Raw genomic sequence first — 72,089 nt, 5'->3', positions numbered from 1 at the left:
TATTAGCCAATTGGAAATAATATATTATCAAAGGGAAACTCACATTTCTTTTTTATGTAGTACTCTTGCCCTATGTTCACTAGCTCTGATGCTGCAGTATAATAAGCTTTCTGAATACGGACGAGCCCCTTAATTCCTTGCTCCAGTTCACTTTTTGGATAAGGAAGATAGCATCCCACCCTACTATTTAGTAAATTACCACTCAGAGGAACTGAATGCCACCCTAGAGCATTAAACCTCAAAGACTTAATGCACTTTCATAGAACTAACTGAGAGTTATTTGCACACTGGAACCTTTAGGCAAGCTGGGAAAAAGAACCAATGAAGGTGTTCATAATGCACTTACGTTGTAAAGTATCAGGATACTTTTATGCTGCATTGAATGATAACACATGCAGAGTGTTTTGGGTAATTTTACCTAAATAGAAAATTTCTAAACAACAATCTACACTGTTTCATTTTGACCCTTGTTTTGGGATATTGCTTAGCACTATTGATGAGCCATCTGTGCCATAAGCTCCCTAGATCCATACAAGTCATGCTGATCAGACTCAACTGCTCCCTGGTGCCCACTGGTTTGGCTTTTTTTTTTTTTTTTTAATCTCCAAACAAATCCATTTTAAAATTTTCATATTGATTCTACTAAAACTCCTTGTACTCTCTTCCCAAATCACACATCAGAAAATGAACTCATTACCTGCACTACTGAGCTTACAGGCATCAGTGATAACCTATTTCAAGTAACCTCTCTTTTTTATGTAAAACTTTGTGTAGATCTTCAGACATGCTTTCTCACTTTCTTCATCTCTTTAAAAAAGTTTCCTTTCTTCTTTTGAATAGTAATTCCTCCTCCTCTTGGTGATGTCTCCTTTGGTCTTCACTAGATCCATCAAATATGTGCTTTAAACAAATTTTGACATTCTTTACAATATCTCTTTTATACATATAATATTCTCACCACACCACTCCTAAAAAATGCTTCTTCATTCTGACTATTCTCTTTACTGCACTGTCAGAGTTACTGCCTCATGGTGTCACTGGTAACAGAAAAAATAACTATAATCAATATGGAAGTCAAGCATCAGGTTTTGGGTGCATGTCTTAACAATGATTTAGCCCGATTCATAAATGTCATTTTCATTTAGATAACATAAAGCTTGGGAAACTTCCCATTGCTGAATCTTATTAACCGAGCAGTGATGAATAGATAGATGAATGAATGAATGAAAAATAAATAGGATTTACTTTCAAAAGATTTGGTCTTGTGTCATGACAGTACCAAGCGAGAAACTTGTAGCAAATGTTCAAAGCCAGAGGAAGCTAGATGTAGGGAGCTATTTGTGTTGATTGCCTTTTTGTATGTAACTCACTCATAGTGATGTAGCAGAGAAATTGGGTGGTTTTATTTCTCTATCGTTGCAGAAATTTCCAGGTATCACTGTAGAGGTCCCTTAACAGATCTTATTTTGGTGCAAGGTGCCACCCACAGAAATACTTAGGATTCTATAACTAGGAGTCTATATATTTCAGATCAGCTTTGACTCAAATATTATTTTTAGATCAACTTTACCTCAAATGCAAAGTCAGCCTCTGAAATTCTGTCTTCTACTTCTGCTTATTTTAGCCTTCTAGAACTACCAGGGCCAGAAAGGGAACTTTAAGACTCACTAATTTTGGTGGATTGACTTCAATAAGGTTCCCAAATCTTCATTTACTTCTCTATTTAGACCCTTTCCAATGTGACTGTAGATTTCCCCATCAAGAGGTAGAATCTATTACCCCACCCTGTGAATTGGGCTGATTTGTTGACTTCTTTGACCAACAGAATTTGGTAGAAATGACAATGGGCTAGCTCTGGAATAGCAACAAGAGACCTTGCACTTTTTATGCTTTAAAAAAAAAAATAATACTATTGTCATGTGAACAATCCCAGCTGGCTGGGACCATCCTCAACAAGTCATAGTAGACTATGGTTTTGGTGGATGATTCTTTCCTTCAATGAATATTTATGAGGTTTAGTTTTATCATCTCTAAGATTATTGTAATAATAATCTTAATAATATATATAAATAATAATATAAATAATATAAATAATAATAAATAGTATAAATAATAATAATTTCTTTGAGGATTAAAAAAAATGCAAGCATGAGCTACATAGCAGGCATTCAACAATAATTTATTCTGTGTTATGTTACTTTCTCTTCTTCTGTAGATGTTTGACTGTTCTAGTTGATTATTCATTTCTGCTAAATTCAGCAAAACGTGCTGAATGTCATTGCCTCACTCTTTACTAAGTTCTGAGATTCCAAAGATAAATAATACATGAAACTAGTGCTTAAGAATCTTAAAAGCATTCATGCAAACTATTAATTAATTCTCTGTACAGTACAGGCTGCTTTGCCAAGAATCTCTCAGTTTCCTTTTGTTGCTAATTCTCCAGTCTTAATTTTTATATTGCCATGAAACTGTTTTATCGAAAGACAAAACTGACCCAATCACTCCTCTATTTAACAACATAAAAGTAACAAACAAAATGATACTGATCTCTGATTTGTTTCATGTTTCTAAAGGTTATTCTATAAATTTCTTATAGCACACGCAGTTTTCCAGTCTTGTAAACCATCCTCTATCTCCTCCAAACTTTGGGCTCCTCGTTAGTAAAACAGACATGAAATCTCCTTCATATATAATAATCAAATGTGATAAAGCATTGAAATCACTTAGAATGTCATGTAAACACTCAGGAAAAAGTATCTACTTCTACTGTTTTTAGTCTATTATTCCAGTTGCATTGCTACTTCTCTCACCACCTCTGCTGTTAGCACTACTTCAGCTGACTTTATCTCTACTATTTGTTAACAAAGTCTTCCTTCTGCCAAAGTGAACTTTCCATAATCTTGACAAATTATGCTCTTTAATTCTATCTCAAGAATTATCACAAGCTATTTCCCTTGAAAATGCTTTCTGATCCTCTTTCCACCTTGTGTTTTCTATTCATCATCAAGAATCAGCTCAAATATTACTCCCTTGGTGAAGTGTTACCTCATTCCCTGTGGCAGAGCTATATATATATTTCTTATGACCCATAGTTGTTTCACCCTTATCTCTAAAATGTCATTTATCAGGTTATCTTGCAATTTGTTTATTTTCATGTTTTGGCTTATGTATATCTTAAGGACATGCACTTTTTCTCAATAATTTTATTTCTTTAGAGTCTAGACCATAATATTTGTTCAACAAATATTGAGATAATTAATATGCACACTTGAGGATTATTCTAAAAAGCATCTATATTCTTCTACTAGTGCTTTAATTAGGCTTTTCTTTTATTTATTTTTTTCTAACTGTACATAGCATTTTTACATTTCTCTTATTCCTAAGTCTCTTTTATTTTAAAAAGGAACATACTCGTAATTCCAGAACTATAAGGTATCTCTCTTTCTAATACTTCAAACAACAAAAAACACATTCCAATATAAATAATTTCTGTATATGATTTAAGACTTTAAAGTGTCACATATAATTTATTTCTTTAAGATGATGTCTTATTGTTGTTAATGGGCAAGTATTCATGCGTTATCCTGATTCTAAAATTTCCAGATTTTCAATATAAAGGATGAATAAATGTGTTAGTGCATATGACAAATTCTACTGACATAAATATCTGGTTTGGCTTTGACTAAGAATTTTTTAGTAGGCATTGACAGAGATGGCTCTCATGTTCCCTACAACTTGACTAAGCTTTAGATAGACTTCTTCCTGATTATAGGTCACTAACCTCTCTTTTCTGAGAGCTTGTACTTTAGGGAACTTGCAATTATGAAGTTTCTCTACCACTTTGAAATTTAAATCTTCCTCCAGCTGCTTGCCAGGAATTCAAATCAGGAATGTCTTTCTTAAGGACCTGAGGGTCTTCCTTTTGAAATGTAATTATCAAGAAAGATAGGGCTACCGTGTCCCAGCATCTATGGGAGGGTACAATATTAGCTTTATTAATATTAACAAGCCAGCTAGCAAACACAGATAGTTTAAGCACATGGACCAACCATGTTCTTTCTTACTAGCTCACCCCATTGGTAAGAAACTCTCCTGCTTCTTGTTTTAGTGGAGTTGAATTTGCTTCTCTCCTCTATTATAATAGTTTGGACCACTATTACAATAGTCTTCAATTCAGTTGTCCTCACCTGTTTAATTTGTCTGGTGCAGCTTTTCTTTGATAGCAGTTTCCATACATTATATAAAAAAATAAGTTTTAGATTTCTAGTTCATGATATGGATATATTAGTTTTCTATTGATGCAACAAATTTCCTCAAACTTATTGGTTTCAAACAACACAACTTCATTCTTTTATACTTCTGAAGATCAGAAATCTGAAATCAGTTTTATTGGGCTAACAATATCCTACAAGAGCTTACCATGACCGGTGCACTAGCTCTTCCAAGGCAACATCAGTGTCCTTGCTCTTCCTCTCACATGCTAGGCATTCCTGCCTTGGGATATTTGTTCTTTTCCTCTCTACCAGAACACTTTTTTCATATAGCCTCATGGCTCATTGATTCTCTCCCATTAAGTCTTTGTCAAAAGTCACTTTCTTAATGAGGTCTTCTCAGATCAGATCACATGATTTAAAATTTCACCCTGCTCCCATATTATTTGTTTGTTTTTTATTTACATATTCACTTACATACATCTTTATTAGTTTATTTAAATGAAATAAAAGGTTCATGGTGTGAAATATATGTCTTAAATACTTCACACAGAAATCCCCTTGCTCCTCTTATCAATCATATGCACCTCCTCCCTGCCCCAACAACCACTGTTCTCGTTTCAATCACTATAAATTAATTTTTCCTGTTCTTGAAATTCATTAAATAGGATCTACAAGATGTACTTTTTTGTGTATGGATTCTTTTATCCAATATTTTTGAAAGTAATTCGTGTAATCTGATATATTTGTGGTTAGAAATATTGCTGAGAAATATTGCATTGCATAATCATACCACAGTTTAATTATCCATTCTCCTGTTGATGGAATTATAGGTTGTTTCCAGTTTAATGGAATTATGGATTGTTTTTAGTTTGGGACTTTTTAAAATAAAGCTGCTGATAACACTTTTGTGTATTCTTTTTGTAAACATAGGTTTTTATTTCTGTTGTATGATCACATGTATTAGTCACAGTTCTCCAGAGAAACAGAACCAAAAAGATGTGTATCTATATTCAGAGAGATTTGTTTTAAGGAATTTGCTTACAAGGTTACAGAGGCTTGGCAAGTTCAAAATCTGGTAGGTAGAGGCTACCAGGCTAGAGACTCAGGGAAGAGTTGCAGCTAGAGTTGTAAATTAGTCTGCTGGTAGAATTCTTACTTAGGAAAGGCTAGTCTTTGTTCGATTAAGGCCTTCAACTGATTGGATGAGCCCATCCACATTATAAAGGGTAATTTGCTTTACTCAAAGTCCACAAATTTAAGTGTTAATCTCATTTAAAAACACCTTAACAGAAATACTCACAATAACATGTAACTAAATAGCTGGGAACCATAGCTCAACAAAATTAGGGACCACAAGTAGTTTTATTTTTTTCCTTCCAATACTTATAATTTCTATTTTATTTTTTGTTACCTAATTGCATTTGGACTATTAGCCTAATATGGAATAAAAGAAATGAGATCAGGCATCCATATTAAGATATTTTCTATCTTAGAGGGAAAAGTTGATATCTTGCCATTATGTATAAATTGGCAATACATTTTTCATAAATACCCTTTATCAGATTGTAGATAGAGTCCTAATTTGTGAGAATTTTTAAAAAAATAATCAATGGATATTAAATTTTACCAAATACTTTTTTCTCCATCTACTGAGATGATTATATACTTTTTTCTTTATTCTATTGATGTAGTGAATTGCACTGATTGATTCTAAAAATTAAAACAACTTTCACTTCCTGAAATAAACCGCAGCTGGACAAGATGTACTGTCTTCTTTTAAATATGTATTGTTCTACTTAATTTGCTGATGCTTTGTTTTGGCATTTAGGTTAATTAAAGACAATGCTCTGCAATTTGTTTTTGTTGTTTTTTTTTTTTTTGTAATGAATTTGAGTTGATAGCATTTTCCTCTTCTTTTTGAGGAATGAATCTTCTATGATCCTGTGTACCCTTCAAAATTCCCCACTCTTGGTTAAGGAATTGAGTCAATGTAGGAAAATTGGATTTTCTCCCTAGGAATATAAAATTAGGACTCAGAGAATAAAGAATACTGTCAAGTTTCGCAGTAAGTGCTGTGAAGATGAAGAATCTGGGTTTGAGTCATTGGGTAACCCACCAATCAGAAAGATAGATAGAATTAGAGAAAATGACCTTGAAGCAGAGAGAGAGAGAGAGCATGGGACAAGAGCGAGAGAGATACTTTCTACTTTTAAGGTCCAGTGTCTCTGAGGAACTTTCATTTCATAAAATTCCCCTCAAGCTTAAAATAAATTCTCTTTTATGGGATGCTAGGGTAGAAGAACACCACCAAAGTAAGCTTTGGTTGCCATTTTTATGTATCTCTTTATAGGCCTTTTAAAAAATTAGGTTTGATTTTGGAAAATACAATTTGAAAAGTGTGGGAACTAGAAATAGGGAGGCTGACAACCATTCTGGCAGCTTGCAATAACTTATTAATATTCCATTTCTTTAATCAAACAGCTGTCTGATTTGAAATTTTTTGGAAAGCCTGGTTAAATTTTATTAACAGCACTATTTTATGTGCACAGTATGCTTTATTATATATATAAATTCAATATGTAACCTTTGTATTTCATAAGTATATTTTTGTCCCTAATGGAATCTTATAACAAAACACTTTAAAAAGCTCTGAGACTACTGGGTACTCAAACAACTTTAAGTTTAAATTAACTTAGGAATTGATTTCCACTTCAAGCAGTGTTTTACTAAATGCAAAAGTATAGATCGGAGCACTTCTTTAAGAAAGAATCTTCAAATTGATAGGTCTAAATTTTACCCTTGAACATTGTTTCAGCTTACCACTGTTTATACATGAAAAGCTCCACGACATCTAATTTAGTGGTAAATGCAATTACAAAGATCTCCAAGGAAATTTCTTCTCCAGCTAACAGGCAAATAGTGAAAACTGCCTCTTACTCTGGTGGCTGTTTTCTACCCTCATCATTTGGAATGGGCAGGGATTTGGTAAAAGGAAAAAGAGTTGCTCCTTTATACCCCAGGAGAGAACTCTGAAAGAATAATTTGGAAAAAGAAAAGAAAAAAGAAAGAAAGAAAGAAAGAAAGAAACAAAAAACACCTGAATTTGGAATATTTATATATTTTAATCATGTTGGGTCTGTTCTTTGTTCACTTGTGATTTCCTAAGTAATGACATCTCTGGTTAGTGTTAATTCAGCAGAAATATTATTATTATTCAATACATACACTGTTTCTAGATATTTTTGTATTCTTCTATAGCATAAATAGCCTCTGTCGTCATGAGGGCTATTGGACTGATTTATTCTGCATTAAAAAATATATGTGCATGTGTATATATCTATATATTTGTGTATACATATGTATATGTGTGTATATACATGTGCATGTATATATATGTATGTATATATTCTTCTGAACTTTCTTTGGAAACTAGTATGTTTTATACTTAATGTTTTAAAAAACTCCACATATTGGTGTAAAAATATGTAGAAAATAATTGCCAACTTTCTTTATAGGATTTACTTTTTGGATAAATGAATTGATGAAATGATTGCCAGTGGATGTTCCCTAAATGAATAATTGTTCAATCCACTTTCACTATTGAATTTAGATGTACACTGGATATTATTAAAAAAAAACTTTTGGATTTAAAAAAATGTTTTTTTCTGCTCCATAATTGAGCTTTTTTCCTTTGAAGAGGGACGGGTACCTGACAATTTGGATGGAAGGGAAGTGGGGTCTTGTGACTTCAGTTCTTCTTCTCACTTCAATCTTAAGCAAAAAGTCCACTCTTATCCTCTTTTTCAGAATAAGAATGAAAGATGAGAAGTTACATGTACTTCTTATTGAACCCTCAGACACCAGAGTGTGTTTTGCACCAATTAAAGGAAAAGTTGCCAGTCTTTCGCCTTTTTAATCAGAAGGCCAGTTAGGCTAAGATTAGGGATGTTTCTGGCTGTGGTGTCTCTGGGAAGCCTAGACACAGATAAGATATGTAGTTTGTACAGGGAACTTTGGTAATAGGGAAGCGCAGTAGAACATTACCATTACGGTTGGAATTGCAGAAAGCAGAATGACTCATTCTTATTTGAACCTTGGTCCATTTCCTACTCAAAAAGAATAACTCTCCTCAAGTTTCTACTTCCTCTCCTAACGTGAGATGAAAAAGTGAGGCCTTTAAGGAGTCAGGAAACAAGTGTATCATATACAGCAATTTTTAGTTCTTTCATTGGATAATTTTATCCTTATAACAAGTTCCAGAGAAACCTAACATTTAAAAAGTGTGGATTTCAGTGATTTGCAGACCACACAAATCTTCAATACCACTGTGTTCCTTTTTTGGAAAACTTTTATGCTGAACTAATTTTAAACTTCTAGAAAAGTTGCAAACATTGTATTTCTATTTACCGCTAAACCCAGCACCCACTTATGCTAACATCTTATATAATATTGTAAAACCAGGAAATTAATAATCTCTGTTCAAATTTTTGCAGTTATTTTAATAATGTCTATTTTCTGTTCTAGAAGATCATTAATAAACTTTATATTTATTTATATATATATATTTATTTATTTAAAGATTTCATTTATTTATTCATGAGAGACACAGAGAGAGAGAGAGAGAGAGAGAGAGACAGGAAGAGGGAGAAGCAGGCTGCCTGCAGGGAGCCCAATGTGGGACTCAATCCCGGGACTCCAGCATCAGGCCCTGGGCTGAAGGCAGGCATTAAACTGCTGAGCCAGCTGGGGATCCCCTAAACTTTATTTTTAGAACAATTTTAGGTCACAGCAAAATTATGTGGAAAATACAGAGTTCCAATATACCCCCTGTCCTCACACATGCCCAGCTTCCCCCATTATCATCATTCCTCATCAGAGTAGTACATTTGTTACAATCCATGAACCTAAACTGACATATCATTATCACCCACAGCCCATAGTTTGCACTAAGCTTCACCATTGGTATTGTGCATTCCATGAGTCTGACAAATATAAATGACATGTATTAACAAATAGTTTCACTGTCCTAAAAATTTTCTATTCTCTATTTATCCCTTCTACCTTCTTAATCCCTAGTCTTAGTTTTGCTTTTTCCATAATGTTGTATTGTTGGAATCTTACATCACATCCCTTTTCCAGATTGGCTGTTTTCACTTAAAATGCATTAAAGTTTATTCTATGTATTTTCATAGTTCCATAGCTTATTTCTTTTTAGTGCTAACATTTCATTGTCTGGATGCATCATTTTATTAATCCATTAACCTCCTGAAGGATGTCTCGGTTAGTATCATGCTTTGGCAATTATGAATACTATAAACATCCTCATGTGAGTTTTTGTGTAGACATAAGTTGTCAGTTCATGTGGGCAAATACCAAGAAGTGTGACAGCTGGATTATATAATAAGCATATGTTCAGTTTTCTAGGAAACTGCCAAACTGTCTTCCAAAGTTTCTGTACCATTTTGCATTTCCACCAACAATGAATGAGAGTTCCTGTTGCTCCATGTCTTTGCCAGAATTTGTTGTTGCCAGTGTTCTGGAGTTTGGTCATTATAATAGGAGTATTGTGTTGCATTTAGTTTTTATTTCTCTTTAGTGTCCTCCAATTTAATATTTCCTCAATCTTTCTTTTCCTTTCATGATCTTGAAACTTTTGGAGAATTATTAGTTATTTTGTAGAATGTCCTGCAATGCAGGATTATCTGATATTTTCTCATGATTCGAATGAAGTGAATTTATGCTGTTTGACAATAATACAAAAAATTCATCTTACCAAAGGTTTTATTAGGTTAATATGATAGTCTTTTTTTTAAATCGTTTATTTATTTATTTATTTATTTATTTATTTACGATAGTCACAGAGAGACAGAGAGAGAGGCAGAGACACAGGCAGAGGGAGAAGCAGGCTCCATGCACCGGGAGCCCGACGTGGGATTCGATCCCGGGTCTCCAGGATCGCGCCCTGGGCCAAAGGCAGGCGCTAAACCGCTGCGCCACCCAGGGATCCCTAATATGATAGTCTTATTATCATATTATGGGATATTAAATTTGCCCAATTGGTTAGGATGATGTCTGCTATTTCTTGACTATACATTACTAATCTTTGTAGCAAAGAAATATATCTTAGGGGAAATACTTTGGAGCCATTCAAACCATGTTTCTCTTTAAGCTTCCACTAAGTATTAACATCTATTTTTGGATCAGTGACTTAAAACCCAATATTATTGGGACGCCTGGGTGGCTCAGCAGTTGAACGTCTGCCTTTGGCTCAGGGTGTGATCCCAGGGTCCGGGGTCAAGTCCCACATTGGGCTCCATGCAGGGAGTCTGCTGCTCCCTCTGCCTGTGTCTCTTCCTGTCTCTCTCTGTGTCTCTCAATGAATAAATAAATAAATTTAAAAAATATATTATCAACATTTATCCTTCCTTATTAGTAAGGATATGGAAGATAGATTGTACTCAGAAATGACAACTAGATTTTGTCCTGAGCTGTTGTGTGAATCAGAGGGAACTTTTTTTTACCTTACTTTTTTATTTATTTATTTATTTATTTATTTATTTATTTATTTATTTATTTATTTATTTTTCTGGGGGACCTGCGTAGAAAATATTGAGAATTGGGAATTCATTGTTGGACATTGGGCATGCAGAATTTTGACTATTGGACAGTCAAGTAGAGTAGTTAAGCATGGAATTTATTAATCAAATTCTTAGGGAGATATTAGGGCTGCAGATAAACCTTGGAGTTAGCAAAATGTAAATGGTACTACTTGTAAGGACTAGATGACATCACTTGGGGAGAAAGTATTGAGAGACCAAAAAAATGTGGATTAAGCACATGCCAACCCAATATTTAGGAACAGCAAAGGATGCTGAGAAGGAGCTGCAAAAGGAGTGGAATTAAAATAAAGGGTGTTTGAAATGCCAGAGCTAAAGGAAGAAAGGATTTCAACAGGGAATGATTAGTCTACTTTGTCAAATGCAGAAGAAATGGCCAGCAAAATGAAGATCAAAAACAAACCATTGAATTTAGCAAGATGGTGTTCATATACCTAAGGTAATATACTGCAGAGCTGACTCCAACTTACTTTTTCGTCTTTATCCTATCATCCTGATGGCTTGCTTCTTGCAAAGACACCATATCATTATATTTTCACTTTTAACCAATTTTCTCTCCTATTCCAAGGTTTCGGGTGGGTTCAGGACACACTCATAAGAAACTGACACTCATTCCTTCTGGAATGACAGCTTTTGTCCTTGTCGAAAGTACCATCCACTTTTGACCAATGTATTTCCCAACACCTGCAGATCTCCATAAACCAGGTTCAATTTTCCTGCATTGGACAACCCCTTTTTCATAGTTTTTACTTTATGCTTGTTTCTATTTCCTAGTTTCATTGAAGATTTAATTTCCTTTTCTGTTTATTTTCTTTTCTCTCTTTTTCTTTTTATAGTAGGTTTCAAAGAAAGAAGAGTACCATGACATTTTTTATTCTCTGTCCTTCCACCAATATGCAATAGAGTTATAGAAAACAAAGCTCTACATTGTTTTTCCCGACTACAACATGTCACCTGAGATAGAACCTGGAGCTTAGATATAGAAGTTCAATAAACATTTGTTAAATAAGTGAGAGAATGCTTATTGAGAGTTCACTTAATTTAAAATCACGTTTTAAAATAGTAGGATCTCTAGTTATTTTTAAATAATGTATTCTCTCAAATATATGAAGTTCATTATATTTTTCTAATTTTTAAATTCTATTTGCTCTATAAAATATTTTTGGGGTATTGTTTCTGTTTTAATAGTACCTTTCTTTCAAGCATTGGTTTTCTTCAAATGTTCAGTGATTCAAGGCTATCTGCTAGTCTTTATATTTGAATTGTCTTAATTATCCACATTTTTTGTTTTAAAATCTATCCAGTCTGGGGATTATGGGGTAGAGAAAGATACACTATCTGGATGGATTTTTTGTTTGCTTTTCCCCTGGAATGTGTGTGGCCTTCTATAATTCTTATCTTTTCAGTTACAGAGCTAACATTCAATTATTTAATCTAAGGCAAGTACTTCTGCTTCCAGTTACTTAGCCCAATGAGGAATGTGTTAGTAGTCAACACTCCTTACTGTTTTGACTTGTTGACTAATTAATCAGTTTGACGAATGCCCCCAGGCCTTTTAATCTGGGCTTGGAGCTTCATTGAACTGCTTTCAATTTTCTGTTCCACTCAAGTGGAATTTCTAGACTCATTTTATCTATCTTCAAGATAGTTAAAATGCATTCTCTTGTATGTGTTAATATCAAGTAGGAGTAGTGTTTCAACAGCTAGGAACAGATGTTAGAAACAACAGAGGCTTAAACAAGAAGTTGGAAACGTCTTACAGAATCTAGTGTCTAGGAGTCCAAAATATACATGGGGGTTTCACAGTGTTTTCAGAATCTCAAGCTTCTCTTACTTTTGTGTCCACTATACCTAGCTTCTCAAAGTGCAATGGTACATTGGAACTCTAGTCATTATGCGTACATTTCAGGCAGGACCTGGGAATGGGGAAGACAAGAAGAATGCATGAAAGTGGTCTATACTCTTCTTAAGGAACTTTCTCTGAAGTCTCACCTTACAAGTTGCCTTATGTTTCATTTACTATATAGCTAGGTGTAAGAGGTTAGGAAATAGAATCATATGATACAGTACTACTTAAAGTGTGATCCTGGGATGAATGCTGGTATACAAAATGTTGGCTTCTCTTTTATGAGAAGATAAGTAGATAAAGTGAGAAAAAGTAATCAGAAACTTGATAGAAATTTGAAAATAGTGCAACATATTAATTGTATTTTACAAAAGAAATGACCCACATCGGATTAGAAAGTAAAAATAAAATGAAAAAAAAAAAACAAAAAAACAAAAACAAAACAAAACAAACAAACAAAAAAAAACCCCTGGTCCTTCACCTACTTTGATGAAGAAGCAGTGAAAACAATTCCTTATTAATTTAGGTTAAATACCTATTTGTAATAAATATGTTTAATATATTATTTAGGTTAAAATACTCATATTTATAATAAATCAGGATAATAACATAATTTATTTAATTCTGACTAGTTAGTATTTATTCCAGCATACAATATGTATGCTTAGTTTACATTTTTTTTACTTCTCATGATTCATATAAATTATAATGTAATATCTTAATAGTAAACCAACTGAGGGTGCTATTGACTGAATTGCAGCCCCTCGAAATGTATATGTTGAAACTCCAGCCTCCAATGTGACAGTATTTAAGGTAGGGACTTTGGGAGGCAATTAGTCATTAGGGTGGAACTCTTATTAGAAAAGCTATGTAAGGACACAGCAAGAAGGTAGCCATCTCCAAGTCAGAAAGAGCTCTCCTCAAAGCTGAATCTGTCAGCACCTTGATTTGGGACTTCTTGATCTTGGGCTTCCCAACTATGAGAAATAAATTTCTGTTCCTTAAGCCCCCGTTTATGGCATTTTGTTATAGAAGCCTGAGTTGACTAAGGCAGAAGGTTAAGAAAGAAGTAAAGATATCTTCATGAAGTCAAGATATTCAGTGAGTGAAAATTATATATATATATTTCCATTTATAATAGCATTTTAATTAATTAATTAATTAATTAATTTTTATTGGAGTTCAATTTGCCAACATATAAAATAACACTCAGTGCTCATCCCATCAAGTGTCCCCCTCAGTGCCCGTCACCCCATCACCCCCACCCCTGCCCACCTCCCTTTCTACCACCCCTTGTTCGTTTCCCAGAGTTAGGAGTCTCTCATGTTCTGTCTCCCTTTCTGATATTTCCCACTCATTTTTTCTCCTTTCCTCTTTATTCCCTTTCACTATGTTTTATATTCCCCAAATGAATGAGACCATATAATGTTTGTCCTTTTCCAATTGACTTATTTCACTCAGCATAATACCCTCCAGTTCCATCCATGTCGAAGCAAATGGTGGGTATTTGTCGTTTCTAATGGCTGAGTGATATTCCGTTGTATACATAGACCACATCTTCTTTATCCACTCATCTTTCGATGGACACCAAGGCTCCTTCCACAGTTTGGCTATTGTGGACATTGCTACTATAAACATCGGGGTGCAGGTGTCCTGGCATCTCACTGCATCTGAATCTTTGGGGTAAATCCCCAGTAATGCAATTACTGGGTCATAGGGTAGTTCTATTTTTAACTCTTTGAGGACCCTCCACACAGTTTTCCAGAGTGGCTGCACCAGTTCACATTCCCACCAATAGTGCAAGAGGGTTCCCCTTTCTCCACATCCTCTCCAACATTTGTTGTTTCCTATCTTGTTAATTTTCCCCATTCTCACTGGTGTGAGGTGGTATCTCATTGTGATTTTGATTTGTATTTCCCTGATGGCAAGTGATGCAGAGCATTTTCTCATGTGCTTGTTGGCCATGTCTATGTGTATAGACATATGCTGTATGAGTTCTAGCAATCTTGGGGTGGAGTCTTTTGGGTTTTCTATGTAGAGTATCATGTCATCAACAAAGAGGGAGAGTTTGACTTCTTCTTTGCCAATTTGAATGCCTTTTATGTCGTTTTGTTGTCTGATTGCTGAGGCTAGGACTTCCAATACTATGTTGAATAGCAGTGATGAGAGTGGACATCCCTGTCTTGTTCCTGATCTTAGGGGAAAGGCTCCCAGTGCTTCCCCATTGAGAATGATATTTGCTGTGGGCTTTTCATAGATGGCTTTTAAGATGTTGGGGAATCTTCCCTCTATCCCTACACTCTGAAGAGTTTTGATCAGGAATGGATGCTGTATTTTGTCAAATGCTTTCTCTGCACCTATTGAGAGGATCTTATGGTTCTTGTTTTTTCTCTTGCTGATATGATCAATCACACTGATTGTTTTATGAGTGTTGAACCAGCCTTGCATCCTGGGGATAAATCCTACTTGGTCATGGTGAATGACCTCCTTAATGTATTGTTGGATCCTATTGGCTAGTATATTGTTGAGAATTTTTTTCATCCATGTTCATCAAGGATATTGGTCCATAATTCTCCTTTTTGGTGGGGTCTTTGTCTGGTTTTGGAATTAAGGTGATTCTGGCCTCATAGAATGAGTTTGGAAGTATTCCATCTCTTTCTATCTTTCCGAACAGCTTTAGTATAATAGGTATGTTTTCTTCTTTAAAAGTTTGATAGAATTCCCCAGGGAAGCCATCTGGCCCTGGACTCTTGTGTCTTGGGAGGTTTTTGATGACTGCTTCCATTTCCTCCCTAGTTATTGGCCTGTTCAGGTTTTCCATTTCTTCCTGTTCCAGTTTTGGTAGTTTGTGGTTTTCCAGAAATGAGTCCATTTCTTCTTGATTGCCTAATTTATTGGCATATAGCTGCTCATAATATTTTTTTAAATCGTTTGTATTTCCTTAGTGTTGGTAGTGATCTCTCCTTTCCCATTCATGATTTTATTAATTTGAGTCTTCTCTCTCTTCTTTTTAATAAGGCTAATGGTTTATCTATCTTATTAATTCTTTCAAAGAACCAACTCCTGGTTCTGTTGATCTGTTCCACAATTCTTCTGGTCTCGATTTCATTGAGTTCTGCTCGAATCTTTATTAACTCTTTTCTTCTGCTGGGTGTAGGATCTATTTGCTGTTTTTTCTCCAGCTCCTTTAGGTGTAAGGTTAGCTTTTGTATTTGAGTTCTTTCCAGTTTTTGTATGGATGTTTGTATTGTGATGTATTTCCCCCTCAGGACTGCTTTTGCTGCATCCCAAAGATTTTGAACGGTTGTATCTTCATTCTCATTAGTTTCCATGAATCTTTTTAATTCTTCTCTAATGTCTTGGTTGACCCTTTCATCTTTTAGCAGGATGGTCATTAACCTCCACATATTTGAAATCCTTCCAAACTTATTCTTGTGATTTAGTTCTAATTTCAAAGCATTATGGTCTGCAAATATGCAGGGAATGATCCCAATCTTTTGGTATCAGTTAAGACCTGATTTGTGACCCAGAGTGTGGTCTATTCTGGAGAAAGTTCCATGTGCACTTGAGAAGAATGTGCATTCAGTTGCATTTGGATGTAAAGTTCTGTAAATATCTGTGAAATCCATCTGGTCCAGTGTATCATTTAAAGCTCTTGTTTCTTTGGAGATGTTGTGTTAGAAAACCTGTCGATTGTACAAAGTGCTACATTCAAGTCACCAAGTATAAGTGTATTATTATCTAAGTATGTCTTAACTTTGGTTACTAATTGATTGATATACTTGGCAGCTCCCACATCCGGGCCATAATTATTGATGATTGTTAGGTCCTCTTGTTGGATAGATCCTTTAAGTATGATATAGTGTCCCTCTGCATCTCTCACTACAGTCTTCAGGATAAACTTTAGTTTATCTGATATAAGGATGGCTACCCCTGCTTTCTTTTGAGGACCATTTTAATGGTACATGGTTCTCCAACCTTTTATTTTCAGGCTATAGGTGTCCTTATGTCTAAAATGAGTCTCTTGTAGACAGCAAATAGATAGGTCCTGCTTTTTTATCCAGTATGAAACCCTGCGCCTTTTGATGGGGTCATTGAGCCCATTCACATTCAGAGTTACTATTGAAAGATATGAATTTAGTGTCATCATGATACCTATTCAGTCCCTGTTTTTGTGGATTGTTCCCTTGGACTTCCTCTATTACAGAATCCCCCTTAGTATTTCTTGCAGAGCTGGCTTCGTGGTCACATATTCTTTCAGTTTCTGCCTATCTTGGAAGCTCTTTATCTCTCCTTCTATTCTGAATGAGAGCTTTGCTGGATAAAGTATTCTTGGCTGCATGTTCTTCTCATTTAGGACCCTGAATATATCCTGCCAGCCCTTTCTGGCTTGCCAGGTCTCTGTGGAGAGGTCTGCTGTTAATCTAATATTTCTCCCCATAAAAGTTAGAGATTTCTTGTCTCTTGCTGCTTTAAGGATCTTCTCACTGCATCTTTGGAATTTGTAAGCTTCGCTATTAAATGTCGAGGTGTTGAGTGGTTTTTATTGATTTTAGGGGGGATCTCTCTATTTCTTGGATCTGAATGCCTGTTTCCCTTCCCAGATTAGGAAAGTTTTCAGCTATGATTTGTTCAAATACATATTCTGCACCTCTGTCCCTTTCGGCGCCCTTGGGAACTCGAATTAAACGTAGATTTTTCTTCCTCAGGCTGTCATTTATTTCCCTTAATCTATCCTCATGATATTTTAATTGTTTGTCTCTTTTTTCCTCAGTTTCCCTCTTTCCCGTCAACTTGTCTTCTATGTCACTCACTCGTTCTTCTACCTCGTTAACCCTCCTCATTAGGACCTCTAGTTTGGATTGCATCTGGTTTAATTGATTTTTAATTTCTGCCTGATTAGATCTAAATTCTGCAGTCATGAAGTCTATTGAGTCCTTTATGCTTTTTTTTCTAGAGCCACCAATAGATTTATAATTGTGCTTTTGAATTGGCTTTCTGACATTGAATTGTAATCCAAATTTTGTAACTCTGTGGGAGAGAGGGCTGTTTCTGATTCTTTTTTTTGAGATGAGGTTTTCCTTCTAGTCATTTTACTCAGTGTAGGGTGGCCAAAAACAAGTTGTACTGGGAAAAGGAGAAAAAGAGAGAAGAGAGAGGAGGGGCAAGATGGCGGAAGAGCAGGGTCCCCAAATCGCCTGTCCCCACCAAATTACCTAGATAACCTTCAAACCATCCTGAAAATCTACAAATTCGGCCTGAGATGTAAAGAGAGACCAGCTGGAATGCTACAGTGAGAAGAGTCCGCGCTTCTATCCAGGTAGGAAGACGGGGAAAAAGAAATAAAGGAACAAAAGGCCTCCGAGGGGGAGGGGCCCCGCGAGGAGCCGGGCTGAGGCCGGGGCGAGTGTCCCCAGGACAGGAGAGCCCCGTCCAGGAGGAGCAGGAGCTGCACCAACCTTCCCGGGCGGGCGGAAAGGGGCTCGCAGGGAGTTGGAGCAGGACCCAGGAGGGCGGGGATGCCCTCGGGCTCCCGGGGACACTAACAGACACCTGCGCCCCGGGGAGTGCGCCGAGCTCCCTAAGGGCTGCAGCGCGCACGGCGGGGACCGACCGGAGCAGCTCGGAGGGGCTCGGGCGGCGGCTCCAGGGAGGGGGCTGCGGGGCGGGAGCGCGAATCCAACAGCGCAGGCCCCGGGGCACAGGGCGCCGGGACACAGCCCAGGATCCGGCCTCCCCCGGGACAGGCAGAGGCCGGGAGGGCCCAGGACAGCAAGGACGCTCCTGCCCCGAGCTGAGCAGATCAGCGGCCCCGCCCCGGAGCCTCCAGGCCCTGCGGACAGAGAACCGAGAGCCCCGAGCCCCGTAGTTCCTGCGGAGGCTGACTCCAGGCTTCCAGAGTTGCCATAGCAACTGCTGCTGTTCCTCCTGGGGCCTCACGGGGTAAACAACCCCCGCTGAGCCCTGCAGCAGGCAGGGGCAGAGCAGCTCCCCCAAGTGCTAACACCTGAAAATCAGCACAGCAGGCCCCTCCCCCAGAAGACCAGCTGGACGGACCAGTTATACTCCCCCGTGTTCCGATACAACTTGTTTTTGGCCACTCTGCACTGAGCAAAATGACTAGAAGGAAAACCTCACCTCAAAAGAAAGAATCAGAAACAGCCCTCTCTCCCACAGAGCTACAAAATCTGGATTACACTTCAATGTCAGAAAGCCAATTCAGAAGCACTATTCTACAGCTACTGGTGGCTCTAGAAAAGAGCATTAAGGACTCACGAGACTTCATGACTGCAGAATTTAGATCCAATCAGGCAGAAATTAAAAATCAACTGAATGAGATGCAATCCAAACTAGAAGTCCTAACGACGAGGGTTAACGAGGTGGAAGAACGAGTGAGTGACATAGAAGACAAGTTAATGGCAAAGAGGGAAACTGAGGAAAAAAGAGACAAACAATTAAAGGACCATGAAGACAGATTAAGGGAATTAAATGACACCCTAAGGAAGAAAAACCTACGTTTAATTGGGGTTCCCGAGGGCGCCGAAAGGGACAGAGGGCCAGAATATGTATTTGAACAAATCCTAGCTGAAAACTTTCCCAATCTGGGAAGGGAAACAGGCATTCAGATCCAGGAAATAGAGAGATCCCCCCCTAAAATCAATAAAAACCGTTCAACACCTTGACATGTAATAGTGAAGCTTGCAAATTCCAAAGATAAAGAGAAGATCCTTAAAGCAGCAAGAGACAAGAAGTCCCTGACTTTCATGGGGAGGAAGATTAGGGTAACAGCAGACCTCTCCACAGAGACGTGGCAGGCCAGAAAGGGCTGGCAGGATATATGCAGGGTCCTAAATGAGAAGAACATGCAACCAAGAATACTTTATCCAGCAAGGCTCTCATTCAAAATGGAAGGAGAGATAAAGAGCTTCCGAGACAGGCAGGAACTGAAAGAATATGTGACCTCCAAACCAGCTCTGCAAGAAATTTTAAGAGGGACTCTTAAAACTCCCCTTTAAGAAGAAGTTCAGTGGAACAATCCACAAAAACAAGGACTAAATAGATATCATGATGACACTAAACTCATATCTGTCAATAGTAACTCTGAACGTGAATGGGCTTAATGACCCCATCAAAAGGCGCAGGGTTTCAGACTGGATAAAAAAACAGGACCCATCTATTTGCTGTCTACAAGAGACTCATTTTAGACAGAAAGACACCTACAACCTGAAAATAAAACGTTGGAGAACCATTTACCATTCAAATGGTTCTCAAAATATATCCTAAAAACTATAGAACACTTCTGAAAGAAATTGAGGAAGACACAAAGAGATGGAAAAATATTCCACGCTCATGGATTGGCAGAATTAATATTGTGAAAATGTCAATTTTACCCAGGGCAATTTACACGTATAATGCAATCCCTATCAAAATACCATGGACTTTCTTCAGAGACTTAGAACAAATTATTTTAAGATTTGTGTGGAATCAGAAAAGACCCTGAACAGCCAGGGGAATTTTAAAAAAGAAAACCATATCTGGGGGCATCACAATGCCAGATTTCAGGTTGTACTACAAAGCTGTGTTCATCAAGACAGTGTGGTACTGGCACAAAAACAGACACATAGATCAATGGAACAGAATAGAGAACCCAGAAGTGGACCCTGAACTTTATGGTCAACTAATATACGATAAAGGAGGAAAGACGATCCACTGGAAGAAAGACAGTCTCTTCAATAAATGGTGCTGGGAAAATTGGACATCCACATGCAGAAGAATGAAACTGGACCACTCTCTTGCACCATACACAAAGATAAACTCAAAATAGATGAAAGATCTAAATGAGAGACAAGATTCCATCAAAATCCCAGAGGAGAACTCAGGCAACACCCTTTTTGAACTTGGCCACAGTAACCGGAGAAGGACAAACAGTGTATGTTCTCATTCATTTGGGGAATATGAATAATAGTGAAAGGGAATATAAGGGAAGGGAGAAGAAATGTGTGAGAAATATCAGAAAGGGAGACAGAACATAAAGACTTCTAACTCTGGGAAATGAACTAGGGGTGGTGGAGGGGGAGGAGGGCGGGGGGTGGGGGTGAATGGGTGACGGGCACTGAGGGGGACACTTGACGGGATGAGCACTGGGTGTTATTCTGTATGTTGGTAAATTGAACACCAATAAAAATTAATTTATATAAAAAAAAGAGAGAAGAGAAAAGAGAAAAGAAAAAGAAAAAAAGAAAGAAAAAAAAGGAAAAAAATAAGAAAAAGGGGGAGAAGCAAACAGAAAACAAAAAGAAGGAGGAGTATCCTCTGATTCTACATACTGTAAATCCCTCGACATCCCCTGGAACTTTCCAGTGCTGCTTGCTTTTCCCCTGTCTGTCTAGCTGGTCTTCTGGGGGAGGGGTCTGCTGTGCTGATTCTCAGGTGTGAGCACCTGGGGGAGCTGCTCAGCCCCCTGCCTGGTGCACAGCTCAGTGGGAGTTGTTTATCCTGTGAGGCCACTGTGAGGCTCAGTGGGGGTTGTTTACCCTGTGAGGCCTCAGGAGGAACAATAGTGGTGGCGGCCAGCTCTCCAGCCCTGGAGTCCGCTCCCGCAGTAGTACAGCAGCTCCCAGTCAAGCTCCCAGTCTGCAGGGGCCTGGATGCTCCAGGGGCGGGGGCACCGATCTGCACAGCTTGGGGCCACCGGGAGGCAGGAGCTCCTCGCTGTCCTGGGCCCTCCCGGCCTCTGCCTATCCCTGGGGGAGTGCTGGATCCTGGGCTGTGTCCCCCGGTGCCCTGGGCTCTGGGGCCTGCGCTGCTGGAATTGTGCTCCTGGCCGCCGCAGCCTCCTCCTTGCAGAGCGCGGCTGAACCCCTCCGAGCTGCTCCCGGGTCCAGCTGTGTCTGCGCTGCAGCCCTTTAAGGAGCTCGGCGTGGGGTGTGGGGCTCTTCCCGGGGCGCAGGTGCTCTATTAGTGCCCCTGGGAGCCTGAGGGATTCTGCTCCAACTCCCTGCGAGTGCCTTTCCCTCCGGGAAGATTGATGAAGCTCCTGCTCCTCCGGGCTGGGGCTTTCCTGTCCTGGGGACACTCGCCCCTGCCTTAGCCTGGCTCCTCGCGGGGCCCCTCCCCCTTGGATGCTTTTTATTTCTTTATTTTTTTTTTCCGTCTTCCTACCTCGATAGAAGCGCAAACTTTTCTCACTGTAGCATTCCAGCTGGTCTCTCTTTAAATCTCAAGCCAAAATTGTAGGTTTTCAGGATGATTTAAAAGTTATCTAGGTGATTTGGTGGGGAAGGTGACTTGGGGACCCTACTCTTCTGCCATCTTGCCCCCTCCCCCCGAGTTAACATTATATTGAAGTACATTTTGCTTAATATTTTTTTCTTCCTGCCATTAATACATGTGTTTGGGGGAACAAACACTCAAAAGCAGCACATATCTGAACAGAACATTTCTGTGGAACAATATTTTATAATCACCTGCCTGACTTACTCATAAACTCATGTTTCTTTAGCAAATTTACTCATGTTATTCACCTGATTTTTGTCTTGTGGTTAATTTGTTAAGACCAGTCCATTGAATTATACAGACTTTATTCTCTTATTCTTTTGCTAATTTTGAATGGAACCGTAAATATATAAATATTTTATTCAATATGTAACTTCAATATTGCAATGTTAGAATATATGTTAAAACCTTTCCAGATTTCTTTGTTTTTCCAAAGACCACATATAATTTTAGGATTGAGAGCCAAAATTTAATCAAATTACAAGATTTCAACATTTAGTCACATTTTAGTCATATTCTCAACAACCTTAATTCCAAAGATTAGATGGAGAAAACATAATATTACAACCTGTTCTTAAAAACTGAATAACCTAGAGGTATGTTTTTTATTTTATTTTGATATTTCAATTGGGTATTCCAATTTAGTCATGCTTGTGATTCATTGTAAAGCATTTTCTATTTGAAACACACTCCTGTCCTGAGTAAATTTGCTTGAACTTTGTCAATTACATAGGTATATGCTCATATTTTATTCTTTAAAGTGAATTTCAGGACTCAAAGAGCAATTTCACCTATAACTTTTGAAGGTAAAGACCCTTTAAGCATAGTGTGTCCCAATCCATGAAACACACAAGTAGTTCCTAATGAATTGGGGCCTAAGTAAATGATATGTACTTGCATATATAGCATTAAAGGAAAGGGAAATTCAAACATCCAGGTCCTAGCAATGTGGACCTGCTATTACAGCAGATAAAATGATATTGAACAATAGAGTGAGCAAAGAGAATGACTTCTGGTAACATAAAGCATAGTCTTTTGATATCCTGAATTCATTCCATATTATTTAAAAGTGGACTTTAGATACTTTTATAATGTAGCTTAAAGAATGATTTCAAAAAAGCAAAAAAAAAATTGCACATATGTTCATCCTACACATGATGATTTTCAAGAGTCCTACACTACCTGTGGTCACCTGATATCCACTTGATGTGACAGGTCTGATCGTTCGGTAGTAACACATTTTATTTATGAGTTTTATTTATATTCTAATATATTCTCTTTTCTATTTTATTTTCCTCAAATTTAGCTGACATTTAGTTGGTATATTTATTTTTCCAGAAAAATGTTAAAATACACTTTTCAGCTTCAAGATAAAAATGCTAGGAAGTATTAGGTTTTGTGAAGCTCTATAAATATCATCACTAATGGAGAAAACACATTAAGCAGGTAAAGTTAAAGTGCCACCTTTATTATCAATAAAGGCTAGTGGAAAGATATGTTTTAAATGTTATAAAATAATGAATTTCCTAAATCTATGTCCCAAAATTAGATTTACCTAAGCAGTCATTGATGGTGCTAGGGAACTATGCGTGTTGTTAAGGCACAGAAAGTATGCTAGTTAGCTTATTGCAGATAACACGTCAGATAACACATACTCTTTAGGGGCAAATCAACTTAAAGAAAGACAAATGGTATATGTGTGGTCTAATCATGCCTATTTCCTTAGCCCAAATAAGCTCACTCAACAGAAAATACTCCTTTCATCGGTAAGTGAGGTGGCAAATTGATACAGCAGACATGTTAAGCTAATGAATATTCCCTCCATATTGAAGGGCAAAGGAGCGGGAACTATGGTTTCCCTTTCAATAGTTGGAATAAGAAAAAGATATATGTTGCATTTATGTGTTAATTTAAGATGACTTTAAGTATTTCTATCCTGTTTTCCTGCCAAATTAAATTATATCTTTTAATTTAACTGAGGTCTGTAACCTTAAAAGTGAGCTAGAAGATATTTGTTAAAAGATTTGGGCCTGCCACCTTTCATTTTTTTAAATATTTTATTTATTTATTCGAGAGAGAGAGAGACCGAGAGAGAGAGAGAGAGAGACAGGCAGAGGGAGAAGCAGGCTCCATGCAGGGAGCCCAATGTGGGACTCAATCCCGGGACTCCAGGATCACGCTCTGGGCCGAAGTCAGGCGTTAAACCGCTGAGCTGCCCAGAGATCCCCTTGTGTATAACTTTTGAACAAATATGGATCATTTTATGGTTAACAATAGTTTAGCTTTTTTATTTTTCTTGAGTTACTTATAATTGATATTTCCCTAAATATTTCCATTCCCATTCCCATTTAATCTTGATATTAAAATCTATTGGCATAGAGTTGTATATATTTCCCATAATTCCTTTAATCTCTTCCATATCTAGATGCTATTTACTTTATTCTAATTTTAATTCCCAATGCTTAGACCCTGACAGATGATAGGAACATAATAAATAGGTATTGATTAGATTTGCTTTCAGAACTGTATTCCAGCATCCATGAAAGGGAATGGCACAAATTTGATCTATATTCCTTGGCATTGGCTTAGTTCTCATAAAAGAACTAAGATTTCATACTAATTATTTATCCTACATTGTATACCTGTCAAGTACTATTGTTAAAGGCAAAAATAATTTTAGCAACAAGGATATTATATGAGAAAATGGAGTTTAATGATAAAACATTTATGAAACCAATGTAATTGTGACAATACAAATAATTTATTTTGCCGTCTACTGAATGTGCTGAAGAGAAGTATTGAAGATAGACCCTGGATACATGTGACATATTTTTCTCTCTACCTTCCATTAAGAATGTTAAAATAAAAGGCATCTAATATTTTATCGCAAATTCACAAGTTATTTTGTGGAATCATGAAATGTGAACTTACTAGATAAGAAAATATTTTTTCACATTTCCTTTCCTTTCTTTCTTTTTGAATCTGTGTTTACTTTGTTTTCCACTTATTCTTATAAATCATAATTTGGTATTCCAGGTGGTCAAAAATCAAGATGGGAAGGGAGACATTTAAGATATTAGAGGGATAAAAAGTAGAGATAGAGAAAGAAAGAAAGAAAGAAAGAAAGAAAGAAAGAAAGAAAGAAAGAAAGAATGAAAGAAAGAAAGATTTATTTTAAAAAAATCCCAGGCCACTCAAATATAAACACAAAGTTTCTCCCACAGGTACATGGATGTATGAAGGATGGATCCTAAAAAGTACAATAGACCTGGGAGTGCAGATGATATCCAGAATTAATTTTAACATGGTGCTAATTATTAAGCTATTATAGTTCAGCTCCAAACTCACTTCCTCTATTCTCTCCTTTCTGAGGTTGGTGCTGGGACTCTTCAATCTACACTTCTGAATTGCTTGTTCATTCTAGGTAAGGCTCTCCTACTAATCAGGACAGTCAGACTGGACAAGGGAGATGGGATTTGCTCCTTCTTGTTTGTTTCCTGGTGTTTCTGTCATCCCAGTGGATGTCACACATCAGCAGTGCTTCTTCACTCACTGCAGTGACAGCAGGGCCTTCCCAGTTTGCAGTTTTCCAATATTCTCAAACCAGCTTTATTGTTCCCCGCTCTATGAGAACCAGCACCAGCCAAGCAACGCCTTCTCTTTGGACTTCAGAGTTTCAGGTGTATGGGGTCCCATTTCTGCATTTTAATGATTCCAATGTCTTCTCTTTGTTCCCTCCCTTTGTTTCCATGACCATAAGGGTGTTTGTTGCTTCCTGCAGTTGCTACCTCCGTGATAACTTACATTTCTCTCTTTACCCTTTTAGTTACATATGCAACAACTTATGAGGTTACTAATTCTTTCTCTTTAGTTCTCTCTGTTAATATGGTGTGGTTTCTACATTCCTAGTGGACCCTGACTGATAGAAACAGTGATCTAGCCATCAGGAAAATTTGTTTATCATCTTATTTGCCTTAATCATTTACTGAGCTATCCTGTTGTGGAGAGTTTTGTGAATTTCATTTTTTTTTTAATCTATGATAGTCAGAGAGAGAGAGAGAGAGAGAGAGAGAGAGAGGCAGAGACACAGGCAGAGGGAGAAGCAGGCTCCATGCACCGGGAGCCCGACGTGGGATTCGATCCCGCGTCTCCAGGATCACGCCCTGGGCCAAAGGCAGGCACCAAACCGCTGCACCACCCAGGGATCCCCAGTTTTGTGAATTTCAGAATCAGGTAAACCAGAGTTCAGCCAGGCTCCACCACCACCTTGCCACTGATTGGAGACTGATGATTAGTGGGATTTGGGAGAAGTTACTTTCATCTTTCTGAACTTGAGTCTTCTCAACTAAAACTAACACCTACTCCTGGGTCTGTGAGGATTATATGAGATAATGTTTGCAAATCATGAAGGATGTGCTCAGTAAATGATACCAATGATAATTATGATAAAGGCTGTGTTCAAGCCACAGTGATACATTTCAATGATTCAGAAGTAAAAGTTTTATACTTAATTGACCTGTCTTATTTTAAGGCCTGAAATTCTAGCATCTATACTTATCAAGTAATATGTCAAAGTCACAAAATTAATGACAAATATTGGACTCCTGATTATACCTAGAGACTTTAAACATGTTCATCCACTAGAACCTTCAAAGTAACATGTCATTTCACTTAAGTTTATCATTCCATAGTGGAATCCTGACAGCAATACTGTAAGTTAAACACTGACTGACAATATCAAAGATTGTGATATTTTATAGGAAAGTAAAGGTTGATAATAAAATTTATTTTAAAAAAATTGAAATATTTTATTTGAATGATATCTGTATTAATCTATCATGTGAAAATAATTCCTGCATCAGAGAAGCAGTAGGGTACATTGTTTAGACATGGACTTGGCATAAGACTGCCTGGACTCAAATCTAGACAGTACTTTGGCTGGCTCTGTGAACATGGACAATTTATTTGACTTCACTGTCTCCATTCCTTTGGTTATCAAATAAGGGCCATCATTCCTAGCATATAAGTATAAATAAACTATTAAATATAAAGCACTTAGAACATTGCTTTTCACACACAAAAAAATTGCATTCTATCAAATTTAACATTCACGTAGCAATTGGTTACTAGAAAAATGTCAAGTTCTTGCCCTCTTTTAGTGCTATAGAAAATGTAGCTTTAATTTACAAGGAACTTCAAGTAATTACTTGGACTACATGTAATTTATAAAACACAAGGCTACTACCTGGAAGGCAATTGCTGCTTTCCTACTATCTCCTGGCATTGCACTATAATAATTCTGAATTATATGGGATTGTAAGTACATGTGAAGTTTCCATCAATAACTAAATATTGTACTGTAATTAAAATAGATATTCAGGCTGAATTAGAGGATGAGGAATTGGTTGTTCCATTAACTTGGCCTGGTGCAAACTATTTTTTATCCCGTTTTTAAAAAATTTCCTAGACGATGGCCCTTAGCTAAGAAGTAATCATTCCTTATAAACAGTATATTGATCATAAATATGTTCCAATCATGAAGAAAACAATACAAATGAAAACGTAGTGAATGGTGAACTACATCATGAGGAAAATGCATCCATTTGCTTTGACCACCAAAAATGAATTTGAACTGAATACTGACTTCTCTTTGGAAAGATGGTTTATCTTAGCTTAATCACAAAAAGGAAGACAGTGATAAAAGAGAGGAAAAAAAGAGCTGAGATGAGTTTTTCCAGAGCACGGAAGTAGGTAAAGTTGATTGATAGCTAGTGTTACTCTCAGTGTAAGGCTCCATCAATATAATTAAATTAAAAGTGAAGAGTTGGTTTGGAATTTTCTCATCACTCCTCAAAATCACAAGGGAGTCTGTTAACAAAGCTGCTTTCTTACACACAAGAAAGTTCAAGGGAATTGAAACAAGTAAGGCCAGAATCATGAGACTGTCTGGCTCTTTCGTCTTCATTATATTTCATCAACTCTCTGATATAAAGCATGTGAGTAACAATAGAAAGGCCACATTTCATAAGAAATGAAGAATTTCATAAGAAATCTCAGTGTCTTTATCTGAGTTTGGATTAACTAAAGAAATTTACATGTCAGTTAGGAATTGAACTTCCTGTATTCAGACAAAAAAAAAAAACCTACTATGTTCTAGGCTAGGAGCAATAGGTAGAGAATAAGAAAAGCTCTTCAGAAAATTTATATATTTTAATATTAGACCATTTGGAATTTCTTAGAAATAATGAGTTTCTGCCCTTGGGTACAATAAAACTATCTGTAGAGAAATAGAGCAAGGAATAAAGCAAAATAGAAATACTGGGGGAAATTCATGAATATTCACTATCACTAGTGTTAGTCAATCATGTAGTGAAAGTTTCAAAAAAGTAAGGTCATTTTGTAAGTAAGGATGCATTAAAATATCAGAAGTATATGGATAATAGCCATTTCACTGTATGGTATGCAGGGAGAACACATCCATGTTATCCATTCAATTCTAGGAACAAATATGCAATGTATATAATTGCAACCATCATAAAAGAAAAAGTTAACAAACTTATGAGTGGTAAAAATGTCTACTCTAATATTCTTGGCCCATGTGGAAGAAGAGTTGAACTTCATTGGCTCTGGAAGACAGACAAGGAATAATGCGGAAAAGTTATAGGTAATAACTGATGTTAAGCTTAGATACTCTGTTCAGAATTGAGGTCACACTTCGGTTGTTGGGAGTGATGGTGGCTCTTTGAAAACTGTCCTAAGCTAAACAGAGTCTACTCATTCAGTGTTATGTTCCCTTCCCACAGCCCAAATCCCATGGATAGAAGATGATGGGGAGTTAAACCCCTCTATCTTCCTCTACTCAAGGCAGGGCAACTTAAAAAGGCCAACTTTAGACCTCCACAAGGGATCAACTGAATCCTTATCACCAGTTAAATTCCTCTCTCCACCAAATCTATTTCCTTTGCTTTCTAAGAGGTGTTGGTTTAGGGGGCATTTTGTCATGAATCTGCACACAAATCTCCATCTCAAAGTCCATTTCTGAATTCAGCTTAAGACATAGAGAGATCTGGGATTGACATTGGGAAGAGATTTCTCACAAGCAGAATTGCCTTACAATAAGTAGCTTAGACTACTTCTGGAGGCTGTGTGTTCTCCATATTTGGAGATAGTAGAGACAAGAGGACTATGAATTAGTATTGGTGAAAAGAGAATACTTGTTTCATGAGGAGTTGGAGTAAGTCATTTTTAAAAAGTGCCTTCAGCTCTGATTGTATAACATGATTCAAAAATAATAGAGCCATTCCCTATAAAATCTATGTCAATGGCATTTCTTATACTTAGGTCCAAGTTATTTAGTAGGGAAGACAATCCTTTACACATCTTGGGTTCCCACTTGATTCCTGGAAAAATGCGTAATTTATAGCACAGTCCAAGTTTCTTTAAACTCCTAGTACAATGCAACAGAAAGAAGGTTAATATAAGGGAAAAAAAAACCTCAACAATAAGGAAGTAACTTGGTTTGTAAATGGATCAAATATCTTAACTGGTACTTCACCAAAGAAGATATATAGGTAGGAATTAAGCAGGTGAAAAGATGCTCCACACTAAATGTCATCAGAGAATTGCAAATGAGAACAACAATTAGATACCACTATACCCCTATTAGAATGGCCCAAAATTTAAACACCAAATGACCATAAGGACATGAAACGAAAGGAACTCCCATATTAATAGTGGGAATGTAAACTGTCACAAGCATTGTAGATGACAGTTTGTCAGTTTTTTTTTTAAAAACTAAACATACCCTTATCATTTTAATCTAGCAATTGTGTTCCTTGATATTTACTCAAAGAAGTAGAGAACTTACATCTACACAAAAATCTGCAGTTTTATTTATTTGCTCAAACTTGGAAATAACCAAGGTGTCCTTCAGTAGGCAAATTACTAAGTAAACTGTGACACATCCAGTCAATGGGATATTACTCAGTGCTAAAAAGAAATGAGCTATTAAACCATGAAAAACCATGAAGAAAACGTAAGTGCATATTACTCAGTGAAAGAAGCCAATCTTAAAAAGCTACATGCTGCATAATTTCAACTATATGACATTCTGAAAAAGATAAAAATATGGAGATAATAAAAAGATCAGTGATTTACAGCAGGTGAGGGAGAGGGATGGATACGCTAAACACAGAGAATTTTAAGGGCATAGTTTATTATGATGGTATATGTCATACATTTGTCTAAACTTGTGGAATGTACAATATCTAAAGTGAATCCTAATATAAAGTATGGTCTTTGGATGATAATGATGTATCAATGTAGATTTCTCAATTGTAGCAGGTCTACCACTCTGGTGGGGTGTGTTGACAATGGGGAAGGCTATTTATGTGTGTGTGGGCAGAGGTTGCATGGAAAATCTCTGTATCTTCTGCTCAATATTGCTGTGAATTTAAAACTGCTCTAAAATAAAATTTATTAAAAATATACAGACAAACATTTGGTTATTATAATCTTTTTAATTATATCCCAGGTTGTAAATAGTCTTGGGAGTCTTGGGTTGTAAAAAATAGTCTTGGGAGTCTTGGGTTGTAAAAAACCTTGGGAGATCCATAAGACCTCTTGTGCTGACTCTAAACCAAATTTACTGCTTCAAAGTCACCTCTAATAGGGAATTTTCTAGTAGAATTTTACTTTCCTTTTGCTGCCTGGAAAATGACCCTCTTTCCATATAGAAGTAATGTTCAACCTATGAGGCAGAGATTGATTTCCACTTTTGAAGTTAAAAATGCCATATATTGGCTTACTCAACTTCCTTTGTAGTGAGAGTATGATCATTTGACCCAGGTACCACCCATCAGGCATCAATCCCAAACTTTGATCCAAACTTTAATCTAAGATACCAGGAAAAGCCAGGCAACATGCTAATGGAAAATAATCCCATGGAAAGACAAATGTCTCTAGCTCTATCCAAACTCCTTTGCTGTCTCCTCATCTATAACTAGAAACCCAGCCAATGCCCAAGTATATCTCAGGAAGCTACTTACAAGCAAACCTGGAGAGAATAGATCTCTCCTACCCTTAGTAATAAGATTTTGCTAACTTAAAAGGTGGAAAAACTTGGAGAATACTTATATAAATGGATTATGGTGTGCTAGACCAGAAAAAGAAACAAAGTTAAAAGATTGCATTTTATCAGAAATTTTGGATTCAGTGTGTCAGTTCAGTCTAGAAGTGATTCCTAATATTTTCCTAGCTGGTTTTTCTAAAATATGAACAAAATGATGCTCATGCAAAATAAATTTGATATTAAAAAAATTCTAATATGGTATTGAAGGTCTATCCTTTATTATGTTAATTAGATGGAAGTTCAACTGAAACTTCTCATCAATGTGGGAATTTAGGTATGGGATAATATACATGCATACCATGAAATCAGAAGTAAATTGTCAGAGATTCTGAAGACGATGGACTTAATGAAAATTTCAGAGTTCATATGAATGTTAATATAGCTCATCCAAAGCAAAATGGAGGTTGTAATATGCTATATCTGCTAATGACATAGAGATATCTTCTTTGGATTTCAGAGGCATCATATATCACATTAGTGGCTTTGACTCATTATCAAAACCTGAAGGCCTGAGTGGAATTTAGCAAAAGAAGGCTTTACAGGTCATCAAATCTGTAAGACAAGCTTCTTTGCTGCTTATCTTTTAGGATACAGCTTCAATGGTAGTCACAATATCTGTAGCAGATCTGGGTGCTATATGGAGTCTTGTTGCAGAGTCATAGCAATGGCCTCTAAAAAAGTGAAATAATGTCATAGTCTTACTCAACTGTTTGCTTGTTTGTTTTATTGTTGTTGTTGGTAGTGGTAGTAGTGGTATTGCTATTGCTTCTATTAGAGACTGAAGGCTAGATTATGGGACACAGTTCAATAGGTAACATAGACATTTTCCATTTGCTCCACTAATCCCTAAAATTGAGCATTCCCAAACAACTCCATCATCAAGTACCAAAGATCTTTAGGAGATGAAGCCCCCATACATCCTGAAGTCGTAAGTACAGGTGCAAGAACAGGTGATTCATATTTCTAATATATCTATATCTGACCCACATTGGAAGCCTCAAGAGTTTCCCCTAACTAGTTGTCTGAGGAGGAAAATGTTGAAACCTCATTTACATACAGGCCTGCATTTGGCACCAGTCCAGGGAGAGAGGAGAGAAACAGTCAAGCTCCATACATCTCTCCCTCCCTAAATGTAATCCTACTTATAACTTATTTTTAAAACTATTTGTCTTTGTCCAACAGAATGTACAATATATGAGCACAGGAATTTTATTTGTGGTATCTACAGTGTCTAAAACAAAGTCTTATACAAATTAGGTATGAGTGAATGAGTAAATGTTGCATATTTGAATTAAAGGAAAATATTTCAAAAAGGATGAGGGTCAAGTGAATGATGGAGTGAGTTCGGAAATAAATGATGAGAAAAAAATATACTAAGAAAAAATATAGTAATGTATAAAAAACTCTTGAAGGTACCAGATGTTATGGGGGCTGATGCTATGAACTCTCTATTCTCTATTCCAGCATCTGTCTGCTCTTGAAATAACTTCTAGTTTAGCACTGAGTGGAAAGGAAAAGCAGTTGCACTGGTTTCTGCAAGAAATGAACTGTTTGCATATATAATTCTTATAATGAAAAAAGATATAATGGATTTATGCAAAAATAGATATAGTTGGTTATGAAATGACATGTTATCTTGTAATTACTACATCCTGTGGATGGGCGGCATATAAGAAATGTAATTGCAATAAGATACAGACAGTGATATTACTTCCTTCTTGTTCAGCATTGCCTTTGAAGATATGTATGAGTTGCTAACAAAATGACTGGCTCTGGACTTGAACAATGCAAGCCAGAGAATGAACAACATACCCAAGCAAGTCATGCTGATCGGGTACAGCTATTCCATTTTCTCTTGATCACTCTACTGTGTAATTAATGGATAGGGTTCCTAAAGCATGGAGCATAAAAACAGAAAATATTTTACATGTCTCCCAGATATACATGGTCACTCTCTTTTCAGAAAAGACAGGATAAAACAAAACAAAATGCCTCATGTAAATGTCTCAATTAAAGCAATAGAATTGATGTTTTTTTAAAAAATCTAATTTTATTCCATAATAGACTATGATTTGGCAAATAGTTAAAGCTTTCACATTTTTCAGATAATCATTAAAAATGGGACTGTGTTGGGACCCCTGGGTGGCTCAGCAGTTGAGCATCTGCCTTCGGCCCGGGTGTGATCCTAGAGACCTGGGATTGAGTCCTGCATCGGGCTCCCTGCATGCAGCCTGCTTCTCCCTCTGCCTGTGTCTCTGCCTCTCTCTCTGTGTGTCTCTCATGAATAAATAAATAAAATCTTTAAAAATAAATAAAAATTAAAAAACATGGGCCTGTGGCTGCCATATTAATTACTGTATAATGGAAGAGACAAACCCAAGAATGGTGATGAAAACCATAATATCCAGAAATTTTCTTCTACCTCTTCATCCAGTGTTTCCTAGAGATAAACTCTCAAATCCAAGGCAGGTATTTATATCCAACTCTATGTATGTGTCCAGCTATATGTGATGTTTAAAAGCCATGAAAATTATATCTGCCACCCTATCCACTCAATGACCCGGATATTGTTGATTATTGCACAAGGCTGACCCTGCATTAGATCCTACTAGCTGGAACAAGTCTTTGTCAAGTTTCCGCACTCAGTGCCATATTTGAAATGTCAAACTTCCAAGTAATTATAGAGATAATTGGAGAAAAATTCACTGATATTTAAGATCATCACTAGACAAATACATTTACATATTTTCCAATTTAGAGAAAATAAAATAACATTTATATTTCTCCAAACCAAGTCTTTAAATGACTTCTGTAGTTGTTTTAGTTCTTAGTCAAGCAAAAGACCCTGTGCTTTTTACTCGAACAGACCAACTGTATGAGGAGGACTTGACAGTGCCCTTTCTTTTCTTAGAGGCAATGTTTACAGTACTATTTATGGAGATGAAATCATATATGCCATTTCTATTTGAAGATTTGCTTGAATTGCAAGTACAGTGAAATAGAAGCTTTGTTCTGTGTTTCTCAAGGACAAGAGGTCTAAATTTTCTTATTTTAGTTTCTGAGATTGAAATATGTCTCTCAGTATGTACCTTTAATGTGGTAGAAGTTGTTTTTATGCAAAAATTATTATTAAATAAATAGTGTCTTTTATAATTGAATATATTTTGGAATCAAGAAAATGTGGTATACAGATAGAGGCCAAAAATGCACTTCATATAATTGGATGATTAACCTTAAATGTCTTTTCATTCATACAACTACTTTTAGTTCTGCATTGAAGATCAGTTCTTGATATAGAAGCCACACAGGGGAGTTAGAAGGTGCCTGGCAATTGTACAGTCTGTCTTACTAGTGGCTGAACCAGATGGAGGACAGATTAGCTCATTAATATTTACACGATTTGTCCAAAACCAGACCCCAAATCTCCATTTCATCTGCATTAAATCCTGACTTTATTCTTAATCTTCCTATGAATTGGCATTTCCTCATGTCTAAATTAATGACTATGTAATGTTAATTTTAAATACCTCTGATTTCAGAATAAGGATATATGTGATCTTTCTCATATCTGGACATCAGCTTTTCTGAAGAAACATCACTGGCATATCTGTACTCTTTTAAAATCTGCAATTAAGCTAAGTAGGAATGACTCCCTCTAGGCTTTGATCTCTGACAATGCAATCTTTGCCCAGATCTCTTAAGGCAAGACCTAGTCCTTCTTGAGCTTAGCATGAGGTAAGCATATATTTAAATAAGATGTTGATAATAAATATTTAAAGCCTAAATGTTTATTCCCTTGCTAGGATCCCAGAGGTTGACGGTCAAATACAGCTATCTCTACCTTCTTCCCCAAATGGAAGATTGGAAAAATCTCCTTTTTGGGAACCTGATGAGTCAAAATGAAAGAAAAAAAGAAGAAAGAAAGAAAGAAAGAAAGAAAGAAAGAAAGAAAGAAAGAAAGAAAGAAGGAAAGAGAAAGAGTGATATACATCTCATGTGAAAGAAAGAAAGAAAGAAAGAAAGAAAGAAAGAAAGAAAGAAAGAAAAAGAAAGAAAGAGATATTGAGGGTTTCTTAATGAAATGGACCAGTCAGATCCTGTTAGAATGTTAGTTCATAGGTATAAAAGGAGCTTATCCAAACTTAAATGTGAATGAATAGCCAGTGGTTACTGGGTTGAGGAAAATGTCCAAAATAAAAGTTATAGACATAAGCAAAGAGAAAAAAAAATCAGTGAAACAAAGAAAGTATAGAGGAAGAAAAATTTTCAAGCAGAAAGGTGACATTTCAGTATCCTACTAAATGGATTAATATAGGCCTAAAACAATGCATTCATTTATAAAATTTCAAAACACTGGGGAAAGAACTAAAATTTCTGAAAAGGGAAAATGAAATGTTCACGAAAAAGAGAAGCTTAAAATTCTCAACAAAACTAGAAGCCAGAAGCCAATTACAATGCTTTCAAAATTTTAAGATGCATTTCTAATTAAAATGCTTTGCCCAATCACTTTATAAAAAGTAAATTAAACATGAGATAGAATGTAGATCAGTTGTAGACATGCAAGAGCTCAACAAATTTGCCTTATATATACTTTCCTCAGGAAGCAAATGAATATTCCTAATAAAAAGTTGCAATAACTCAGGCAGATAGACAAAAGCTCTTCAGAAACTAGAATGCAACACTAAAAATAGGTGAGATTTTATATATATATATGTATATATACACATATATAATATACAGAGAGTACATAATATATATTAATATACAGTATATAATATGTAATAATATATAATATATAATAAAACATATGCTAAATGTAGTATATATAATAAGTTATATTATATAATATACATAGCCCAAAGTGAAATTAATCAGAAACTTGGCCAGATTGAAGAGAGTCAGGAAGCTCCATTGGAGATTTCATAAAAAAAAAAACATGGAATTAATTGAAAAGAATGAGTTTGACAATTTTGAAAGGAATTTTGTTTATTTATTTATTTACATCATATTTTGAGAATAACTTATTATAAAGATGTATTTACTTGAGAGAGAGATAATGAGTGGGAGCAGCAGAGGAAGAGAGAGAATCCCAAGCAGACTCCATGCTGAGCTTGGAGCTGAATGTGATGCTACATCTCATGGCCCTGAGATAAGGACATAAGCGGAAACCAAGAGTCTGATGCTTAACTGACTGAGGCACCCAGGTGCTCCTGAAAGGAATATTATACAATTGAGAAGACATTAGTGGAGAATTGATAATAAATAGATGGAAACAAATGTATAAAACAAGAAAATTACTATTTTGAGGCAATGCAAAATGAGGTGGAAAGGAAAAGCAATTACAGCATAATGCCTTACATGTTTGGATGTGACTAGTGTTGACATAGCCATATGAAAGTACACATTGAATACTGATCTAGCTAGATTTTGTTAAAAACGATTTTCTTTATTCATAAGAGACACACAGAGAGAGGTAGTGACACAGGCAGAGGGAGAAGCAGATTCCCCCTGGGGAACCTGATGCAGCACTTGATCCCAGTACCCCAGGATCATGATCCATGTCAAAGACAGACACTTAATCACTGAGCCACCCAGGTGTTCCTGATCTAGCTGAATTTAATATACCAATACATTAGGTGGATGAAATGTGTCTGTGTATTTTGTGGAACAGGAGGTTGAAGCAGAGCTCAATTCTCATCTTCTAAAATGGAAAGTCAAAAGATCTGAACTTACTGAAGAAGAGAGAGAAGAGATAGAAAAAGAAAGGAAAGAAACAAAGGAAGGAAGGAAGGAAGGAAGGAAAAAACAAGCAAGCCTCATATTATTTAGATATATTTCATTAAAAAAGGAATTGTGAAATGACTTTCCTTCTTTTTTTCCTATTGTTAACAACCTTTGTAAAACAATTAGATTCTATAAATATATGACAATAAATATCAAACTAAATTAAATAGTAATCAAACCTATGTTAAAGCATTTAATAACACATACATTTACCTTGTTGTTGCTATTAAGACTCTTTTCCACTTATCCTATTTCCATTTAGTGATCATGGTTTTATACCCTGCTTTGAATTTGTACAGTTGGGATTACTTTTGCCTACGTGTGGCAGACAACCTAAAGTAATTACTACTTAAGCAAGACATGGACTTTTATTTAAACTAAATTCAGCGCTGGGGCTCCTGGATGGCTCAATCATTAAGTATCTGCCTTCAACTCAAGTCCTGATGCCAAAGTCCTGGAACTCTATCTGGCTCTCTGCTTAGCAGGGAGTCTGCTTCTCCCCCTCCCTCTGCCCTTATCCCCTGCTTGTGTGCTCTCTCTCTCAAATAAGTAAATAAAATATTTTAAAAAATAAACTAAATTCAGCACTAAATACTATCCAATCAACATGATAGTATGTAGCCATCAGAGAAAAAGGAAAGAGGAATAAACAAAGTAGCAAAGGATTTTGTGCCAGCTTATTCTTGTGGATGTTTCCTTGAAGTAAAACAACACCTTAGCTTAAACTTCATTGCCCCAAACTTACTCACATGGTCTCACCAGCTGCTGGGGAGCCTAGAAACAGATTCCTTTTGCTTATTACATACTGCGTTGAAAGAAACTGTTTTTTTTTTTTTTTTTTTTACTAAAAAAAGAGAATGGGTAATGGGTTAGGTAACAAGTATTTTGTCACATATGTTTCTCTTTTGAGATATTTGAATTATTTTTTCTATAAATTCAATACTTTATAAATCTTTCTGTATAAAAATGATGAGCCAAAACTTTAAAATACTACATGGTGGCACTGCTATGTTTCTCTTTGGAATCCTGAAGTTACACAATTAATCATCAGAATGTGATGAGAGTGATATACATCTCATTTTTCTTGGCTTCCTAAAAGAGAACAAAATGGCAAATATACTTTCTTATTCTTATAGTGCCTCTCAAACAGGTTGGGAATATAAAATGTTCACAGAATAACCCAGTAGAAGTTGCTCACTCTGTTCTCCCATTTTGCTGATTACATGAAAAAAATACTCCAATAAATGAACATTCAAATATTATTTTATGTAATAAAAATATATATTCTCTTTTCATTCTCAACAAATTACACCCTGGAGTGCCTGGGTGGCTATGTTGGTTAAGTGTTTGCCTTTTGGCTCAGGTCAGGATCTCAGGATCCTGGGATTGAGCCTTATGTCCTGCTCTCTGCTCAGTGAAGAGTCTGTTTCTCCCTCTCAATTTCCCTCTGTATTGCTCTCTCTCTCTCTCTTTCTCTAATATAAATTAACCAATCAACAAAATCTAAAAAGAAAAAAGCCTCCCCCCCCCAATTTCTACCTTTTTATATGGGACTTTGAGACACAATATCTTCTACTTAGATATAATATATTGATCCTTTATTTTATTTTGTTTCTGGTATACAAAACAATGTGGTACTCACAATTACTTTTCATCTTTTTAATATAGCTAAATAAAAATTTGTTTCTCAAAGCTACATTATGTGAACTGGTAACACTGACAAATGTGATTTAAGAGATCAAAGTTATTGAAAATTCCTATGAAATGCTGTATGAGAAGAAATAACTACAATAATTTTTGTTTAAATTGTAGAAAAATACAAATAGTATAAAATTTGCCTTTTTATAATTTTTTTTAAATTTATGATAGTCACAGAGAGAGAGAGAGAGGCAGAGACACAGGCAGAGGGAGAAGCAGGCTCCATGCACCAGGAGCCCAATGTGGGATTCGATCCCGGGTCTCCAGGATCACGCCCTGGGCCAAAGGCAGGCGCCAAACCGCTGTGCCACCCAGGGATCCCCCCTTTTTATCATTTTTAAGAGCACAGTTCAGTAGTGTCATGTATATTTACTTTTGTTACACAGCCAGTCTCCAGAATTTTTCATCTCACAAAACTGAAAATCTATACTCATTTAACAACTCCCCACTTCTCCTTACTCCCAGACTTTGGCAGCCACCATTCCATTTCCTGTTTCTATCAGTTTAACTACTCTAGATATCGAAATTTAACCCTACAGTATTTATATTTTGTGATTGGCTTATCTCACTTAGCATAATGTTCTCAAAGTTAATCTGTTGCTTGAAGTATTAGAATCAAGGCTTTGTTATTAGAGCTTTTTTTCTTTTCTTTTCTTTTCTTTTTGGCAATATACTCTGAGAAAATATTTCTTTTTTTAAAGATTTTATTTATTTATTCATGAGAGAGAGAGAGAGAGAGAGAGGCAGAGACACAGGCAGAGGGAGAAGCAGACTCCGCAGGGAGCCTGACATGGGACTTGATCCCAGGTCTCCAGGGTCAGGCCCTGGGATGAAGACAGTGCTAAATCGCTGAGCCACCCGGGCTGCCCTGAGAAAATATTTCTATATTTAAGTTTAACTTTTGATAGTTAATATCCCCAGTGATTAATTGGTTGAACTTATGAGATAGGTAACAAACAGCATAGCTTTTCCATTTCTGTCTTTTTCCTCTGTAATTTACAGCATTTTTTTCTTTTATTAAAAAACAATTATTGAGGCATAATTGATATATAAGGAACTACACATATTTAATGTGTACAGTTTGATGAGTTTGCACAGAAACAGTTGTGATACCATCACTGCAATGAAGGTAATAAACATATTAAACACCTCCCAAAATTTATTTGTAATCCTTTGTTCATGTGTTTGTTTTGTGGTAAAAACACGTGACACTAAATCTATCCTATTAACAAATTTTGAAATGCACAGTTCTGAATTAGTAGTCATTTGCTTAGAGGAAAACTGAAGTGGCGTCCTGATGAGGAAATTTTGAAAGCTTTGGATGCTGCTTTTGACAAAACATTTAAGACAGTGGAGCCAACTGGAAAACGTTTTTTGCTGGCTATTGATGTCAGTGCTTCTATGAACCAAAGAGTTTTGGGTAGTGTACTCAATGCTAGCACAGTTGCTGCAGCAATGTGCATGGTTGTTACATGAACAGAAAAAGATTCTTATGTAGTTGCTTTTTCAGATGAAATGGTACCATGTCCAGTAACTACAGATATGACATTACAACAAGTTTTAATGGCTATGAGTCAGATCCCAGCAGGTGGAACTGATTGCTCTCTTCCAATGATCTGGGCTCAGAAGACAAACACAGCTGCTGATGTCTTCATTGTCTTCACTGATAATGAGACCTTTGCTGGAAGTATCCGTCCTGCTGTTGCTCTGAAGGAGTATGGAAAGAAAATGGACATTCCAGCTAAATTGATTGTTTGTGGAATGACATCGAATGGTTTTACCATTGCAGACCCAGATGATAGAGGCATGTTGGATATGTGTGGCTTTGATACTGGAGCTCTGGATGTAATTCGAAATTTCACATTAGATGTGATTTAACCATAAGCACCAGCATGAACTAAGGAGGTCCATTGTCGTCCGTGATCTCGCTAAAAATATGTAGCTACTTCCTAGCTAATCTTAATCCAATGAAAGATGACAGATACTGTAAAATAGTCAAACAGTTTTGCTGTGGTGAATAATCACATTTGTACTTAAAAGAAGTGAGAGCCAAAAGTATAAGTAGTTCCATGTCATGTCACTTGTTTGAAAAGTGCTTAAAGTTTTCATAAACGTTTGCATTGGGAAAGGACAGCTTTGATAATGTCCAAATATTCTAAAATGCACTGTAACATGTAACTGTGATGGAATATGAAATTCATCTATAAATTTTTATACCAAGGGGTTAAAAAAAAGAAATTTGATTAAATTATGAACAGGTTTTACAAATTCTTGGAGTTTTCTAAGATCACATAAATAGCAGCTTTCTTACTCAGTGAAAAAGATACTTTGAATCTGATATTTTATTTACACATGTAGGGTTGTTACATTAACCAGAAAAATAGGGAAAACCCCTGAGAAAAGACACTAAAGTTTGTGTCACCTGAGGAAGCCTATTTGGTTTGCTTTTTGTTTTGGTGCATTTTATTGCTGAGTGGGGACATAACTTCACAATTTGTGCTGAAATAATAGCCACATGTAGCCACACTTTTTCTTTTTTCATAGTCTTACCAAATGAAACAAACAGACTGTTTCAAGCATTTAGCTCCCCCACTCCTAAATCTGTATGACAATTATTATCTCACCTGTAACCAGATTAGCTTTTACCTTACTTTAAATATTCTAATTATCTTTACCTATTTTTTTAGTCAATTGTAAGTGGGTTTTAGATATTTCCTGAGTGTAAACATGTCGATGACGTATTTCTGTTCATTATTCATTTGTGACAAAACACTCTTTTTTAATAGTGTACAAAAGATAATAAAGCAAGCTAGGTCTTTCAGGTTTGAAAGGCAACTTCTGAATAACATTACCACTAACCAATCTGTAAGAAAATTTTTTTCTATTTTATTTGTGTATATTAAACTTCCTTTTCATTACACTAAAAAAACCACAGTTCTGTACTGTTAGCTATAAACACTATGTTGTACAACAGACCTACTGAAGTTATCCATCTATAATTATTTTAGATTATATCTATATCTTAGCAATTGTGCCTGATGATGCAATGAACATGGGAGCACACATCCCTTCAAGATCTTGATTTTAAATCATCTGAACATATATTCAGAAGGAGGGTTGTTGGCTCATATGGTAGGTCTATTTTTAATTTAAAATGAATCATGTTATTTGTTTTTTTGATATTGAGTTGTAAGAGTTCTTTATATATTTTTGATTCTAACTTCTGATCAGATACATATTTTCTCATGGGAAATATTTTCTCCCAATCCATAGGTTGCCTTTTGATTTTTTTATTGGTTCCTTTGCAAAGTCACTTTAATTTTATGTAGTCCTTCTTGTCTACTTCTGCTTCTATTTCATATGTTTTTGTGTAATATCCAAAAAATCATTGCCAAGACCAATGTCAAGAAGCTTTTCCCCTATATTCACATGCAAAGAAAAACTGTTAGGACCAATAGACAAATTCAATAAAGTTGTTGGATATAAAATCAACAAAGATCAATTGTGTTTCTATACACTAACAATAAACCATCTGAAAAGGAAATTAAGAAAACAGTCTCAATTACAACAGCATCAAAAAGAATAAAATATTTATTTTAAAAAAAAACCTGACTAGGGAAATGAAAGATTTATACACTGACAACCATAAAACATTGATGAACAAAATTGAAAAAGACAGAAATAAATGGAAAGGCATCTCATGTTCACAGATTGAAAGACTTAATATTGATTATGACAATATTACTCAGTGTAATTTACACATTTGATGCTATTTCCATAAAAAAAATCCTAAGGCATTTGCTACAGAAATTGAAAAAATAATCCAAAAGCTCACATGGAACTATAAAACACCCAAAATAACCACAGTAATTTTGATAAAGAAGAAGAGAGCCAGAAGCATCACACATCTTGATTTCAGACTATGTTATGATGTTATAGTAATTGAAACAGTATGGTACTAGTATTAAGAGATAGACCAATAAAACTGAATAGAGAGCCCAGATATAAACCCACACATATAGAGTCAACTGATGCTTGATAAAAACACAACAGGATAAAAACAAAAGTAGACAACAGGAAATGATAGTTTATTCAACAAATGTTGCTGGAAAAATTGGATATACACATGCAAAAAAAAGAAAAAGAATTTAAACACTTACCATACACAATGCACAACAATCAACTCAAAATTGATTTATTTTATTCAACAATCTGAAGGGTTTTTTAAGAAACAAATGTTCAATATAAGGCATTACCGTCTCACTCATTATCTGGTGACTAGACAATGAAAGACATTAGGATGAAAGCAATTTCAGAATTCAAATATTAAAATAGTCCCTCTAGAACACTGTCAACTCATTGTATGAAGCCGGTTTTTTCTGATATCAAAACCAGATTTAAAAAAAGGAAAAAGAGGGGTGCCTGGGTGGCTCAGTGTTTGAGTATCTACCATCGGCTCAGGGCATGATCCTCGAGTTCCAGTATCAAGTCCTGCATCAAGCTCCTGCAGGGAGCCTGCCTGCTTCTTCCTCTGCCTCTCTCTCTCTCTATGTATCTCATGAATAAATAAATAAATCATTAAAAAAAGAAAGAAAAGAACAGAAAAGAAAAACAGAAAGAATGAGATCAATATCTCTGATGAATACAGATGCAAAAATTCTCAAGAATAGATCATCACACTAAATTCAAGAACACATTAAAAGGATTATAAGCCATGACCAAGTAGGATTTATTCCTGGGATGCAAGGATGTTTCAACATATGCAAACTGATACATGCAATTCATCATATGAATAAAATGAAAGATAAAGATATCATAATAGTCTCATTGGATGCAGAAAAAGCATTTGACAAAATATGACATCTTTTCACAATAAAAACACTTAACAGATCTGATATATGAAGAATATACCTTGACATAATAAAGGTCATATACAGCAGACTCACAGCTAATATTATAGTTAATGGAGAAAGTTGAAAGGATTTGCTTTGAGATTAAATATATGAGAAGTTTCCCACTCTCACCACTCCAATATAGTACTGGGAGTTCTAGATAAAGCAATTAGGCAAGAAAAAGAAATAAAAGGTATTGAAATTGGGAAGGAAGAAGTAAAATTGTCACTATTTGCTGATATGATTGTATAAATAGAAGATCCCAAAGTGTCAGTAAAAACTAATGACAAAGTATCAGAAAAAGAAATAAAACTATCCCAATTGCAATAGCATCAAAAACAATAAAATACTCAGGAATAAATCTAAATAAGGGATTGAAAGAAACAATTAGCAAAATGAAATGGAAGACTGCAGAATGGAAGAAATATTTTGCAAACCATATATCCAATAAAAGGTTAATATCCAAAATATATAAAGATCTAACACAACTTAAGAACAAAACAAAAAACTAGTTAAAAATGGGCAGAAGAAATAAGTAAACATTTTTTTCCAAAGTGGAAATCAAAATGGCCAAAGGGCACATGAAAATATGTGCAGCATCACTAATCATCAGGAAGATACAAATAAAAACTATAATAAAATATCATCTTATGCCTGTTAGAATAGCTATCATCAAGAGGGGTTCCTGGGTGGTTCAGTCCATTATACATCAGACTCTTGATTTCAGCTCAGATCATGATCTCATAGTCCTGAGATTAAGCCTCCCATCAGGCTCTACACTAGGCATGGAACCTACTTAAGATTCTCTCTCTTTCCCTCTGTCTCTCCCCCATTGCTCAAGCATGCTTGCATACATGCTAGTGCTCTCTTTCTCTCTCTAAAAAAAAGAAAGGAAAGGAAAATAAAAGAAAGAAAAAAAGAAAGAAAGAAAGAAAGAAAGAAAGAAGAAAGAAAGAAAAAAGAAAGAAAGAGCAAGAAAGGAGAGAAAAAGAAAGAAAGAAAGAAAGAAAGAAAGAAAGAAAGAAAGAAAGAAAGAAAGAAAAGAAAGAAAGAAAGAAAGAAAGAAAGAAAGAAAGAAAGAAAGAAAGATGGTAAGAAGTCCTGGCGAGGATGTTGTGAAAAGGGAATCTTTATACACTGGTGGTGGAAATGTAAAACAGTCCACACCACTGTGGAAGACAATAAGGAAGTTATTGAAAAATAATTAAAAGTAGATCTTCCATCTGATTCAGCAATTCCACTTCTGGGTATAATATTAAAAGGAAATGAAAACAGGATTTTGGTGAGATATATGCACAGCCTGTGTATTGCAGCATTATTTACAATGGCAAGATATGGAAACAATCCTAATGCCTATCAACAGTTATCCAAAAAAAGATATGGTATGACACAGTAGGACATTATTTAGCCATGAGAAAAAAGGAAACTCTGGCATTGTGACTACATGTATGAACCTTGAGGGCATTATGATAAGTGAGATTAAGTCAGAGAAAGACAAGTACCAAGTACTACATGATATCACTTTTGTGTGGATTCTAAGAGTCAAATTTGTAAAAACAAAGAGAAAGCAAAGTACTGGTTACCAGGTGATAGAGGATGGGGGGAACAAGATTGATGGGTCTAAAATGCAAATGTGCAATGAGTAGTAAAAAAGCCACAGAGATATAGTGCATAAGATAATGAATATAGACAATAATACTGTCCTATAAAAATATATGATAAATATTGCTTCAATGGAATCATTTTATGGCATAAAAATCTATCAAAGTAATACACTGTATACTTTAAACCTACAAAATGTAACACATCAACTTTATCAAATAATTTTTTTAAAACAAAATCAAATAGTCCCTTTCAAGCTTTGAAATAGTTTTTACAATTTAATGTAAGGGAAAGATAATCTAGAGATTGTCTTTTTCAATTCATTCTCTTCCTTAACCCTCATTTCCTAATTTGAGAATCTTTTCAGGAACAGCTAACTGCTGAAACTGACTTCTGGAAATTTCTAGCTAAATTCTTGGAGCTCTACCAATGCTGTTTGAATGTGATGCTTACCTGTGCATTGGTTGTCATAGGTCTGTAATAAAGCAGAAATTAAGGAGTAAGCATTTAAAAATATTTATTACATTGCTATTTCTGTGAGATAATACTTGTAATGAGTGGATTTGTCTCACTGAATCAGGTATAGACTCATACACATGTTGTTCAACTTGCCTGGTGAGGCACATGGGATATAAGCTGCATTTTAGTTGGGCAGAGTAGGACCAAGGGACAAAATGTGATATTTTAAGGATAAACTAACCTTAATAATAATTAGGTTTTAATCTTGATTTGCAGATGGTAAAGATTTAAAGGATATTTTTGTCAAGAAATGACACTTTTCCTTAAGTAGTGGTATATATCACATGGTAATAATGGCAGTTATTTCAAGAAATGAAGAAGAAATTTTAGGTCTAATTTGCACATGGTAAAAGAAAACTCACTGGACTTTTTTTGTTAAGAAATGACACATCTTTTCTTTCACCATATTAAATAGTGATAATGGAAGTTGCTTCCCAGAAATGAAGACTGAGAAAGGTCAAACTAGTTTTAGCCAGAACTATTGTCTCTCATATATTAAATTTATTTTATAGCTGTAATTTGTGATGAAGTGATAAAAAAAGTCTGATTTGCTGAGATGAATTAGCTACTGAAGCAACTAAACCATGAACATTTAAGCGGCATTTACATATAACAACATGAAGAAATAAATCCAAAACCACCAGAACTCTTTGAAAGAAACAGTATAGAAATAAAAAAAAGAGACAATAGCACATGTCCAGTATTTCAAATATTAAACATTACTGCTCCGCAGGTTTTAACGTGACATTTCAGTTTCCTAAGAAGAAAAACAGGGGAGGAGGGGCAAGATGGCGGAAGAGCAGGGTCCCCGAGTCACCTGTCCCCACCAAATTACCTAGATAACCTTCAAACCATCCTGAAAATCTACAAATTCGGCCTGAGATGTAAAGAGAGACCAGCTGGAACGCTACAGTGAGAAGAGTCCGCGCTTCTATCCAGGTAGGAAGACGGGGAAAAAGAAATAAAGAAACAAAAGGCCTCCGAGGGGGAGGGGCCCCGCGAGGAGCCGGGCTGAGGCCGGGGCGAGTGTCCCCAGGACAGGAGAGCCCCGTCCCGGAGGAGCAGGAGCTGCACCAACCTTCCCGGGGGGAAAGGGGCCCGCAGGGAGTTGGAGCAGGACCCAGGAGGGCGGGGATGCCCTCGGGCTCCCGGGGACACTAACAGACACCTGCGAGCGCAGGAGAGTGCTCCGAGCTCCCTAAGGGCTGCAGCGCGCACGGCGGGGCCGGAGCAGCTCGGAGGGGCTCGGGAGCGGCTCCAGGGAGGGAGCTGCGGGGCGGGAGCGCGAATCCAACAGCGCAGGCCCCGGAGCACAGGGCGCCGGGACACAGCCCAGGATCCGGCCTCCTCCGGGACAGGCAGAGGCCGGGAGGGCCCAGGACAGCAAGGACGCTCCTGCCCCGAGCTGAGCAGATCAGCGGCCCCGCCCCGGAGCCTCCAGGCCCTGCGGACGGAACGAGACCGAGAGCCCCGAGCCCGTAGTTCCTGCGGAGGCTGAATCCAGGCTTCCAGAGTTGCCATAGCAACTGCGACTGTTCCTCCTGGGGCCTGACGGGGTAAACAACCCCCGCTGAGCCCTGCAGCAGGCAGGGGCAGAGCAGCTCCCCCAAGTGCTAACACCTGAAAATCAGCACAACAGGCCCCTCCCCCAGAAGACCAGCTGGACGGACCAGTGATACTCCCCCGTGTTCCAATACAACTTGTTTTTGGCCACTCTGCACTGAGCAAAATGACTAGAAGGAAAACCTCACCTCAAAAGAAAGAATCAGAAACAGCCCTCTCTCCCACAGAGTTACAAAATCTGGATTACACTTCAATGTCAGAAAGCCAATTCAGAAGCACTATTATACAGCTACTGGTGGCTCTAGAAAAAAGCATTAAGGCCTCACGAGACTTCATGACTGCAGAATTTAGATCCAATCAGGCAGAAATTAAAAATCAATTGAATGAGATGCAATCCAAACTAGAAGTCCTAACGACGAGGGTTAACCAGGTGGAAGAACGAGTGAGTGACATAGAAGACAAGTTAATGGCAAAGAGGGAAACTGAGGAAAAAAGATACAATCAATTAAGGGACCATGAAGACAGATTAAGGCAAATAAATGACAGTCTAAGGAAGAAAAACCTACGTTTAATTGGGGTTCCCGAGGGCGCCGAAAGGGCCAGAGGGCCAGAATATGTATTTGAACAAATCCTAGCTGAAAACTTTCCCAATCTGGGAAGGGAAACAGGCATTCAGATCCAGGAAATAGAGAGATCCCCCCCTAAAATCAATAAAAACCGTTCAACACCTCGACATTTAATAGTGAAGCTTGCAAATTCCAAAGATAAAGAGAAGATCCTTAAAGCAGCAAGAGACAAGAAGTCCTTGACTTTCATGGGGAGGAATATTAGGGTAACAGCAGACCTCTCCACAGAGACGTGGCAGGCCAGAAAGGGCTGGCAGGATATATTCAGGGTCCTAAATGAGAAGAACATGCAACCAAGAATACTTTATCCAGCAAGGCTCTCATTCAAAATGGAAGGAGAGATAAAGAGCTTCCAAGACAGGCAGGAACTGAAAGAATATGTGACCTCCAAACCAGCTCTGCAAGAAATTTTAAGGGGGACTCTTAAAACTCCCCTTTAAGAAGAAGTTCAGTGGAACAATCCACAAAAACAAGGACTAAATAGATATCATGATGACACTAAACTCATATCTGTCAATAGTAACTCTGAACGTGAATGGGCTTAATGACCCCATCAAAAGGCGCAGGGTTTCAGACTGGATAAAAAAGCAGGACCCATCTATTTGCTGTCTACAAGAGACTCATTTTAGACAGAAGGACACCTACAACCTGAAAATAAAAGGTTGGAGAACCATTTACCATTCAAATGGTTCTCAAAATATACCCTAAAAACTATAGAACACTTCTGAAAGAAATTGAGGAAGACACAAAGAGATGGAAAAATATTCCATGCTCATGGATTGGCAGAATTAATATTGTGAAAATGTCAATGTTACCCAGGGCAATTTACACGTATAATGCAATCCCTCTCAAAATACCATGGACTTTCTTCAGAGACTTAGAACAAATTATTTTAAGATTTGTGTGGAATCAGAAAAGACCCCAAACAGCCAGGGGAATTTTAAAAAAGAAAACCATATCTGGGGGCATCACAATGCCAGATTTCAGGTTGTACTACAAAGCTGTGTTCATCAAGACAGTGTGGTACTGGCACAAAAACAGACATATAGATCAATGGAACAGAACAGAGAACCCAGAAGTGGACCCTGAACTTTATGGTCAACTAATATACGATAAAGGAGGAAAGACGATCCACTGGAAGAAAGACAGTCTCTTCAATAAATGGTGCTGGGAAAATTGGACATCCACATGCAGAAGAATGAAACTGGACCACTCTCTTGCACCATACACAAAGATAAACTCAAAATAGATGAAAGATCTAAATGAGAGACAAGATTCCATCAAAATCCCAGAGGAGAACTCAGGCAACACCCTTTTTGAACTTGGCCACAGTAACCGGAGAAGGACAAACAGTGTATGTTCTCATTCATTTGGGGAATATGAATAATAGTGAAAGGGAATATAAGGGAAGGGAGAAGAAATGTGTGAGAAATATCAGAAAGGGAGACAGAACATAAAGACTTCTAACTCTGGGAAATGAACTAGGGGTGGTGGAGGGGTAGGAGGGTGGGGGGTGGGGGTGAATGGGTGACGGGCACTGAGGGGTACACTTGACGGGATGAGCACTGGGTGTTATTCTGTATGTTGGTAAATTGAACACCAATAAAAATTAATTTATAAAATTAAAAAAAAAAAAAGAAAAACACCGTATACAATTACCAAGAAACCAGGGAACAACTGTATCAAAGAGTTTATCTGGAAATGCTACTCTAGGGAAGCAGGTGACTCAAGTACCACTTTCCAATAAAACTGTAACTTGACGTATTTGAGAATTGCCTAATGATATGAGACCAATGTATAAATAAAATAGAGCTAACAAAGTATTTTTTATTATAGCTTGATGAATTTGCGATGCCTGGGTGGCTCAGCTGGTTAAGCCTCTGCCTTCTGCTCAGGTTATGATCTCGGAGTCCTGGAATCCAATCCCCCATTGGGCTCTCTGTTCTGTGGGGAGTCTGCTTCTCCTTTTCACTCTCCCTCTGTTTTTTCTCTGTCTCTCAAACAAATAAATAAATCTTTAAAAAAAATTTATGCAATCTAAATGTTAGGATGGTATGACTGAAGAACTTTTTACAGGCTAATTGCTGACAAAATTAGCCCTGAGTTGTGTAAAACTGAAAAATAACATTGTTGACAAATGTAGTTTAAAATTTTAGTTCTCCCTAGGAGTATGTTCTGTGGGCTGGTGACCCAGAATAAGGAGCTTGTGTCACAATGTAAATTGAACACTTTCTTCACAGAGAAGTGTTGCCAAAAAAAGAAACAAACAAACAAAAACAAAAACCCACCTGTGAACTATACAGTTTATTTATTTATTTATTTATTTATTTATTTATTTATTTATTTATTTATATTGGGGTTCGATTTGCCTACATAGAGTGCTACATACACCCAGTGCTCATCCCATCAAGTGCCCCCTTCAGTGCCTGTCACCCAGTCACCCCATTCCCCCACCCACCTCCCCTTCCACTACCCCTTGTTCATTTCCCAGAGTTAGGAGTCTCTCATGTTTTATCACCCTCTCTAATTTTTCCTACTCATTTTCTCTCCATACAGTTGGTTTATGTCTGAATTATGTAAAAGTTATATATGTTATATTGTAAAATAATTTTAAATTATATGATAATATGGATGATGATCATAAACAACTGATATTCAATGTAGAAATATTATGGTTAATTGAAAAACTGTTTTATTGATAGTGCTTGATATATGCAACAAACTAAATGATTCTTCAAAATAAACTGGTTTCATGGCAGCTTTTTAAGGAGTAAACTGGACAGCTAGACTTGCTTATAGGTCTGATATATTTGGTATGTTTAATTATTTATTACTTCCATGCAGTGAAGAAGCCACATGTTTTCAATGACAAGTCAAGAATACATAGAAAAGTTAGAAGTTGAGAATAGTATTTATAGATTGTTGTAACACATTTTATTATTTACTAACAGTTATAAGTGAAGTGAATGATGATTGTGATGTTGGATATTTGCTAAAATGTTGTTGATGAACACCTTAACCATTTGATACATCATTTTTATTTTCTGTCAAAATGAAATCCATACATAGGAACCTCATGGATCCAGATTTCATTTCTTTCACTGGAAGGTAATTTAAATTTAACTATGAAATCGATTTTATAAGATACATCTGTGAAACTGACTACTGATAGGAATTGAAGATAGATTTTGAAAATACAGCATCACTTGCATCATTTTGTATGAAAATTAAAAGTAAATGTATTGAGCTCATTGAAAGTTTTTTTTTAAATTTCTATTTTTATTAAGGTACTTCTGTGAGACTGGTTATTATGAGCATTATTCAAATAAAGCACAGCTATATTTGAATATATATTAGCCAATGCAAATAATGTTGTCATCAATTTAACTTAAATTAAAAACCTTAACATATAGAAATCCAGGTCTTTTATCAAATTAAAAACTTTAAATATTGGTATGCACATTGTTCATTCAAAATGTGTATAACCAGTGAATATGAGGACTTGCTTTTAACTTAAAACTTTCTATATACTTATGGCAGAGGAATAACAAAAATTTTAAGTATAGTAGTAACTATGTTAATCTGTTTCAGATGTTATATGTAGTGTTACAGCTATTTTCCCCTTTGTTTTAACTGTTCTAACTACATTTATTAAACAGTGACTACTGAATCTAATAAAACATTTAGATTATGTATTCTGTAAGTTTTTATTTTTATTCCATTTTTATGGTAATTTTATTACAGTGTATGGAAGTATTGGAAGTAAAAATCACCAGCCTGTCACTAACAATAGTTTGAAAAAGAAACTGGGCTATATGAATAAACCTTAATCTTCAGTCTCCTTTTTTTGTTGTTTGTTTTCCCTCACAATCCAGTCCCTTGAATGCAGACACCCTTTTTCCTAACTGGTCTTTAGAGCCAGGTCAAATACATACTGTCACCTATGGCTTCTCCTTGATGTTTCTCCTATATACTACTCAAAACCAGTGAATTGCTTTTTCATCATTATTCTATACATACTTTTTCACCTTAGTTGAAAGTAATAATTACCATTTGGAGCATTTTCTAGATACTCAATACTATGTTACATTTTTTTTAAATGGTTTTTTTTTAATATCTAATTTATTTATGATAGTCACACAGAGATAGAGAGAGAGAGAGGCAGAGACACAGGCAGAGGGAGAAGCAGGCTCCATGCACCGGGAGCCCGACGTGGGACTCGATCCCGAGTCTCCAGGATCGCGCCCTGGGCCAAAGGCAGGCGCCAAACCGCTGCGCCACCCAGGGATCCCTATGTTACATTTTTAAAGTATAATCTGATTTAATTCTTATGTTATTCTAGTAAAAGGTACATGTTGTATAACCATTTTATAGACAATACCTGAGCATCAGAGAGATTAAACAACTTGCCCAAATTTGCACAATTAAAGAAAAAAATAGAATTGGAATCTGCTTTGGTCTGAATCTGAAATTTTAATATTTTGATATAGTCAATTTATTATTTTTAGCAAGTGATTTCCGATCAGTACACATTGTTAAAAAAATTCCTATGAAATAAATGAATCATTCAGTGGATGTAGAAATGAATATGCATGATCTGAAGTAGTGGGAATTTTAGCTTTGTTTATAAAGAAACATATAAATCACAACTGCCATTTTATATGGTGTTTTCTCAAAATTGGTTTTATTTTCATTAGGCATCATTAACACAGAAAGTTATTTTGATCAACTTGAAATTAATATAAAAAGACACAGTTAAGTGAGTAACCTATTGCTTAGGTTCATTGTTATGTGCTAAAGTGCATGTATAAAAAATGAGATGCATAGTTTGTTCTGGGTGAAAACAAAAGTAATTGCAATTATCATTTAGGAGGCTTTTATCTTATAAATTGGAGATGGATAGATAGTGAACATGGTAATTTTGGTCCCAATTCAGATGACTTTTCGATGAATGTCTTAAGGGCATAGACTTTATCTTTCTCATGGTTGTTCCGTTTAGTATCTACTGTTAAGGACAAATACAAATTACAAGTCAGAGACTTAATTTTCCCAGTTGAAAGTAATGGAAGCAATGATTCTTCTTTCCCTTTTCTTAGAGCACTTACTTTAGAAAATTTTGAAGTACCTTCTGTCTTTGAAATGTATATATTTTTTCCTTCTGAAACGTGAATAGGCCTTTTGTAAATTTTCTGGCCACAAGTGTCTTTTTCAAGGAGTAGGAGCCATCTTTTTGAAATGCAATCATCAAGGAAGATATTGCCTCCATCTCCCAGTTTCTGTGTTTGAATAAGAGGCTCACTTTGGTAAACACTTGGCTCCAAATTATAAAAGTACCTCCCGCCATAAAGATACGAAAAGTTTATTTTTCCTCTGTATGAAGCCAATTAACCTACACAGATGGTCACCCTAATTACCCGGTAAAGTTAGAATGAACTATGTGTGGCAAATTGTGCTGTCAAGTCCTCTCAGTTAAGACTTTAATCTCTCTATCATGTATCTTGAAAACATGTTTATAATGGGTTGTATCTGTTTGGTTCTATAAAAAGGTGATATTTCTTCCTGTTTTTGCAATTTCTTAGTGGATTGCCCATGATGAGCATGGCTGGCTTATTCAATAATAAAAGTGTTTTCTTTCTCTATTAGTTTTATGGAGAGAATTTCTGGGTTGGGAGAAGATTTTATTTTTAATTATATTTCCCAAACACTAGCCATATGCCTTTCATGGAGAGGACACTTAATAATAATGTGAATGAATTTAATTTTGATTTAGCTCTTCACTTGGCACATAGAGAAAATAATAATTGCATAATTATAAGTGTTTTTGCATTGATATTTTATTTGATATTCAAGGGCTACTCTAATTATGGCCCCACTAGCTCTGTGCTCTTAAGTCAAAAGGACTGTCCTAGATTCTACCTATCATAACAAATACAAATATAAATACAAACAAAATACTTGTTTTTCTTTTCACAACCTATTTCTGAAAATGTTTGTTCTAGTGGAATTTTGTAATCAAACTTTTCAAACCATTTTTGATTTACTAAACTTCCAATGCTCCACCTTATATTCAAATATATAGCTTCAGATCTGGCACCTGATTATGCTTCTTTAGTGTTGGTTTTTGTTTCTTTCCTTGAATAGCAGTGACACTTGCTCTTTGGATTATGTCTGTTTTCTAATATCATGCTTGCCCACCCACTGCAGTAAAGATCTACTTCGATCCTTAAATGTCAGTGTTCTTTCAAAAATTCTAAACAAGAATCAGAAGAGCATTTTCAATAATAATTAGAATAATATATTTAAAAATAAGGAAATTGAGATTTAAATCTAGTCTCTCAGTTCTTGAACAGCAAAACCATAGCTAGAGAGCAGGATTTTCACAAACATACTCATTGCTTTATTTGCTTTCCAGTTTTTAACTGGAAGGCATAATACGGTTTGCAAAGCAGACAAATTTTTAGATCAAATGTACACACTCTTCTAAGTATAACCTGGGCCAACTATCCCCTAAATGTGTTGGCTTGTTTATTTTCATTACAAAATTCTGTCAAATCCTTAGTAACAAAACTGAACAAAAGAAAACAAAGTCACCTCTAGGCACAGTAGAAAATCAAAACACTAATTAAAGAGAAAACACAAAGTAAGTATTAATTGAAAATATCTTTTTTGTGGCATTTTTTTCTGTTGCAAAGGATTTATTGTTAGCTTTGGAATACTTTGTTTCTATTATTTGTAAAGAGAGTCCTCAGTTTATAAAGTAGACCTTGACTATTATTTTTTTATTTTTATTTTTTTTTTATTTATGATAGCCACACAGAGAGAGAGAGAGAGAGGCAGAGACACAGACAGAGGGATAAGCAGGCTCCATGCACCGGGAGCCTGACGTGGGATTCGATCCCGGGTCTCCAGGATCGCGCCCTGGGCCAAAGGCAGGCGCCAAACCGCTGCGCCACCCAGGGATCCCCGACCTTGACTATTATTAACACAGATTTTAGGTTTCCTGAGGTGGGAAATTTCTGAAAGAGGTAATTGACATAGAATACCTACTAAATGATTTTTGCTTAGTGAAGGTATTAATTATATCTATCTATTTTTATTTATCTCATTATCATCATCATTATAATTTTGTAAAGAAAGGACACCTCCACCAACAAAAAATATAGCCTCAGGATGAAGCAGATAGGTTTAATTTGATTAAATTTAACTATTAAAATTTAATTGTTTTTCAAATGTTTAACTTTTTAATTAGTTTTTAGGTTAATGAGAACTTCATCATAGATTCTATATAGGCAAAGCAGGTAACTATCATTCTTTCTTAAACTACTCCAGTTACTTTTCTGTGATATTTCTTGCTGTCACTCTTCATCCATATTCTGCTAATCATTTAGGCACAGCTTTAAAAAAACAAACAATAAACTGAGTTATCTATTTCCAAACTACAATTTTAAGAAAAAAAGACACTAATGAAATGTTTTAGGAATGTGTTAGGAAAAAGGTAAATGGTCCCAATTCAGTAAACTATATGGTCATAAAAGGAATAATAAGAAATGCAGCTAACAGATAAGAGCAATGATAGGAATTTGTCCAGAGTTAATAGAAAATCTCACAAGTTTTGGGATCTAACATGCAGAGGCATCTGGAACATCAAGCAAGAAGCACAAGGGGATATAGGAAATAGGAAGGCTATGACAAACATTTGTTATTTTTGACTGTCCAAGATCTAAACCCCCTTCTGTTCCATTTTGGGAATCCAGACTCTCTTTGATCTTGCTGCTCTAAAAATTATTTCTTAGCTACATGACATGGTTTTGGCATATTCCAGCCAGAACTTCCACTCCTGAAAAAGCTATTCAAAGGCAAAGAAATTATTATTATTCATTCCTCAGGAGAATAACTTTCCAAGTTGTAGCCACAGAGTTAGATGAAGTTAAACAAAATATGCCAATATAAAAGTTCCTGAGAGTTAGAAAGGGAATCAAGTATATACAAACACATTGGGAGTAGTAAATGATGTTAGGGAAAATTTTACTACAGTTTGAAGATTTATGTGACTTGAACCTGAAGGATGTGGATACACAATGCTTACCCCTCTGAAAGAATAGAATTTCTTTTTTATGATGTTTGTGGTAGGATTTTGTGTGCTCTCCTTATTGAAGGCAATTTCTAGACCAGTGCCCTAACTGAGGGTCTTTCTTATTATTAAGAAACCAGTGAAATAGATGGAAACATCAACTTGCTTAACATGAGAAGACAAGATTTTATTTTGTCCATATTTAGTAAGTATATGTTAACAATGAGGAATATAGGGGTGCCTGGGTGGCTCAGTTGGTTAAGCATCCAACCCTTTATTTCAACTCAGGTCATAATCTCAAGGTGGTGAGATTAAGCTCTGCATTGGGCTCCCTGGTCAGCAGGGAGTCTGCTTGAGATCCGCTCTCTCCCTCTCCATCTGCTCTCCCACCCCCTCCACCAGCTCACATGCACTCTTTCTCTCAAATAAATAAATAAATCTTAAAAAAATGAGGAATAAAAAGTCATCATTAGACTGATGTTATAAACCCAAATTATAGCATTCATTACTGTGTTAAGGAACAATACACTGATTGTTCTGGGAAAATACATCTCTGATTTTAATGTAAATCAATAACTGAATGACTTAGACTTTTAGTTTCTTTTTTAGCTTAAATTGTTCTAAATTTATAAACAAACAAAATCCTAGAGGAGAACATAGACAGTAACCTCTTTGACATTGATCATAGCAACTTCTTTTTAGATGTCTCCAGAGGCAAGGGAAACAAAAGCAAAAAGAAACTATTGGAACTTCATCAAAATGAAAAGCATCTTCATAGGGAAAGACAAAAATCAACAAAACTAAAAGGCAACCTACAGAATAGAAGATATTTGCAAGTGATATGTCTGATAAAAAAGTTAGTATCCAAAATCCATAGAGAACTTATCAAACTCAACACCCCCAAATCAAATAATCCTATTCAAAAATGGGCAGAAGATGAATAGACATTTTTTCAAAGAGAACATCCAGATGGCCAATAGACACATGAAAAGATATTCAAAATCACTCATCATTAGGAAAATACAAATCAGAACTACAATGAGATGTCACCTCACATGTGTCAGAATGGCTAAAATCAACTACATAAGAAACAATTGGTGTTGGCAAAGATGTGGAAAAAGGGATGTGTGAATATACTATATATATACATATACTATATACATATATATGTAAGGCTATATACATATATAGTCTGATATATATATATATATATATCAGCTGTAAAAAATAATAAAATGTTGCCATTTGCAACAATGTGGATGGAGCTAGAGAGTATTATGCTAAGGGATATAAGTTAGAGAAAGACAAGTACCATACGATTTCATTCATATGTGGAATTTAAGAAAGAAAAGAGCTGAACATAAGGAAAGAAAAAAGAGAGAGAGAGAGGCAAACCATAAAGCAGACTCTTAACTACAGAGAACAAACTGAAAGTTGTTGGAGGGGAGGTGGATGAGGAATGGGTTAATGAGTGATGTATATTAAGGAGGGCACTTGTTTAATGAGCCCTGGGTGTTATACACAAGTGATGAATCACTGAATTCTCCTGCAACTAATATCATACTATATGTTGACTAACTAGAATTTAAATTAAAACTTGAAATAAACAAAAGAAATTTAAAATTGAGCAAAGGGCAAGAAGATAAAGACAGAGAGAGAAACTAAGAAACAGACTCTTAACTATAGAGAACAAACTGATGGTTACTAGAGAGGAGGTGGGTGAGGGGATGGATGAAATAGGTGATGAGAATTAAGGAGTGCATCTGCTGTGATGAGCACCCAGTATTGAATGGAATTGTTGAATCACTAAATTGTTCACCTGAAACTAATATTATACTGTATGTTAACGAATTGGAATTTATGTAAAAACTTAAAAAAATAAATTAATAAACAAATAGCATTGAAATATTTAAGGAGATCTAATTAGTTTATTTATAGGCTTAGTGTAATTGATTTATAAGATTGACCTAAGTGCTTGGGAAAATTTAGTTTGGAAACGAGACAATTTAAATAATTAAAAAGAAACCTAACATATTAAAATTATAAATACATTTTAAATGTTAATTGAATTTAGTTAATTGAGATTGCAATGGGACCTGACATTAATCAAAGTTACCTTAAAATTGGATATTAAAATTCCCTTGATTTAGAAATAGAGTAATTCAGTTTTTAAGTTAAACATTAAGGTCTAAGAAAAAAGCTAGATTAAAATTCTAATTTAAAAATTGAGTAGTATTTTAAAATAGGTGCCTGACTACTTTTTTTCTGTGTGCAAAATCCAACTTTGAATACAACAGACAGCACATATTGATCTCATTCATAGTAGCTGTGGTAGCTGTGTCCTCATCTCATCTTGCCTCAGATACATCATTTTGGCTATTCAATATTTTCTATAAGAAATTCAGTCAAATTCAGCAAAAGTGATTTTTTTTTAAGAATCGAATTGGAGGGTCATATTGTCCACTGTGCCATCTCCTAGCTTTCTGACTCTCCTCACCTTGGTTTTATGGTCTTTATTTTATTCTCTGGCCTTTTTCATATCTCATACTTTGACACATGGCCATCTATTTAAATATATGAATGCTGACACTAGCTCTACAGTGTTAAAATGATTACTTACTTATATTTCACGATGAATAATTTTGCACTGGTATTACTTGTGTTGGCTCACTACATGAATCACTAAGATGCTAGTAATTTGATGACTGAAAATATTTCATTTTATTTTAAGAGCACAGAGGCAGACATCTGAGTTAATATTACCTTTTACTTCAAGGCAAATTATCATCATTGGGCCAGCCTGATCTTTCATTACTTGGTTTATTGGTTTGGTTTTCTTTTATTCATTCATTCAGTCTATTTTTTATATTCTACTCTCTTTTTTCCAATTTAACTATAAACAATGATTATTCTAAGGTGTTTTGTATTGTTTGCATATGCTAATAAAAATTCATATTGTTATCACGAGTACATGTGATTTATATATGTATGTACACATATATAACAATTTCTCACTATTATATCTGACTATATATGGTGATATAAATGTGTGTGTATATATATTACATGGTGATATGTGTCTGTTTCTTAATTTTATTGTCTTAGGTTTTAAAGATCTAGACATATTATTATGTGTTGTTATGTACATATATGTATACCATTCTTCTAATTGTTGTATAATATTTCAGCATGTGCATGCAGCCTGTTTTTTCCATCTCTTCTCTTAGGGCAGCCAAGTTGCCTCCAGCTTCTCATTTTCATAAATACTACAATAAGGACCATCTTCACAAATGTCCCCTATAAACTTTACTGAGTATTTTGCTAGGCCATAGAAGTGCATGTAACCTAATAAAAGTATGTTGCTGGTACTACTATGGTTTCTTGACATGTGAAATTAAGTGATAGTCTTATTTTAGTCCTTAAGTGGATATTTTCTAGATTCATACTATTCATTTCATTGACTATCAACTCAGATTATTGAAGTTATTGATTTAATGATTCTTAGAGTATTCACCAGTTGCTTTTAATAACGTATAAGACATTAATGTGACTGTAAAAACATAAATGTTACTGTAGAATAATTTATAAATATAGAAAGATAGATATATATTCAAATCTTCATAATCATATCATCTAAATAGATATGGAAATTCTCTAGCTTTAGACGACTAAAACTTATCCTCATTAACATTCATGCATGCTCACACACACACGTTTTGATTAATAGGCTTGTGATAACTTCAGGCATTGTTTGATCTTGGGTTTCAGTCTTTAGGGCCCCATCCAACTGTTTTTCTCCATTTTTAATCTCTGATTCTCTGTAGTGGGCATCTTTTTTGCATGGTCCTATTTGGTTCATAAGTATATTTTATTTAACTCTACTAAATATTACATTTGCTAAATTAAAACCTTTTTCACCTTATTTTCAATTTATCACATTTTCTTTTTTTTTTTAAGATTCTATTTATTTTTTCATGAGAGACACAGAGGGAGAGGCAGAGACAGAGGGAGAAGCAGGATCCCTGAAGTGAGCCTGATGTGGGACTCGATCCCAGGACCTCAGGATCATGACCTGAGCCAAAGGCAAACCCTCAACCATTAAGCCACCCAGGTGCCCCTATATTGCTGGTTATTTTATTGACTTACGATCATTTGCTATCTTTCTCTGCCATATTCAACACTCATTAGTAATGGGTTCTTCAGGTCTCACAGTTGGGTAATCCTTCAACTTTGAAGGGTCTCTTCCTTTATTTAGTTTTCCACGTGGTATCATGTTTATCTGACAGAGAGTAGGGATTCTGTGAGGATCCAAGAGCTGACTTACTATTACAAACACATTATGTTACACTGATTCAGTCTACTTAATAATTTACTTCTAAGTCCTCTTTGATTTATTGTAAAGGAGAGATCAGGGTTTTGACTTAAAAATGTACATACACAAAATTCGAGAGAAAGTTTAGAAATTAGCTAACATTCATCCATGCTACAAAACAGATAGCAAATTTGAGGCTCAGAGAAGCTCAATGTGTTGCCAAAACTCATATAGTAAAGTAGGAAGAGAGTTAGGATTATAAAGGATTAACTTCCAGATCTCATTTTTCATTCATAACTGTTCTCATCATTATCCTTCTCTCTCATTGTTAGTGGTAGAAGTAATATTAGACTTGAGGGATGGGAGTTTGGTTCCTAGAGGCAGCAAGAAACTTGAGCAGAAGTATATTGGAGAAGACAGGAATTCTGAGACAAACTTTGTTGTGTGAAATTACCCATAACTTTAACTGAGTAGATTCTCAGTAGGATTTTTCCCAAAGGCACATTACTTAAAAGAAGGAGCAATTCTGTTCAGGTAACTTTTGTGCATTACATGGTGAAGCAGTGACTTCTCCTAAGTTCAACTTTTATATCCTTGTCAGATATTTAGAAATAAGAAGAGGCATTTAAAGATTATTGAAATGATTGGGTTCATTATATTGTTGTTATTTTTCTGATAATTGTCAAACATAGTCTACTCTTGTCTACTCCAGAAGCCTTATTTTGAGAATAAGCTATACCATTTTGAGTGTACTGGGAGAAAAAGACAAGCAAAAGATCATGCAAAAATCAATAGTTCTTTCTCTGTGTCATCTTATTTATGAGAGGGATGTACGAGAGAGGTCAACCAAAGCAGAAGTAGGATCAATAGGTTTGCAAATTTTAATTGGGTCTTCTTTGATTACTGCAAAAGAATCCTGTGTGTCCAGTTCTTTTGAAGTTAAATGAATAAACTGCATAGTTTTAAGAGGGCAGTAACTTATCTTTCCCTCGAACTGCTTTCCCTCAAGATTTTTTTTTATGTATTGAGTTTAATAATGTGTAGAATTATTTCGAACTGGAGTAAACTTCTATGCATTCAATTAGTCCTCTTTTCTCTTTAGAAGAAAAGCAAATGAGCAGATTCCTTTATTAAAGACAGCTAATACAATCTTATTAACATTTTCTTTATTTTTGCTATATTTTGTGCTATTTTATATCAGTACTGCCCTGTGCCTTTTTAAAAATATTTTCTCCTTTTTTCCTTTAAGATTTGCTTATTTATTCATGAGAAACACACACACACAGAGAGAGAGACACGGGCAGAGGGAGAAGAAGACTCCCCATGGGGAGCCCAATATGGGACTCAATCCTGGATATGGGGATCACGTGCTGAGCTGAAGGCAAACGCTCAACGACTGAGCAACCCAGGTGTCCCTATCCTGTGCCTTTAAATATATTTATTTTATTCACTGAGATCCAGCTCCTTTGACCTTTAGTGAAGTCCAAAATATTGATTTAGGGAGAGTTTAGGAGGTTTTGGTTAGGAAATTCTGAGGTTGAATAAGGAACTAGCATTTTTTCAAGCAACTATATTGACCAGAATTTTCTTAGATTCTTTATATACATTATCTCAACTGATTTTCAAAAAAAATAAATAAATAAAACAAAAAACAAAAACAAAAGAAAACCAAAACAAAACAAAACCTCCATAGGAAGTCTTTATCTTTATTTGTAGGTATTTTTAAAAGGTCAGGTCACAGGTATAAGCAGCTGTGTTGGCATTTGATTACCCGTGGGTGATAATAAGGCCAATGGTTTTCCCATTTTAGTACAATATCTAAAATTTTACTTAATATGTTAATAAGTTTGGTATGAAAATGGGTTTCCATATTTTGATAAGATTATGTTGGAATAATCAAAGTCATAGAAGATTCTTTACTGCTGGCCTTCTCAGGGCATTTACTATACTTAACATCAAAGCAAGTGTATTGTCAGAGTCCAGGTGTGCACTATTTCCAAATTTATTTGACCCCAGATATCCAAGTGGGAGCTTTTTAGAGGTTGTCCTTCCTACTATACTTCAGAAAATATATGGGGGAAATTATTTAAGGAAACCTATCATTGTCATGATTATGCTCCTTCAGTAATGGTAAATGTTCTCAATAGACATTGAAGCAATGAAAGTTTTCTGAATGATTGTTTAGTCCCCACCCGCAAATCTCATGTATTGTGCATTTATGACTATGATCTTGTGTCATGGAACAATCCTCCCAAAAGATTTATTTACATGCTAGGAGGAAAAGTTGTAAAAACCTGACTATTTTCTTCTTAGATATTATGAGCTGTGTTTGACAGAGTTGGTCAAAAAAGAAAGTTATAATTCTGAAAATTAGTGAACAAGGTCATGATATTGTGTTTTAACTTAAACTAGGGTAACAAAATCTAACTAAATGTCATTGATCTTACTAACCTGTTGTTCCAAAATAAAGCTGTAATTTAAAAATTCAAATTATACAAGTCCAAACCCAAATAAGAAATAATCTTAAAAAATGTCTCCACTCATTTTCCTCTATGGTATTGCCTCATGTGTGCTCAGAAATGTATCTTTCATAAGTTTTTCCACTAATACTGGGTTACTCTGCAACCCCACTACTGCCTCTGCTGGTGATTTCTCATGATGCTGCTTCTCTGCAGGGCACAGATGTCCTGTAGAAATCACTGATGTTCCACACTTCCTCAGATTCTCTTACAGATCTCCTCTCTGGATAACTCTCAGGCAAGCTATGGTACAAGACAGCTGAATTCTAGCCAACAATTGCTTGATCATTTCCACATTTAAAAATCAGGGCAAGTCAAGCCCTGGAGAAGGGAATATATTCCCTTTTTGCTAAGTGACCATTGCCCGCAATCCTCATTTTCTACCTTCCCCGTCCTTTTTCCAAGTTGATTAACAATGAAAATAGTTCTTCATTTAAGGCATAGGATGTAGTCTGACTCTATGAACTTGTTCTGCTCTTCAGAGAGACTACTTCTCTGGACTTCTCTAACATTTATGTTATCTAGTCTTCTTATCATGTGTAGATTAATGGTGTGACTCAGATAAACACCAACACCACTCTAAGGCAGTTTTGTTGTTGTTTTTAAGATTTTATTTATTTATCTGAGAGAGAGAGAGAGAGGAGGGGAGGGAGGGAGGGAAGGAGGGAGGGAGAGAGAGAACAGGGAGGAAGGGCAGAGAGAAAATCAGATTCCCCAATGAGCAGGGAGTCGAGTGGGGCTCCATCCAGGACTCAAGGATCATGATCTGAGCCACCCAGGTGCCCCCAGTTTTATTTTTTAATGCTTTCTCTTTCATTGTGAAAATTATCACTTTGATATTACCTTCCCACAGTAAGAGTATCTGTTCTTAAACTCCCGTGTTTTAAAGCTTAAATAAACTGGCTAAGTAATAGCACATACACCTGAAGACAACTTTCCTACACTCCTCCAGAAGTAACAACATAGCAGAGGGATGTCTTAAACTCTACACAGGGAAAAAAAAAAAGGTAAAGAAAAAGAAAACTCACCCAAGGCTGAGTCTGAATATGTGCTTATACTCTTAAGAACTATCTATTATTAAAAAAATAAATTCTTGTTCTCCATTGAGAGGGATTCTGATGTAGTAGGTATGAAATCAGTTTTATGAATCTGCATTTTCAAGAATCACCATATGATTCTAAAACTGGAGATCTAGAAATTAAGTTTTAGAAAATGTATTAGAAAATACAATCAGAGAGGGAGGGGCAAGATGGCGGAAGAGTAGGGTCCCCAAATCACCTGTCCCCACCAAATTACCTAGATAACCTTCAAACCATCCTGAAAATCTACGAATTCGGCCTGAGATGTAAAGAGAGACCAGCTGGAATGCTACAGTGAGAAGAGTTCGCGCTTCTATCAAGGTAGGAAGACGGGGAAAAAGAAATAAAGGAACAAAAGGCCTCCGAGGGGGAGGGGCCCCGCGAGGAGCCGGGCTGAGGCCGGGGCGAGTGTCCCCAGGACAGGAGAGCCCCGTCCCGGAGGAGCAGGAGCTGCACCAACCTTCCCGGGCGGGCGGAAAGGGGCTCGCAGGGAGTTGGAGCAGGACCCAGGAGGGCGGGGATGCCCTCGGGCTCCCGGGGACACTAACAGACACCTGCGAGCGCAGGAGAGTGCTCCGAGCTCCCTAAGGGCTGCAGCGCGCACGGCGGACCCGGAGCAGCTCGGAGGGGCTCGGGCGGCGGCTCCGCGGAGGGGGCTGCGGGGCGGGAGCGCGAATCCAACAGCGCAGGCCCCGGAGCACAGGGCGCCGGGACACAGCCCAGGATCCGGCCTCCCCCGGGACAGGCAGAGGCCGGGAGGGCCCAGGACAGCGAGGACGCTCCTGCCCCGAGCTGAGCAGATCAGCGGCCCCGCCCCGGAGCCTCCAGGCCCTGCGGACGGAGAGCCGAGAGCCCCGAGCCCCGTAGTTCCTGCGGAGGCTGAATCCAGGCTTCCAGAGTTGCCATAGCAACTGCTGCTGTTCCTCCTGGGGCCCCACGGGGTAAACAACCCCCGCTGAGCCCTGCAGCAGGCAGGGGCAGAGCAGCTCCCCCAAGTGCTAACACCTGAAAATCAGCACAGCAGGCCCCTCCCCCAGAAGACCAGCTGGACGGACCAGTTCCAGGGGAAGTCAAGGGACTTAAAGTCTACAGAAATACTCCCCCGTGGTTTTTTTTTTTTTTCTTTTTTCTTTTCTTTTTGATTTCTGATTGCTTCCCCCACCCCCTTTTTTTTTCACCTTTCTTTCTTTTTCTTTCCCTTTTTCTTCTCTTCTTTCCTTTTTCTTTTCTTTTTCTTTTTTCTTTTTCTCTTTTCTTTCCTTCTCTCTCTTTCTCTCCTTTTCCCAATACAACTTGTTTTTGGCCACTCCGCACTGAGCAAAATGACTAGAAGGAAAACCTCACCTCAAAAGAAAGAATCAGAAACAGCCCTCTCTCCCACAGAGCTACAAAATCTGGATTACAATTCAATGTCAGAAAGCCAATTCAGAAGCACTATTATACAGCTACTGGTGGCTCTAGAAAAAAGCATTAAGGCCTCACGAGACTTCATGACTGCAGAATTTAGATCCAATCAGGCAGAAATTAAAAATCAACTGAATGAGATGCAATCCAAACTAGAAGTCCTAACGACGAGGGTTAACGAGGTGGAAGAACGAGTGAGTGACATAGAAGACAAGTTAATGGCAAAGAGGGAAACTGAGGAAAAAAGAGACAAACAATTAAAGGACCATGAAGACAGATTAAGGGAAATAAATGACACTCTAAGGAAGAAAAACCTACGTTTAATTGGGGTTCCCGAGGGCGCCGAAAGGGACAGAGGGCCAGAATATGTATTTGAACAAATCCTAGCTGAAAACTTTCCCAATCTGGGAAGGGAAACAGGCATTCAGATCCAGGAAATAGAGAGATCCCCCCTAAAATCAATAAAAACCGTTCAACACCTCGACATCTAATAGTGAAGCTTGCAAATTCCAAAGATAAAGAGAAGATCCTTAAAGCAGCAAGAGACAAGAAGTCCCTGACTTTCATGGGGAGGAATATTAGGGTAACAGCAGACCTCTCCACAGAGACCTGGCAGGCCAGAAAGGGCTGGCAGGATATATTCAGGGTCCTAAATGAGAAGAACATGCAACCAAGAATACTTTATCCAGCAAGGCTCTCATTCAAAATGGAAGGAGAGATAAAGAGCTTCCAAGACAGGCAGGAACTGAAAGAATATGTGACCTCCAAACCAGCTCTGCAAGAAATTTTAAGGGGGACTCTTAAAATTCCCCTTTAAGAAGAAGTTCAGTGGAACAATCCACAAAAACAAGGACTAAATAGATATCATGATGACACTAAACTCATATCTGTCAATAGTAACTCTGAACGTGAATGGGCTTAATGACCCCATCAAAAGGCGCAGGGTTTCAGACTGGATAAAAAAGCAGGACCCATCTATTTGCTGTCTACAAGAGACTCATTTTAGACAGAAGGACACCTACAACCTGAAAATAAAAGGTTGGAGAACCATTTACCATTCAAATGGTTCTCAAAAGAAAGCAGGGGTAGCCATCCTTATATCAGATAAACTAAAATTCACTCCGAAGACAGTAGTGAGAGACGAAGAGGGACACTATATCATACTTAAAGGATCTATCCAACAAGAGGACTTAACAATCCTCAATATATATGCCCCGAATGTGGGAGCTGCCAAATACTTAAACGAATTATTAACCAAAGTAAAGAAATACTTAGATAATAATACACTTATACTTGGTGACTTCAATCTAGCTCTCTCTACCCTTGATAGGTCTTCTAAACACAACATCTCCAAAGAAACGAGAGCTTTAAATGATACACTGGACCAGATAGATTTCACAGATATCTACAGAACTTTACATCCAAACTCAACTGAATACACATTCTTCTCAAGTGCACATGGAACTTTTTCCAGAATAGACCACATACTGGGTCACAAATCGGGTCTGAACCGATACCAAAAGATTGGGATCGTCCCCTGCATATTCTCAGACCATAACGCCTTGAAATTAGAACTCAATCACAAGAAGAAGTTTGGAAGGACCTCAAACACGTGGAGGTTAAGGACCATCCTGCTAAAAGATAAAAGGGTCAACCAGGAAATTAAGGAAGAATTAAAAAGATTCATGGAAACTAATGAGAATGAAGATACAACTGTTCAAAATCTTTGGGATGCAGCAAAAGCAGTCCTGAGGGGGAAATACATCGCAATACAAGCATCCATTCAAAAACTGGAAAGAACTCAAATACAAAAGCTAACCTTACACATAAAGGAGCTAGAGAAGAAGCAGCAAATCGACCCGACGCCCAGCAGAAGAAGAGAGTTAATTAAAATTCGAGCAGAAATCAACGAAATTGAGACCAGAAGAACTGTGGAACAGATCAATAGAACCAGGAGTTGGTTCTTTGAAAGAATTAATAAGATAGATAAACCATTAGCCAACCTTATTAAAAAGAAGAGAGAGAAGACTCAAATTAATAAAATCATGAATGAGAAAGGAGAGATCACTACCAACACCAAGGAAATACAAACGATTTTAAAAACATATTATGAACAGCTCTACGCCAATAAATTAGGCAATCTAGAAGAAATGGACGCATTCCTGGAAAGCCACAAACTACCAAAACTGGAGCAGGAAGAAATAGAAAACCTGAACAGGCCAATAACCAGGGAGGAAATTGAAGAAGTCATCAAAAACCTCCCAAGACACAAGAGTCCAGGGCCAGATGGCTTCCCAGGGGAATTCTATCAAACGTTTAAAGAAGAAATCATACCTATTCTACTAAAGCTGTTTGGAAAGATAGAAAGAGATGGAGTACTTCCAAATTCATTCTATGAGGCCAGCATCACCTTAATTCCAAAACCAGACAAAGACCCCACCAAAAAGGAGAATTACAGACCAATATCCCTGATGAACATGGATGCAAAAATTCTCAACAAGATACTAGCCAATAGGATCCAACAACACATTAAGAAAATTATTCACCATGACCAAGTAGGATTTATCCCCGGGACGCAAGGCTGGTTCAACACTCGTAAAACAATCAATGTGATTCATCATATCAGCAAGAGAAAAACCAAGAACCATATGATCCTCTCATTAGATGCAGAGAAAGCATTTGACAAAATACAGCATCCATTCCTGATCAAAACTCTTCAGAGTGTAGGGATAGAGGGAACTTTCCTCGATATCTTAAAAGCCATCTACGAAAAGCCCACAGCAAATATCATTCTCAATGGGGAAGCACTGGGAGCCTTTCCCCTAAGATCAGGAACCAGACAGGGATGTCCACTCTCACCACTGCTATTCAACATAGTATTGGAAGTCCTAGCCTCAGCAATCAGACAACAAAAAGACATTAAAGGCATTCAAATTGGCAAAGAAGAAGTCAAACTCTCCCTCTTCGCCGATGACATGATACTCTACATAGAAAACCCAAAAGCCTCCACCCCAAGATTGCTAGAACTCATACAGCAATTTGGTAGCGTGGCAGGATACAAAATCAATGCCCAGAAATCAATGGCATTCCTATACACTAACAATGAGACTGAAGAAAGAGAAATTAAGGAGTCAATCCCATTTACAATTGCACCCAAAAGCATAAGATACCTAGGAATAAACCTAACCAAAGAGGTAAAGGATCTATACCCTAAAAACTATAGAACACTTCTGAAAGAAATTGAGGAAGACACAAAGAGATGGAAAAATATTCCATGCTCATGGATTGGCAGAATTAATATTGTGAAAATGTCAATGTTACCCAGGGCAATTTACACGTTCAATGCAATCCCTATCAAAATACCATGGACTTTCTTCAGAGACTTAGAACAAATTATTTTAAGATTTGTGTGGAATCAGAAAAGACCCCGAATAGCCAGGGGAATTTTAAAAAAGAAAACCATAGCTGGGGGCATCACAATGCCAGATTTCAGGTTGTACTACAAAGCTGTGGTCATCAAGACAGTGTGGTACTGGCACAAAAACAGACACATAGACCAATGGAACAGAATAGAGAACCAGAAATGGACCCTGAACTTTATGGTCAACTAATATTCGACAAAGGAGGAAAGACGATCCACTGGAAGAAAGACAGTCTCTTCAATAAATGGTGCTGGGAAAATTGGTCATCCACATGCAGAAGAATGAAACTAGACCACTCTCTTGCACCATACACAAAGATAAACTCAAAATGGATGAAAGATTTAAATGTGAGACAAGACTCCATCAAAATCCTAGAGGAGAACACAGGCAACACCCTTTTTGAACTTGGCCACAGTAACTTCTTGCAAGATACATCCACGAAAGCAAAAGAAACAAAAGCAAAAATGAACTATTGGGACTTCATCAAGATAAGAAGCTTTTGCACAGCAAAGGATACAGTCAACAAAACTCAAAGACAACCTACAGAATGGGAGAAGATATTTGCAAATAACATATCAGATAAAGGGCTAGTTTCCAAAATCTATAAAGAACTTCTTAAACTCAACACCAAAGAAACAAACAATCCAATCCTGAAATGGGCAAAAGACATGAAGAGAAATCTCACAGAGGAAGACATAGACATGGCCAACATGCACATGAGAAAATGCTCTGCATCACTTGCCATTAGGGAAATACAAATCAAAACCACAATGAGATACCACCTCACACCAGTGAGAATGGGGAAAATTAATAAGGCAGGAAACAACAAATGTTGGAGAGGATGTGGAGAAAAGGGAACCCTCTTACACTGTTGGTGGGAATGTGAACTGGTGCAGCCACTCTGGAAAACTGTGTGGAGGTTCCTCAAAGAATTAAAAATAGACCTGCCCTACGACCCAGCAATTGCACTGTTAGGGATTTACCCCAAAGATTCAGATGCAATGAAACGCCGGGGCACCTGCACCCCGATGTTTCTAGCAGCCATGTCCACAATAGCCAAACTGTGGAAGGAGCCTCGGTGCCCATCGAAAGATGAATGGATAAAGAAGATGTGGTTTATGTATACAATGGAATATTACTCAGCCATTAGAAACGACAAATACCCACCATTTGCTTCAACGTGGATGGAACTGGAGGGTATTATGCTGAGTGAAGTAAGTCAATCGGAGAAGGACAAACAGTGTATGTTCTCATTCATTTGGGGAATATGAATAATAGTGAAGGGGAATATAAGGGAAGGGAGAAGAAATGTGTGGGAGATATCAGAAAGGGACACAGAACATAAAGACTTCTAACTCTGGGAAATGAACTAGGGGTGGTGGAAGGGGAGGAGGGCGGGGGGTGGGGGTGAATGGGTGACTGGCACGGAGGGGGACACTTGACGGGATGAGCACTGGGTGTTATTCTGTATGTTGGTAAATTGAACACCAATAAAAATTAATTTATAAAAAAAAANNGAAAATACAATCAGTTTCTGGAGTGCTAAAATGTAGACTCCAGTAAACCTAGTATTATTAAGGAGATGATGTAGCTTTTACATCTAAAACATCTCTTTTCATATGACTTCATCTAGACATTTTCCGCACACAATGAATTGGTGCTTGTTTAATGCCAGCCTAACCTGAAGTGCCTATTCTGCTGCTTCTATAGTTTCCATTTTCAAAAATTAAATAGTGAAAAGTAAAAAAAAAAAAAACAAAAAAAAAAAACAAAACCCTCTTTTCTCAAACAAACAAAATGAAAACATTCTTGGAAAAACTAATGTAATGTTAAAATTAGATCACTGCTATGGCAACACTACTTTGCTATCTCATCCATTTCCATACTAAACACATTGCTGCTAGTTTCCCACCTCAGTCTCTTAGATGACACCTTAGGTCTCTAATATTCTTAGTGAATACTGTTTAGTGTTGCAGTGTTAAAGTGTTTTACAGTATAGCTACTACTGATAAATCCAACAATACTTCTCAGTCTCCTATGAACAATTCATATTAGCCTTTAGCTAAATGGTTCTAAGTTTCCCCTTCATATTTCATATACAGTTCTAACTATACATCTTTTTACTGCGATTTTCTGCCTAAAAGACTCTCTTGTCATCTAAGTCCAAAACTTCATTCAAAATCCATTACAAGTTTCACTATTTCTGTATAAATACTCCATCTTTAACTGTTGATTCTCTAATGAATTCCTAGTAGAATTGCTTATGTGAACCAAATTTAGGATATAACTGATGTCATTTTATGCTAGCAATTATCAGATGTAAGCATAAGTATATACTATGCATTCTAGTATATGTATTCTCTTCTCATGCACATTCAATCTGTTTACCTGAAGGCTGAGTCGTGCAAACTATTTACCTGCTTTTTCCTCACTCATTTTTGTATCACAAGTAATTTGCACAGGGTAGACAAACACTGTGTATAAAAAATAAATGAATAAGTTAGTATATGACTGTAATGTTTATTTAAAGGGATATGTTTTCTCTGAAATTTAATACTTAGATAATATAGCTTTCTCTACAGAAAAATAACATATTTTTACTTGGATGAGACATGAATGATAATCATTACTAAAATCAACAGAATTGTCAGTGTTTTAACGGCCCAGTTGGAAATTTATAGAGGAACTATTTGTTTCAACAGCAAATGTTTTCCACTTGAGAAGTGTTAGCAGATCCTAAGGCATAAACATACACATTGGAGCATGAAAGAAGTTTTGTCTGCAGTTTGTGTGTTATGATTGTGGGAGTTGTTATGGCAGATGACACTTTTGCTTAACAAAAGCTGTTAAATTTTCTTGGATTCTCTGCTAAATTTGGATATCTATGCAATTCATTTTTATTCATAGGGGGCTATTTGGTACATTTTGAGATAGACCTTGTCCATGTGAACCTCTATAACTCACATGGAGCCAGAATCATGAACTTTTAAAAATCTTTGGAATTACTGAATTTGTTCCAAAATAGATCTGATTACCATTTATTGAACTATAGACATCTAAAGGAGTTCTATAGACTAGAGTTCTATTAGGAAGGGCAGAAATCAGGTTATTTGGAGAATAGTTACAGTGTAGTTAGGTAAATGAGAGAAAGTTTGCTGTTAGTGGGAAAAAGTAGCCTAGAGCTAGATTTACCATATGCAAGAATTTGTTATATACTACAGAAGGCAACAGGGAAAGGAAGAATTCTTCTTTAAATGGCCTTGGGACAGCATATTGGCAATGTTGAGGAAAAAATACAGATTTTGTAGTAAAGGGTACATTTTAACTGGTTTGTGTATGAAATTATTGAAAAATTATGACATGGAAATAATTTTTTGTGAAAATTTGAAAAGAAACACCTATCCAAATTCTGAAGATGAGAGGTCAGAAGATAAAAGAAGGAAATTTGACTAAGTTAAAATAGTTTTTGAAGGTCAAAAAAGTAAATGCAAGAATAAATATATGCATTATAAACT

General features: G+C 36.4%; 1 pseudogene; it reads left to right on the top strand.

Moving 5' to 3' along the window:
• Positions 1-34,813: 34,813 nt before the first annotated feature.
• Positions 34,814-40,509, top strand: LOC129499101 (RNA-binding protein RO60-like; annotated as a pseudogene).
• Positions 40,510-72,089: the final 31,580 nt, after the last annotated feature.

The sequence above is a fragment of the Nyctereutes procyonoides genome, unplaced genomic scaffold (genome assembly GCF_905146905.1).
Source record: "Nyctereutes procyonoides isolate TBG_1078 unplaced genomic scaffold, NYPRO_anot_genome, whole genome shotgun sequence".
Lineage (NCBI taxonomy): Eukaryota > Metazoa > Chordata > Mammalia > Carnivora > Canidae > Nyctereutes > Nyctereutes procyonoides.
Note: the sequence above shows the minus strand (reverse complement) of the source record. Positions and strands in the feature narration are given on the sequence as shown.